The sequence below is a fragment of the Urtica dioica genome, chromosome 1 (genome assembly GCF_054948205.1).
Source record: "Urtica dioica subsp. dioica isolate 48M chromosome 1, U.dioica_male_clone48M_v1_H2, whole genome shotgun sequence".
NCBI classification, from domain to species: Eukaryota; Viridiplantae; Streptophyta; class Magnoliopsida; order Rosales; family Urticaceae; genus Urtica; species Urtica dioica.
This window is the reverse complement of record NC_142756.1, coordinates 13,278,788-13,343,074: the sequence shown is the minus strand read 5'-3', so window position 1 is coordinate 13,343,074 and position 64,287 is coordinate 13,278,788. Positions and strand designations below refer to the sequence as shown.

At 40.1% G+C, this 64,287-nt stretch overlaps 1 protein-coding gene and 1 pseudogene across 1 annotated transcript; both read right to left on the bottom strand.

Annotated features, from left to right (window-relative positions):
* Window positions 1–6,997: 6,997 nt before the first annotated feature.
* LOC149407322 (UDP-glycosyltransferase 71A15-like) lies at window positions 6,998–8,868 on the bottom strand (annotated as a pseudogene).
* Window positions 8,869–17,887: 9,019 nt separating this feature from the next.
* LOC149407321 (putative leucine-rich repeat receptor-like protein kinase At2g19210) lies at window positions 17,888–44,683 on the bottom strand. Its single transcript, XM_089619876.1, has 12 exons — window positions 44,605–44,683; window positions 43,944–44,493; window positions 24,695–25,167; window positions 23,815–23,953; window positions 23,660–23,731; window positions 23,462–23,533; window positions 23,234–23,314; window positions 22,767–23,145; window positions 21,959–22,085; window positions 21,757–21,819; window positions 20,866–21,055; window positions 17,888–18,305 (listed from the first exon to the last, which is right to left on the bottom strand). Exons 1-12 carry the CDS (start codon window positions 44,681–44,683, stop codon window positions 17,888–17,890), a joined length of 2,643 nt encoding a protein of 880 aa, XP_089476002.1.
* Between the last annotated feature and the right edge of the window lie 19,604 nt (window positions 44,684–64,287).

The following is a 64,287-nucleotide window of genomic DNA, read 5'->3' as shown; positions in this document are numbered from 1 at the left end:
AATATCCCGTGCGAGCATTCTATCGCAGCAGCCCAACATCGAAGCGTGGACGTGCACTCGTTATGCAGTGACTTTTATTTGAAGGAGACGTGGATTGAGATGTACAAGGAAGCCATATATCCGGTTGGCAATGAAGATCAATGGGATGTCCCGGATGAGATAAAAAAACATGAAAGTTTCGGAACCCGTTGAAAAGAAGCAAGCCGGTCGACCGAAGAAAAGTAAACAAGGAAGAAGAAGAATTAGTCGATACCCATCTCAAGGCGAAAAGATTGTCGTCCAGCGAAAATGCGGGAAATGTGGTGGTAGGGGACATAACAGAAAAACATGCACTTGGAGGGATTAAAACTTTAGACTTTGTGTTATTTTTATTTTTAAGTTTAAAACTTTAACGTTTATTTGAGTGACCTTTTTATCTTGTTTAATGGAGTGTCATCCGTCTCATGGACCTTTTCGCAATTCAACTCTGTGAGAACGACGAAGATCTCATCTCGCTTTTGTCCTAAGACTCGTTTTCGTCCACAAATGTCTCGAGTTCTAAACCCTTTGTGAATGTGTGAATTTTTGATGTTTTTTGTGTGAATCTCTTTCATTGAATTACATGTTTATAAGGTACAATAAAAAACATATTCAATCAATAGTCAACAAATCATCTCGATAATATGTTTATAAGGTACTATTACATAGAAAACCAAAAACATAAAAAATAAACATCCGAAAATACAAAATCACGGGATAAGGTAGTTGTAGAATAAGTCCACGCACCATTTCTTCCTGAACGTTCTCACATTGACACTTTGAAGAGTGTCAAATGATTCGTTCAGTACTAGGTGCTCGACATACTTCAGTGCGAACATCCCCCAATCACCGCTACAACACAAGAATATGTAAAAGAAATTGTCAAAAAAAGTTGAAACATAACTTGAAAAAAAAAGTTCAATTAACTAATTGTTTAAAAACATAAATTGTCAATATAAACATAATTGTTTAAAACTTGTCAATAAAAACATAATTGTCAAAAAAAAAGTTCAATAAACTTGTCAAAAAACTTGTAAAAAAAAAACCAAACTTCTAAAATAACTTGTCAATAAAAACATAATTGTTTAAAACTTGTCAAAAAAAGTTGAAACATAACTTGAAAAAAAAAGTTCAATTAACTAATTGTTTAAAAACATAAATTGTCAATATAAACATAATTGTTTAAAACTTGTCAATAAAAACATAATTGTCAAAAAAAAGTTCAATAAACTTGTCAAAAAACTTGTAAAAAAAAAACCAAACTTCTAAAATAACTTGTCAATAAAAACATAATTGTTTAAAACTTGTCAAAAAAAGTTGAAACATAACTTGAAAAAAAAAGTTCAATTAACTAATTGTTTAAAAACATAAATTGTCAATATAAACATAATTGTTTAAAACTTGTCAATAAAAACATAATTGTCAAAAAAAAGTTCAATAAACTTGTCAAAAAACTTGTAAAAAAAAAAAACCAAACTTCTAAAATAACTTGTCAATAAAAACATAATTGTTTAAAACTTGTCAAAAAAAGTTGAAACATAACTTGAAAAAAAAAAGTTCAATTAACTAATTGTTTAAAAACATAAATTGTCAATATAAACATAATTGTTTAAAACTTGTCAATAAAAACATAATTGTCAAAAAAAAGTTCAATAAACTTGTCAAAAAACTTGTAAAAAAAAAAAACCAAACTTCTAAAATAAGTTGTCAATAAAAACATAATTGTTTTAAACTTGTCAAAAAAAAGTTCAATTAAGTAGTCAAAAAAACTTTTTTAAAAGAACATGTTTACCTGTATGCACATTGTGGGACCTTGTCATCGACGATCCACGTCAGGTTAGTGAACTTAATTTCACCATGCTCAGTCTCCCGGTAAGAGTTGGGATGGTTCTTGAAGAAACCACCTATGGCCACAATCCTAGCAAATGCTCGACTCCAAGTCTGAATAATAAACATATTAACAATGTTAAGTAACCCTTATAATTTAATTAATTGTTGCTCTAAGGTAATAATTGTGAATAACATAACATTTTACGTACCTCCATCAGCTCAGTGAAGTCCTTTTGATGGTTCGACGACTGCATGAGATCCTTTTGGCAGTCGAGGACGGTAATGGTCCAGGCCTCGATGTCGATCCGAAATGTGAACCAATGAATGTTCTGGAAGTTCACGACGAACAGGATCTCGCGAGCACCATCCCAAGGCAAAATATCGGTGTCCCTATACCCAGTCATCGGGTGTCCCAGTCCACGGGTTCGGGCTCTGCTCCCAGCTCGATGGCCTTCTTGATGTTCGCTTCTTCCGTTCTGAATCGGCCGTACACGTGCTGGACCCACCGACAATCCATGATTCGGATGTCTTGCCGATATCCGTCGAGAGCTCGTTGGCGAGCCCGAACCATGTGAATCATAGCATCAATATGCTGAGACATTAGAAACATATAGCGTTATTTTAAATTGATAGGGAAAGTGAAATTATATAATAACGTACCGAATCAAGTAGCCATCTGGTTTCTGTCAATATCGTGTCGAAGAAAATCGTGTCTCCGTCGCACGTCTTCAGTCGAACAGACTCCATGAACTTGCCGTCCCACTTTTTTATCCGCACCCACTTAACGAAATTATCAAACTCTTTTTGCTTCGCGTCCTTCAACGGCTTGAACTTGGGGATCGGCTTTTCCAAATACTTGGGCCTCGTCGGATCAGTGAATTCGGCCCAACGCGACGTCTTCCGTCGCACTTGCCGATCTGGACGTGCCGGAGTAAGCTGTGCCTTCTGTCTTTTCCTTAGAGGAGTTGTGAGCGGGCGTAGCTTATCCGAAATGTTTTCTCTACGAGGACTCGACGAAGACGTCGACAACCTGGGAGAAGTCACCGGACTGATCTCCGATCGCTTCGACGACTCGCGATGCGTTGAAGACGGCTTCTTCGACTTCTTCGATGACTCGCGATGCGTAGAAGACGGCTCTGACTTCTTCGATGACTCGCGATGCGTAGAAGACAGCTCTGCCGCATGCGATGGAGACGCCGGCTTTTGACTAGCCGCCAGAGGAGGAGGAGGATGAGGGGTCCGGCGTTTATGACCATCAGCTTGGGTCGTGGGAATTTCACCCCCAGGCAAGCCCGTTGCGTCCTCGAACAAAATGTTCAGCCTCTTCCACATAGAAAGCTGAAAGTCAAAGTAATTAAATATGTCACAAAATTTAAACTTGTCACAAAAATTTAAACTTAACTCTAAAACGTTAAAATAAAATTTAAACTCAACTCTAAATTTTAAACTTAACTCTAAAACGTTAAATTATATTTAAACTTAACTCTAAAACGTTAAATTATATTTAAACTTAACTCTAAAACGTTAAATTAAATTTAAACTCAACTTTAAAACGTTAAATTAAATTTAAACTCAACTCTAAAACGTTAAATTGATTTAAACTTGTCACAAAATCTAACATGTCTAACACTCATGCGCTCAACTCTACGGCCGGTCGTGCAAAGAGAATGTAAGACTATCCCTTGTGACTGAATCATTCGTTTTTGGGATGCTAGCAGTTGTTCTTGAGATGCTCGCAGTTGTTCTTGGGAAGCTCGCATTTCTTCCCACATTTCCCGTGTTATGACAAAGGCCTCGGGAATGTCGGCGCGAGAGGTCGCTGTGGGCCTCGATCCCATTGCGGGAGTGTCGGACTAGCAAGACGAACACGTGGAGTGTCTGACACGTGTTCGTCGTCGGAGTCTCCGACGATGGCATCTTCTGCAACTGTCGCGACTCAATCTATTTCTTCTTCGACGTCTCGCGGCTCTGTCGCATCTTCTCCCTCGACGTCTATGGGATACAGAAATTTGCTCGTCTGTGTCTCGAGGAGAGTGAACATTTCTTTCTTTGGTGCCCTTGGTCTCAGCATTTGAAGAACACCCACCTACAATACATTAATAAATGTTACCAATATTCCAAAATAATGTAAAATACATTAATAAACGATAAATAATAAAAAATTACGGTTTTCTTATTCAAGACCGCCTCGATGTCTTTGCCCATTATGAGCACATTACTAGACCACGAGTGCATCCTGGGCACCCGAATCCCCTGGTTCGACCCGAACCTCATCCCGATCTCTGGGATAGCCTCGTACGCCCAGTAATGAAGGATATGGAGATTACCCGTCAATGTGTACTTGGCCTCTTTCTGTGCCACATCCGGCTTGTCCTTCAACTTCTTTTGCAGCGTCTCGTGATAACGCCGTAGGTTCACCGATAGGCTGGAATACGTCTCTGCCCAACTCAAATTTCCCCAAGGCATCTTGAAGAAGAAGGGGAGGTCTTGAACGATGTATAGAAATTTCTGCCACCTTTCTTCGATGGCTTTGTTGGCCGGTTGCCCCAGAAGATACCCATAGATGAATACGAGCAGCCCGAGCTTGAACGCAGCGTCAGGGCTTCGACATATGGTGAACGCGTTGATCAACGCGCTCAACTTGCTTCCGGCAACGCCGTTCAAGTGATCCGTGATCAATCCATCGTTGTTTCGCTCGTCTTGTTCGGCTTTGGTCGGACCGTCTTCATAGGTCATCCCCGAGACGAGTGCGTACTCGAGGCGTCCAAATCGTACTCGTTTGCCTCCGATACCAAAATGTATTTCCCCCCGTACCGTCGCCTCGATCTTCTTCTGAAGGAGAGTATGTACGAGCACCGGTGAGAAACCAAGCTCGCTCTCCGTAAAAAATTGCTCGAACGGAGTCCCGAGGATTCGTTCTTTTATCCCGAGCTCATCGAATCTACTCCGTACAAGCTTCAAGATCCCGGTCCCACCGTAGGTGATACGCCCCGGGAATGAGACGTTGTACATGTAGTTCAAATTGTCCTAAAAAAACAACAAAATTAAATCAGAATCACAATTCAAGAAATTAAATTTTTTTAAAAACATCATCGTATAGCATCGTATATCATCGTAAAACAAGAAATTAAATTTTTTAAAAAACTCATCGTATAGCATCGTACAGCATCGTATATCATCGTAAAACAAGAAATTAAATTTTTTAAAAAATTCATCGTATAGCATCGTACATCATCGTATATCATCGTAAAACGAGAAATTAAATTTTTTAAAAAAATCATCGTATAGCATCGTACAGAATCGTATATCATCGTAAAACAAGAAATTAAATTTTTTGAAAAAATCATCGTATAGCATCGTACAGAATCGTACGACAATTTTTTGAGAAAACATAAACCTATCGTACACCATCGTATCGCATCGTAGAGCTCTATGAATTTCATCGTACGACATCGTACAGCATCGTACGACATCGTACGATGCATCAATCTCATCGTACACTGGCCCTAATTTCAAACCCTAATATACTAAATCCGACCCAAATCACCTCAAATCAACTCAAATCAGAGAATAACTAAGTCCTAAACCCTATTATAACTATTTTCAATGAAGTTTAACAAGAAATTACATGAAAACTTACCTTTTTACTTGGTTTTGAAGCTCGGGATTTCTGATCTCCACCGCCGCCCGAGATCGAACCTTTTCCATCGTACGCCATCGTATTCACTCGTACCAGATGGTATCACGTCGTACACGGTCGTACAAGGTCGTACTGAATCGTACCGGAATTTTTTTGATTTTTTTTGTTGAGAGAAAGAGAGAGAGAGAGAGAGAGAGATGTCGAGTGAGACAGGAGGAGGGAAAGCTTATTCAAAATGTTTAAGGGGTATATTTGTCCATTTTGGGTCCAAAAGTCCATTTCTAGATATTTTAAAAGGTTAGGGTCTAATCTTGATATTTAATCAATTTTTAAGCCCACTTAAAGAAATTTCTCTGCCAAAAACCGGTATACCGATCGATTTTCTCTAAATTTCTCCGATATTTCAATCCCTGTTCAAAATATGTGGTCAATAGTGAGTAGTAACATACTCAATTCACCCTTCAAGATAGATAAATAAATATGTGGTCAATAGTGAGTAGTAACATACTCAATTCATCACCCTTCAAGATAGATAAATATATATATTTTTTTTAAACTTTTTTAATATAAAAAAATTAAATTCGAAAATATATAATTTGAAGACCAAAATAAATTTATAATTGTTGTGAAAACAAAATATTTAACTAAAATCAAGAATAGTTTGAACACTAATACTTCAAAAAAAAAAAAATTAGAGAGAAAGGGATGGTGAGAGAACTCGGATTTTCTATTTCATTTTTCTGTTTTACTTGGTTTATATCATCATTTTAGTCATATCATCATTTTATAAGTCCTATCATCATTTTATTTAAATTATTAATTTATATTTATATAAAAATAACTTAAATTGACTTATTTTGATTGGAGGGATATTAAAATTAGAAATATCAAAAAGGATAAAAGATTTGGATTAAAGAGATGTAAAGAGTTAATTATAGAAATCGGGATGAGTTTTTCTTTATAGACAAGTTTGAACACTAAAGTCAAAATTAAATTAGTTGGTCCAACAATAATTAAGAGGGAAAAAATAGTGAGCTGATACAAATGAGCAAACCACAATTTTCAGGTCCATTAGATATATAGTTGTATTTACACTTTTTTTGATTTGTTATTTAGTCAACTTTCAATAAGTTTTTGTAAATATCTATGACCAAATTTTTACACGTGTAAATTGACTGAAATGTCTTATTAAAATGTTGGTTATTTACGTAAAAGTTATAAAACGTTAATTATTTACCTAAAATTATAAAACGCTGGCTGATTAAAAATTCACGTAGTTTTAGTCGGCTGACTGGCTAATTATTTGTTTTTTTAATCAGTAGTCATATATATATATATATATATATATATATATATATATATATATATATATATATATAAATTTGAAGTCTAATAACTTGATTGAGCACAATTTATAACTTTTTGTTCGATTGAAGAAAAAAAATCTCAAAAGTCTTCATGAAGCTTGCAATTGTACACCCAGCATGCCAATCACAAGTCAAACTGACGTCATATTCTAAAAAACATCACTAAGAAAACGACCCAATGAAGAAAAAGAAGATCCCCCATGATTATTAAGACCAACGGCGTTTCTACACTTGACGCTCCCTCTTTGACCCTCATGCGAATCTCGTTCTCGCCCTCCATCACCAACCCGATCGCCGCTCCGATCACCTCGGCGCCCACCAGCTCCGCCCCATCGCCACCCTCCTCTTCCGCGAAGCCGAACCTGAAATCCATCTTGACTTCCACCGCCACTCCCAACTCTGCCACCATCATCAGCGCGTTCATCCGCTGCTCTGCAAACAAAGGCCACGCCGCCACCAGAACCTCGAACCACAAGCTCTCCATCACCGAGTTCCACCCGCAATGCGACACGAACCTCCCCCACCGCCACGTGGCCCAGCATCGAGTTCCACACCTAACGTGGGCTGGGGGGACGTGCTGGGTCGGAGAGAGAGAGAGAGAGAGAGAGAGAGAGAGAGAAGGTGAGACAGAGCGAGAGAGAAGGATGGCGGCGTGCGGGGCTGGGCCGAGGTCGAGCTCGCCGAAGTTGCAGAGAGAGACGGGGCGGGGCTGGGCAAAGAGGTAGAGAGAGAGAAGGCTCAGGCAAGGAAGAAGAACGCTCGGGTTTTTATAATACCCTAAAACTATTGGGTGCGACAATGTCGCACCTAATAAGCATATTCGGTGCGACATGTCGCACCTAATGTCGCACCGAATATGAAATCACAAAGCCAAAAAATTTCGGGGGGATTTTCCTGACCGTTTTAAATTGTAAAACCTTTAGGTGCGACATTGTATTCGGTGCGACAAAGTCGCACCTAAAAGTTTTTGGTGTGACGATTTCATATTAGGCGCGACACTGTCGCACCGAATACTACTAAACATTAGCAAAAATTTTAGTCATCTGGATGAGTATCCGGTGCGACATGTCGCACCTAATAACCTTTCGCACCAGAAATGTGAATTTGTAGTAGTGGGCCCACGAAATCAATCCCCCATAAGAAGCACGGGGGCGGCCGAGGAGTTGAACAGCACGGAGGGCAAGAGGTGGCGAGGGACGGGGTCGGTGAAGGCCGAGAGCGAAAGCTCATCGGCGGTTTCGGTTTCTCTCTCGAGTCGGAGATGGAGGTTCAGACACGCGGCGCTCGACGTCTAGAAGACGTACGTCGGGACACCGACCTCGGCGGCCACGTCGGCCATGGACATGCAGCCCATCTCGAGCATGAGACCGGCGAGGCCGGGCCGGGGTGCGATGGTGCTTCTGACATGGGACCGGTGGCTCTCGATGAATCGCTTGCAGATGAGGATGGGGTTTGTGTCGGCGTCGTCGGTGGTGTCGGGATCGGGGCCGAAGGTGATGTCGAGAAAGTTGATGCGGTTTTCCGAGGCGAAAGAAGAGACGAGGGACTTGGCGTAGGCGGTGAGTTTGGGGTCGAATGGGAGTTTTTATGAGCAAGACTGTGATGGAAAGGCTATGACTTTTGGTTGCGAGGGGTTTCGCCAACTCCAGTGCCGCGGGAAGATGGCCTCTTGCGGCGCAGGGGATCAGAACCAGCTCAGCTTTCAAGTTTTTTTTTTTGGGATTTGGTCTCTGGTGTACGTAGGTGTTGTTTAAAGAGGAAGAAAAGTGTATAAAGAAAAGTAGTTATTCTTTTGAAAATATGAGGATCTGAGGAAAAGTAGTGATAGTTTTTTAGGATTCATTAGTTTAAACTTTCGTTGACCCAGTCAATCATATTACCGTCTAGTTGGCATAGTATGCCTTATGGAACTTTTGTAAATAGTTGGCTAATGGTTATGTTAGTTTAAATACTCATGATCTTGTAATTTACTGTTACATTGAATAAAAATTTGTTTTTCGTTTCTTTCTCCATTATCGTCTCTCCTGATCCAAGCTAGGTTTCAAGATGGTTTCAGAGCGCTCTGCGCATCTCTAGATCTGTTTCCAATTGTGTATCCTCATCTCAACATCTCTATTTTTTCTTCTTAGTCTTCATCTCTATGGCGAATCTTGGAGGAGCGCAAACAGAGGAATCGGCGACAAGAATCACATCGAGGCGATCGATCGTCGATGAGATGCTTGATCCGTATTTTCTTCATCATTCCAATTCAACGGGAATGATTCTAATTACTAAGGTCATGGATGGCGATAATTACAACTCATGGAGCCCATCCATGAAGATCGCGCTTTCCGTGAAGAATAAGCTTGGCTTCATCGATGGAACGATTCCGAAACCAGATGGATCAGAAGTGAATCGCCTCACAGCTTGGAAGAGGAACAATAATATGGTAATCTCTTGGATCTTAATTCGGTTTCTAAAGAATTTTCTTGCAGTGTGCAATATGGAGAATCAACGAAGGAGAATTGGGAGGATCTTGAAGAAAGATTCCAACAATCCAATGGACCTCGGATTTTCCAGCTGCGAAGAGATATCACGAATCTGATCCAAGACCAGAACATAGTCGGTGTTTGTTTCACAAAATTAAAGACCTTATATGAAGAGCTCAACAATTTTAAGCCAACTTGTGCTTGTACCTGTGGAGGATCAAAGGCACTGCTCGATTTCATTCAGAGCGAATATGTCATGAAGTTCCCTTATGGGATTAAATGAGTCCTTCACAACTGTGCGCGATCAAGTTTTGATGATGGATCATCTGCCTCCAATCAACAAGGTCTTTGTTATGGTATCACAAGAAGAAAAACAACGATCCATTGAAGCAGATGTTCTTGGAGAACAAGACCTATCCGGATCGGTAGCTATGGCAGTCAAAGAAGACCAAAGGAAGATCATCAAGAAGACCAAAAGAAGATCATCAAGAAGACCAAAGGAAGACCATCGATAAATGTTACAAGTTACATGGCTTCCCACCAGGTTAAAGTCAACATTCAAGAACCAATACAATGCAGTTGAAGGATCTGGAGTTCAGAATCAATCAGGATCTTCTATGATCTCTAACCTCACCACTGAACAAATTCATCACCTGATCCACATGTTGTCCAATTCGCTCACCACCACTCAAGGAGTTGGAGCTTCCAATGACGTCAATGTGGCCTCGTTCACATCAGGTTTTTACTGTTATAATAACAATTTAGGTCCTTCTTCCTTTAAAAACAATTCTTGGATTATTGACTCTGGTGCTTCTAAACATGTGTGTTCTAACCTTTCCTTATTTCATAATCTGAAAGATTTACACAATTCCACTGTTACTTTACCCAACCATGTTGTATAAAAGTGTATAAATGTGGAGATATTTTCATCAATGATTATATGACCCTGAAAAGTGTGTTATACATTCCAGGTTTTAAGTTCAATTTATTATCTATAAGTGCTTTTACCTCAGATTCTAATGCTAGAATTATTTTCTCACATGATAGCTTTGAAATACAGGACAACAGGTCCAAGAAGATGATTGGCAAGGGTGATGTCCAGGCTGATCTGTATGTGCTAAACCTGGGAACAAGAGCTTCAATCAACAATTTGTCTTCTTAGATTTGGCACAGCAGATTAGGCCATCCCTCCTAGAAATGTCTTGAGTCTCTTAAAAATAAGTTGGCATATCAACCTTGTAACAAAAACAATCCTTGTCACATCTGTCTCTAGCTAAGCAACATCGCCTTCCCTTTATTTCTCATAATCATCTCTATAACCATGTCTTTGATCTCATACATTGTGATGTATGGGGTCCTTATGGTACTAAATCTCATTCTGGTTTTAGATTCTTTTTTTACTTTGGTTGATGATTGTAGTAGATTTTGTTGGATCTACTTAATGATAAATAAATCTGATGTTCATCCTCTTGTTCCTTGGTTTTGTTCTATGGTTACTAACCAATTCTCCACTACTATTAAACAATTTAGATATGATAATGCACGTGAGCTTGCCTTTGCAGATTTTTTTTTTTCTAAACAAGGCATTCTTCATCAGTATTCCTGTGTGGAAACCTCTCAACAAAACTCAATTGCTGAGAGGAAGCATCAGCATATCCTCAATGTAGCTTGTGCCTTGTATTTCCAATTACACATTCCCATTGATTACTGGTCAGAATGTGTCATGACTTCTGTCTATCTCATCAATAGAACCCCTAGTCAGGTTTTATCCAATAAATGTCCATTTGAGATTCTTTACAAAACTGATGTTGATTATGATTGTATGCGTGTATTTGGATGTTTAGCTTTTGCCTCTACTCTCAAGGCCAATAGAACTAAGTTCCAACCTAGAGCCAGAAAGTGTGTCTTTCTTGGCTATCCCCCTGGTGTGAAAGGCTATAGGCTTCTTGACTTAAACACTAGAGGGATTTTTATGTCTCGTGATGTTATCTTTCATGAACAGTTTTTTCCTTTTCATGATTTCAATTTTAAAGTCAAACCTATTGATCCATTTCCTCACTTAGTTCTCCCTGCTGTTGATACTAATATTTCTCCTAGTTTGATTGATGACTCAAGCATAGACCATCATCACAGTTTAGGTGAACCAAGACAAGATTCAACAGTCTCAGATTCAAGGGACATCAACAATAATCTTCCCACACCTGAAATACTTTCAGCTGAGGTTCTTGTACCTTCATCTGGGACCCTCATCAGTGGTGCCTTGAGAAGATCTGATAGACAACGAGCACCTCCAACACGACTGAAGGATTACCATTGTAACTTGCTCAAGAACCACACAGGTGTAGCCATTCCATCTCCTCACCTTTTGTCTAAGTTTGTTGTTTATTCAAACTTATCTTTAAATTATAGAAACTATATTTTGTTTGTTTCCAACAACTTTGAGCATCAATATTATCATCAAGCAGCTAAGTTTCCTCATTAGCGACAAGCAATGAATGAGGAACTTAGTGCCATGGAAGATAACAGGACTTGGTCCATTGTCCCACTACCTGTTGGTAAGAAATCTATTGGTTGTCGATGGATTTACACAAATAAGTTCAACCCAGATGGTTCTCTTTCTCGGCACATGGCAAGATTGGTTGCCAAAGGTTACAATCAAAAGGAGGGTATATATTTTATTGATAACCTTTTCTCCAGTTGCAAAACTGATCACTGTTAAGGTTTTATTGTCCTTAGCTGCTTCTCAAAACTGGGTTCTTGCATAGCTTGATATAAATAATGCGTTTTTAAATGGTCTCTTTGAGGAAGTTTATATGGACATTCCTTTAAGATATACTCCTCAGGGGGAGCTGTGTTCTGATAATCGCAAGCATGTTTTGCAAGTTATACAAATCCATATAGGATTGAAACAAGCTTCTAGACAGTGGAACATTAAGTTCACTATTGCTATTTTGTTTGCTGGTTTTCTTCAATCCAAGTGGGATTATTAATTGTTTACTCGTGGTACTGGTGATCATTTCATTGCTATATTGTTATATGTATTGCAGGACCATCTTCTTCAACCATATCCAGGGTTAAAGATTTCTTGCAGTCTAAGTTTAAGCTCAAGGACTTAGGTTCCTTGAAGTTTTTCGTTGGTTTGGAAATTGCCAGGTCTTCCTCTGTAATTGTCCTGAATCAAAGGCAGTATATACGCTTCAGATATTGGATGATTATGGGTTTTTGGATTCAAAACCTGTGTCCACTCCTATGAATCCGAGGCATAACTTGAACAATGCAGATGTGGATGTTCTTCCTGATATTAAGCATTATCGTAGTTTGATTGGACGATTGTTGTACTTGACTATAACAAGGCCTGACATTACTTATTGTGTTCATTCCTTGAGTCAATTTTTACAATGTCCTCGAGTGCCTCATTTGCAGGCAGCTCATCATTTGTTGCGATACATTAAAGCTACTCCAGTTCTTGGTCTGTTCTTCAGTGCCAGCTCGTCCACACAACTTCGTAGTTTTTCGGATGCAAATTGGGCGACGTGCTCAGATACTAGACGCTCGATTACTGGAGTCTACGTGTTCCTTGGGGATGCTTTGGTGGCATGGAAGTCCAAGAAGCAGAACACGATTTCTCGCTCCTCAGCGGAAGCAGAATATCGTGCCTTGGCAACAACGGCGAGTGAGCTAATTTGGCTTCGACAACTGCTCAAGGATTTTCATGTCCAGCCTGATTCGTCTACAGAGCTGTATTGTGACAATCAAGTGGCTATACACATCGCCAACAACCCTGCTTTTCATGAGCGCACAAAACACTAAGAGGTTGATCTCTATTTTGTTCGTGATCATGTTCAACAAGTGATTTCAAAATTCTTCCCATCCGCACTCATCCTCAATTGGCTGACGTGTTCACTAAGCCGCTGCCTTCACCGGCGTTGCGGTATATTATGTCCAAGATGAACTTAAAGAATATCTTTAGTTCATCGTGAGGGGGAGTTTTGAGGATTCATTAGTTTAAACTTTTGTTGACACAGTCAACCATATTACCGTCTAGTTGGCGTAGTCTGCCTTTTGTAATTAGTTGGCTCATGATTATGTTAGTTTAAATACTCTTGATCTTGTAATTTACTGTTATATTGAATAAAAATTTCTTTTTCGTTTCTTTCCCAATTCTCGTATCTCCTGATTCAAGCTAGGTTTCAAGAATAGTAAAACAAAAGAAGAAGAAGAAAGGTAGTGTATATACTGTAATATACGAACTTTTGTAACGCTCGAGTTAAGAATTTGAATAAAATAAACGATTTTATTTTGAATCAAATTCTTGTTGCACATGAGGTGTCCTTAATTTTTAAATATCTTGAAAGAAAAATAATAATAATAAATATATTTAAGGATGAGGGAATTTCGGAATAAGAATATTCGAGTAACTTGATATTATTTTCCGAATAAATTTATTTGGAACGTACTCGGAGACTTAAGATCTCAAGAGTGAAAATAAATTCTGAAGTCCCTTAAATATATTTAAGATGACATGAATTAATAAGAAATTCTCGGTTACTTTTCAAGATTTTTTATTAATTAATAAAGGACGAGTTTGAGAGGATATATTTGGAAAGGACTTAAGTGCAACAATGTGAAGGACGAGATTGAAAGAAAAAGATTTAAGAGGGGTGATTTTAGAAGACATGTGGCCCAATGGTGTGCTGCCAAGTGGCGATCTTATCCTCTTCTTTTCTCCTCTCCTATTCGGCCACGTAACCCCCCTTCTTCTCTTTCTTCTTTCCTTCTTCTTATTTATTCTCTCCTTCTTCTCCAAGTCGCGCGCGAGCTTCCCCTGAAAAGAAAAAAAAATTTCAACGCAGCCACAAGAGCAAAGCTCGGCCATAAATCCTTCATCACCGCCATCTTCTACCTCTCTTCTTCCTCTCTCTTCGCTGAGCTCCATCTTCTCCAGCCAAGTATCTCATCCGCGCGCGCCATCTGAGAAGAAAGACGAGGTCGCCGAGAGCCACGTCGATGCCAGAGCAAGAAAAAACGCCGGGGAAGGCGTGGTGACTCACCGGGGAAGCTTATATCACGGGTTGAGTTATCGGATTCCGCGAAAGGGATTACAGAATTAGACGGACGAGCGGGAACCGACAGAGTCAAAGGCAACGAAGCAGGAATTTGAAGTTTCGAGGAAAGTGTTATCGATGTTAAAACTCGATTAACTCTTCCTTTGACGTTTCGACAAGTGTCAAGTATTCCAGAGAACGTGAAAAGCAAGACATCGCTGGAAGTTGTCGAACTTTCTGTCGAGTTGTTCCAGGTAAGCGTGGAGACATAAGTCAACTACTTACCAAGGGAATAATCCTGTTTACGTGCATTTTCGTGTTAATAATAATAAAGAGTATGAAAAGCCTTAAAAGACACAAACATTGAAGATTAAGGCTTCGGCCACTCTTTATGGAAAATTTTAGTTGGGTTTTTACCCATAGGTTCAAACGCTAACTTGAATCAGCCACGTTGCTACTTTGTTGTAGTTAGATCCCTCTGCTAACCATAGACTTTGGCTAGATTTGAGGTGACAGGAGAGCAGGTTGGACTCTCGGATTCGAGCCGAGGGTAGAAGTACTAGGAGTCACGTCCTGAGTCTTCAATTTAACCCGAGACGCTCTCCTGTATATGCATAGTCGTGTACTCTATATGCTAGAGTACCCAAAGATAAAAAAAACGTTGTCGGTGGTACCTACAAGTCAATGACTTGTATGAAGCGGATTTAAAAATCCGTGCGCTGAGTACTCTACGCAATGGGTGAAGGTCGCGATTCGCGAGCTCATTGCGGGACTGGAGACTCGACAGTAGCTGATGCAGGCACCGTACGGTGGAATGGGTGAAGGTCGCGATTCGCGAGCTCATTGCCGTCAAGAGCCCAGTAGGCGCTGACGTCATAAGGAAAAGGAAATGGTACCACTAGTGGATCCCAGACGAAACGAAAACTCTAGGCCAGCGGAAGACGGCTGCTCGAAGTCTGTAGTTGGTCTCTTGCCATTCCGGAGGTTAGAACATAGAAATGTATAACCTTGCGGAGTGACAAGTGTTAGCTAGGATGTGATCACACATTATGCATGCTAGAGAATTAGCGGAAATGGCATCCTGCATTCTTATCTGATTGTTTACACGTCACATGGCTCTGCATTAGATGTTTTCTTTCATAGGTTAGACTCCCGCTTACTGAGTCAATCGACTCATAGCTTTATGACCCTTGGTAATGTAGATAAGGGTAAGGCGACGATGTGAGCAATGGAAATGAAGATTGAAACCGAGCGTATATCTCTTGACCTATGGGCTACTGGGAACTCACTCGGGATCAAATTACTATATATTAGTATTTTGTAAAACTCTGATTAACTACGCTCCCCAAACTATCCCATGTATATATACTTAAAATCGAGAGCTTGTGTATAAATAAGAGTCGTTATAAGACTCTAAGTTCTAAACTCTAAACGCGAAAAATTTCCCGAGGTTTTTGTATAACCACTAAAATGTTATATGTATAATTATCGTATGTTTAATATTTCCGCATTTTAAATTATGTAATATATTTACTTATTATACATTAAAGTTTCGCGTTATATTTATATTGTGTACTATCTCGGGGTTGGGCTTGGGGCTCGTGAGCGAGTTGATAACGTTCGCGAGTCGTTTCTTTATTCGGAGGATATTCCCGTCGCGGCTCGCGAGCGAGGTGATGACGTTCGCGGGTCGTGACATATACTATTTATTATATGTCATTTTGCTGCTGAATACACGTATCACTCGTGCCGTTTGTGAATTATGTTTCGTTTCCGCGATGGGTTCAGAGATTAATAGTGTTTTGCTCACTCAACTCGTTTGGAAATATAAACACTCCTTTTACTCTCAGAAAAAAAAAACGTACCATTATATTCGAGCAAAACCGAGGTGTATGTAAACATATGGGAGCAAAATTTTGGTAGCATTTTTCGATTAGAGTAGAACAAAATTTCAATTTGTTATTGTTCCGTTCGTCCAAGTTTACATAAGCCTTATAAATTGAACACATTTGATATATTTGTCTTCACGAATAAACACAAAGCTTACTGAGATACAATATGTAGTAAAAAAACATCCGCCGTGGCTCTAACGTAGATTCTACGTCACGCAAGAATAGATAGCTCTTTTTAAAAACGCTATTCAATGGCGCTCAAAAAGCACCTTTAAAATCAGTTTAACATCACTTTTTAAGCACCGTGAAAGGGCTTTTTTTTGTCGTAGTGTACTCTATAAAACTAACGAATTTGAAATATGTTCATACATAATTTAGTTTTAGGTTACATGTGATTTAGGCTTGTACCATCTAAAACTGATTGGGCTTTATATTATCTAAACCAAAGACATGAAAATGAATGGTACAAACTCGATTCAATAAAGAAGAAGAGTAGAGAAAATGGAATATAAAAGAATAGAATTTGAACCAGGTTAAATGAAAAGAAAATTTGAACAACTGATCAGTTGAGTAAAATATATATAAAGCTTGAAATCAATAAATTTGAAATTGTTTTAATGACCGCATATTAGCATATTTGTACATAAACCTTGATTGATAACAAACATATATATGATTTGAGTTTTCATCGACTATCATTCGACTATTACCTAATTTAATTTAAGAAATTCCTCCATCTCAATGAAATCGAATTGATTGTATAATTTTCTTTAATCGAAGAATGATCCCTCATTTCAAGGTTAATTCACATTTATAGACTTACAAGCGGTTAGGAATTGATCATTATGACATTAGAGACTTTCATCTTTTATGAGTCATTTAAATGTTTGAGTTTCTTGGCTAGAGCTCGGGATCTTGTCCCGAGCTCGGAAACTCTCCAAAGCTTGCTGATGCATTGCCTAAGTTTTCTTCCTTATTACCTTAACTTATCTTTTCAGACAATGATGTGAAAATTAGCTAGTGATTTTCGGCTTCCTCACTAGCCATTTTTTGTTTTTATTAGGAGTTCGTATGAGCAATACTACTGGAGATTATCGTGATCGGACTGTTCTTTTTCCTCATCAACTAGTAGAACGCTTGATGGAACGGTTCTGAGACCAACTCCCTTCTTTGCCAACTTGTGCATGAATATTGATTGGTAACACATAAGTGATTTGGGTAATTTGTATATATCTCAGTCAATTATTACCTAATCGAATTGAAGAAGGTTGTCTTTTTGGATCAAATTGATTTTACTGGGTTCCATTTATGATTTTCTCTATACTTTTTATTTTTCAGAGTGATTTTTAGTAATAAAATAATGATCCATCATTTTGAGGTTGACACCCCTATTTATGATGTGGTAATTGGTGACTTTCGGCTCCTTAAATAGTATTACTACCTTAAAATTATATGACCAACTTTCTGAGAAAAAATAAAATTTGAATGAAGTATATTAATGACTATAATTCATAATGTGTCAAAACATAAAATTGCAAAGAAAAAAATAGGAAAGAATTCATGCTATATCACAACTCCAATTATATACGTGCAATACATGTTTTTCTTTACTCCATGCTATGTTGTATCAGCAAAAGATAGCATCTTTCTGGGAATCAAAAGTTCCATCGGAAGTTAGATCCATGCTTTGACTGCCTTGGCTTTTTTCATAAACTCGAGAACCCAACTCTATCGCCAAACACTCGTTCAATTCAATGACCACTTGGCTCATCGCCGGCCTCTCACGCGAATTATGACGCACACAGGTAATTGCTATCTCCACAGCTTTCTGCGCAGACTCAATTCCGAAGCCTCCGTGTAATCTTGGATCAACGATGTCTCTGATTTCTCCGCTCGCAAGACAACGCGTGACCCATTTGGAAATGTGCCAGTTCTCTTCATTGCTGATCTTAACAAACACTGGTCGGCTTGTAATAATCTCCAGTAGAACAACTCCGAAGCTGTAAACATCGCTTTTCTCGTTCAACCGGTTAGTTTCAAAATACCTGTGAAATCAAATAACACAATATGGTTGATATAAACAAAAACTCATACGTCATTAAAACCAATAATAACAAACCAAATACTTTTCTAATACGTAGGTAGGTAGGATAGATCGTAGTTTGTTTGTTCCTCATTTTCTGCTTACGTTCGGATTTTCTGTGTGGCATGACCAGAGACATTAATTGAAGTGGACTGACACTTAATAAAGAAAAGCCTAGAGATTGGAGTTTAAGATACCGTTTACCGTATTGTTATTGTGCCACTACTCAGATTTTATGGGTATACCTCTTACCGCAAGAGTTTATAATGATTTTTCGGGGAAGAAACCGACAGATTTTTTATAATAAATAAATATAAAATAAATTTTAATAAATTTTATTTTTTTTATTTAAATTAATTTTTATTTAGATTGCGGTAAACTCCGATTTTTTCGCGATAAACTTCGATTTTAAGGAAATTTTTAATTGGGTCAAGCTCGTTTTTGGTATTACGAGATTCTCTATCGGTATCAACGAGGTAAATCCTGATTTTATCGATATTTCTCGATTTTGTACGTTTCGCTACCGGGATCTAAAGATTAACGATATACCATACCGTAACTCACCCGTTACCCGGTAACTCAAACCTTGTATATACCGTTTGTGACATCCAATCAAAAGATTGCGGGAATCTTATTCAGTTATTAAAAATTTAAAATGTCAGCTGCTGATAACTGACCGATGTTTGATTTGATGGAAATTACGTCTGTGGATGGATAACGTTGACATGTATTTTAGAGAAAGTGAAGAAAAATAACTATCCTGGAAAAATTATTTGCCAATAGAAATGGCAATTGCTGACAAAAATTTAATAAGAAAACTCGCGAATTAATTATTTTTTTTTAAATAAAAGAGAACAATAAATGATGCTGAAAATTACTAAACCATAGATTAATCTAAGAAACGTTTTATTGAAATTTAATAAGAGTTTCCTATATAATATTGATAATCATGCTAAAAACTATATATATACAATAAACATTTAAAGTAGCATATATATTTTTTTTAGAATTTTATAAGCAACTAGGCTACCTAAAACGTTTGGTTTGGGATCTAGCATATGTTTGGAGTTTTTTTAGGGAAATAACCAACCATATTAGGTGGCAATAATTGTTTTACTTTTTTGTCCTTCAACAATTAAAGTAGTTTTTTAAAATCACGTTTTTTTTTTTCCTTTTTTTGTGCATCTTAAATTCCTATTTTGTAGAAAGTAGTTACCAAATATTTGAATCAACTTTCTCTCTCTTCCACGTTCTTTCTCTCTTTCTCTCTCCACTTTTTAGCGATTTAGGGTTAATGAATCGCATTTTAGGGTTTATGCGCCACCGTATCTCCTTGCTCCCAGCCTGTCCATTTGTGCCTCGTCGCCAAACCCCGACGCCGTCGCAGGGACGATCGTCATCGCCGGCCTCGGAAACAAGCTCGCCGGTAGGGGTTTTTCAATCGTCTGCTGAGCCTGGAACAGTTGGTGGTGTCGATCAGCGGCGATGTCCGCGAGGCCAAATCGCGCCGCCACCTCCACGTCGAGGACTATCATCGAGTTTCTACTCTCGGCGGGGCTGTTCCAGGAGGCGGCGGAGCGGCTCGCCGGAGTCCTCAACGACGACGGTTCTCGTCCGTGAAAGGGAAGACGAGGCACCGGCTCTGGCTCGAGCTCTGCGATTTGCTGACGAAGCGCGCCGAAGAGATCTCGGGGCTTGACGTGGAGGCATCGGCTCTGACGAAGCTCTGCGATTCGGGATCAGGAAGTTCACCGACGAGGTACAGATGATTTATTTACAGTTATTTCTATTTATTTCCATTCAAATTACTTAAATGTGGAGAATGAGATAATTTCCAGTAATTTACGTTTATTATCCGTGTTGACAGGTTCCCAACAGTAACGTCAATCTTGGTGAGCCGTTCTAGATTAGTGCGCCACGTATAACAATTTTGAAATTGTCTGTTATTTTATATTATTATTGCCTATTATTTAATATAATTATATTCATTATTTCCATTTGATTAAGTAAAAGGACAAATTAGTCTATTAATTATTGACACCTAAGCACGTTGGCTATTTCCCTAAAAGTTATGAAACATTGGCTAAAAACAAAATCTATAGTTTCAAAGTGGCTATTTTGCTACAATGCCCTTTTTTTTAAGGCAACTTAGTTGCAGTGGGGATTGAACCCACGACCTCCACACAAGAGGTGGTGTGGAATTACCACTAGGCTATCCTAGGTACCACTTTAAAGTAGCCTATATTAAAGCTTACAAATATCTAAACCACAAATATCTTATTAAAATCTATCTGTTTAATAAGATTTGTCTCGATGATGATTTTAAATGTTTGGTACTAATTCGACTGACTAATGAGTTATAAGCCACTTTATTCATCAAAATTATACTATATTTTGAGAGGGGGTATTGAAGTATGTTTTCAGGTTTATTATTATCAGTCTTTACTCGCACTACGTATAGTATTTAATACCACTTTATGATCAAAACAAATATTCCAAATATTTTCTGATCAGGCACTTACTCAGGATCAAGATAGCCAGGTGTACCAGCAATAGCAGTGGGCGTTTGAGTCCCACCATCAATGGGAAAAGCTCTAGAGAGCCCAAAATCAGCTATTTTGGCTTGGAAGTTCTCGTGCAGTAAAATATTCGCCGGCTTGACGTCCCTGTGGACTATTGACGGCTTGCAACCATGATGCAAATACTCTAATCCTGGAAATTTTCACCAAAATTGTTACATCAGCTTAAGTGTCAATCAAACACACATTTAAAAAAGAAAAAGAAGAAGAAAATCAGCAATTTAGGTTCAGTGCAAGTTTATCGGCCATTTGTTTAGGAGTGCTGAATTTACTGTCAACTTTAATGATTTACTACAAAACAATACGCAATGTCCAGTTTTCTATTTTTAAATATCACGATAACCTTTTTCTTAAAAAATTATATTAAATATAAATGAAAACTTTAGAATTAATTACTATACTGACGTATGTAAATTAAATTTATAATTTTTTTCTAGTAATTTTTATAAACTTTATTTAGTTATAATATTAATATATATATATATATATATATATATATATATATATATATATATACTTCATCACAAAATTATGGTTTAAGAATTTTGAAATAAACGATAAGCTCGTATATATTTGGTTTTTTAGTCAAAGCATAAATTAGTGTTCATGAATTCGTATGACAATTTCGTTGAAATCAAAGGGTAGTAGGGGATTATATATATATATATATATATATATATATATATATATATATATATACATATATATATACATATATATATATACATATATATATATACATATATATATACATGTATATATATATATGTATATATATATATATATATATATATATATATATATATATACATATATGTATGAATCGACTGCTACCTTGTGCCGAATCCAACGCCATTTGCAATCTTTCCTCCCAACTTAAAGTATGTGCACTTTTAGCTGCAATACACACAAAATTAATATCACATATAGGTCCTTCACAAAAGCAGTTTTGTAATCATTACTGCATGCCAATGAGAGTTTGAGATAATTAAGGACATTAATTGATTGATTTTAGGATGTACTCATAGAAATCAACCCGAAATATGTTGCCCGAGGTTTCCATTAGCCATGTACTCGTAGATTAGGCCCAAAAACTTTTCTTCCTTGCAATACCCGATGAGGCCTGTCAAATTTATATGATGAACTCTCATAAGAAGGTTGACCTGTAAATGATCGAACCGTTCAAATCAGAACAAGCACATAACCAAGAACATATTAATTGCATAAATCTCATGGTTCTCCAGATATAACCAATCCGTAGCTCATATAAATTACGAAAATGTAGAATTATATAAGGTGGCTGTTTGATAAAGGGGGCTCCTCAACTTGCTGGATAGTTGCATTTTGGCCCTTAGTTTTTTGTTTTTGTTTTTGTTTTTGGTTTTGCATTCAGCTCATTGACTCTTAAGAATGCGTACTTTTAGCCACTCTAAAATTTATGTTATTTTTCCAATAAAAAAGTTGCACTTCGAAGACACATGACTTATTTTCAATGATATTTTAGCAAAATCACTAATTATTATATTGAAATAAAATATATACACGTTAAAACTAATTTGAAAAATAATATATTTTTATTTTATTTATGAACTAATTACTGATATTGCTAAAATACAAATAAAAATAGGTCATAAGCTTGAAACGAATAGTTTTTAAAGGGATAAAAAAAAGGCCGAAGGTTTAGAGGCTAATCTCCTAAAAACACGTCATGAGGTGAATGCAAAAAAAATAAAAAAAAATAAAATAAAAATAAAATAAAAATAAAAAGAAGTAAAAATACAACAATCCTACAAGTTCATGTGCGCGTCAAAAATGAAAAAAAATAAAAGAAAGAACAAACAAACCTCGGCCCGGAACTCTCTGTAGCCCTGCTCCGATGACTCAGAGAGCATCTTCACGGCCACTTGAGTGTCGTTTAAGTAACCGTGGTAGACAGTTCCGAACCCTCCTCTGCCAATGATTCTCTCAAAATCGTTGGTAATGGTGATGATCTCAGCGTACGTAAATTGACGGTTTTTCGGGTCCATTATTTCCGATCCAATTCTTGTTGGTGGGCCATTTTTCCTGTATGTACCTCTCGTTCTCTTGATTAATTTCCACGCTACTGTTATCGCGACTAAGAGGACAAATACCGAAGCTACGGAGGCTATAACAGGAACAACATATCTCCGATTCTTCTTATGGCACGAAAGCGATGCACAAAGACCGGGATTTGCAGAAACACTAGTAGATAATAGAAAATCATCTTTATAAAGCATGGTGGAATAAAGTGACTTTATATAAGTGAAAAATAGGGATGATAAAAAAATACCTTAGTAACAGGGAGTCACTGTTTGATTTTTTAATGAGTTCAACTGGAACTGAACCGGTAAGCTTGTTTCCTCTTAAGTCTCTGCAAAGCATGACAATGTTTATCAATATATACATTATTTTAGTAATGAGAATGACATGACTATATTATATGAACCAAAAAGTGCTACTAACATTAAATTTTGATTATGAAAAAAGAAAAAAAAGATAAAGAAGAAAAAACACTTACAGAATTTCCAGGTAATGCAATTCCGAAAGAAAACGGGGAATGGATCCAGTTAAGCTGTTGTTCGATAAATACCTAAAGTGGTGATTTTTTTTTGTAGATTAGCTGGTAATATATGCCAAAAAATTATCCTTTATTGAGGAAATTACAAACCCCATCTACTAATAAGGTGATAGTTTCGAAACTTGTATTTGGACTTACACAAACTGTATCATTGTGAGGCCTGATATGTGAGGACTTATCTTCCCAGTCAATCCACTCGAGGATAAATTCCTACACCGCATAATAATAATAATAATATAGTTAGAGCCTTTGGAGTGATTCGTTAATGCTTGAAGACCTATACATATACTTACAAAGAGATAACTCTAGCTGTATCTGGGCCGTTAAAACTGCAATTAACACCTTCCCACGAGTAGGTTTTTGGAGAGCACGGATCACCTTGCCAGTTCCTTCTCACTCCAAAATCTGACTTGATGTTCATCATAGCCTCAACTAATGTTTTATTTTTCGGCAAAGGAAAAAAAAGTGAAAACAATGTATTAGATATCTCTCATAATTGGTTTCCTTAATTCTTTTTTTCCGTCTTAAATGCATATCTGGCTTTAAATTTTATGGTGTGCGGTAGATTGATCTCTATTTCTTTTGGTACCATCAGTCTATGAACTTTGTAAAGTTGACACCCATAGCCATAGCCCTGTCAATTTTTAGAAGGAATTTCAAGTCTGCATACCCTTTGATTTTTATTTGTTAGGGAAAAAATATCTGTTTCTGTAGTTTAATAAAAAAAAAAAGAGTAATGCTATTTGGCACAACTCACGAGTTGGAACGATCCACTCAGAAGTTGACACGTGTCCACCAACATCCACGTGTCAACTTCTGAGTGGATCGTTCCAACTCGTGAGTTGTGCCAAAAATCATTCCCGAAAAAAAAAATTATGTGGTCTCCAATTGGTTGGCACAGTAATACATAGATCAATTTTGTAGGGTAAAAAAAGGGTTGGATTAGAGTATAAATAAAAAACGAAAACCTATCATTGTACTCTAAAGAGGTGGAGTACGAGAATCACATTATTGAGATTCCTCCAAAAACTTCATGAAAAGTTAAAAAAAAAAAAAAAAAAAAACTCAAGGACAACGTTTTCAAAGTTATTCAACGATCTCTGTGAAAGACTGTGGATATGCCAAACTTTAAAATTCGAGGACCATAAGTGCAAATATACTTTTTTCTCTTACCATCAAATTCAACTGTTTGTGGCTCCGAAAAATTGTGAACAATGTAAGCCTCGAGTGCATTTAGGATAGGCTGCTGAGTCGATGTGTTTGTCTGTAACAGGCTAAAGGAGATTATTTCGCCGCTCGTCCGCCAAGTCAACGTCTCGGAGTACAAGTAGTTGGGCGAAACATACTCGTTCATGTACTCGTCATTTTCATTGATGTAGAACTCTCTAGACTGGTTTGCGTTGAGCTTCTCGACCTCGGCAAAGTGCATGTAGATCTGGTACTGTAGTGCTACGCTGTCCGGCTTCAAATGGAACTCAAAAAGTGGACTAGTGACATTTTCAGGAGCCATGGCTGTGGACATCACTACGGAAGGGGGTTTATAAGGGTTTCTGTTTCGGGAGTCTATAGTGAGAGGTGTCTTCAGCACATGACGGCCCGGGAAATTAAAGGGCTCCCATATCCGATCATACACATCCTCTTTGTACCTTTCAAAAGTAATTTCATGTTGAGCAAAACACGCGAGTAGTTAATCTGTTAGATTACTAATTATCAATAGAACACAAAGACTCCACTATAAAAACACCTCTTAGTAAGGGCACACTCACGCAAAGGCTCTTAACACTTGGATAATACAGTCTTTCTAGAAACTCAATTTTTTTAGTTACTTAGTTGCACAACTCAAAAGACTCGTGGTTATATTCATACTTGTTGAGAGTTGTATATGAAACCAACTGTCAACTCCTAGAATAATCTAGACATATTAAGTTAAAGACTAACTTAGAAAATTCTGTTGTTGCAGAACCTGAGAAGAGAGAATATATGTACGTAGGTAGTAATATATAGAACAACAAACAGCTTTGGTGCAGTGAAAACATACTGCTTTTCTGAGATTTTTCATTGCTATTTATAATGAGTACAAACATAACGTAACTGAATAAAAACATGGCTTTAGTGGCTACAATTTCGGCCACGATCACACAATTAATTTTGCCTCAGTCCTCCACTAGCCTAACAGACTTTCCTAAAGACCAGGACTTTATTTAAAATAAATAAATATAAAACTAAAGCAATCCACGTAAACGAGATTAAACCAACAAATCACCCCCTTAATCTCGTTACACAACATCAATTGCATCAATTTGCTTGACGCCTATCATGTGACTATTGGTCGGTGTCGAGGTACCGCACGCTGTCAGCCACATTCATGGGCACCGCTTTCTCCTCGTTCAGGTACACCGCCTCGGGCGCCTCTTCGGCAGCTTGACCCAAAGTACAGGTCTGCGCCATGAGCAGCGCCGGCTCATCGTCTTCCTCCGACTCGGCACGCGCGAGATTGGCCTGCTCTTGCTGCTCTCGGTCACGCATCGCCTTGCGGCACTCCTTAGCCCAATGGCCGGCTATGCCGCAATAGCGGCAATTACCCTTCTTGCGTTCGCCGTTGTCGCCTCCGTTTGACGATGACTTTTCCTTTGTCGGAGACTTGCACTTCTTGTCGCCACCGCCGAACGATCCTTGCCCACGCTCGCGTTGTCGCTGCCGGGCTTGCCATTCTTCTTCCGTGAGAAGTAGGCGCCCACCGGAAGGCAGAGGGTCGTCGAGTTCGCCGCGCTCCTCTACGACTAGGAGCCGCCCCGTGAGTTCTTCGATGGACAAAGACTTGAGATCCACCAGCGATTCGATCGCCATGGCCATCTGTTTGTATGCGCGCGGTACGCTTCGAAGGAATTTGAGCACCGCCTTGTGCTCGGTCACCGGATCGCCCAACACCTCGAGGTCGTTGACGATCGCTGTGAGTCGAATGCTGAAAGACTCCACCCCCTCGCCGTCTTTGAACGTGAGGTTCTCGAATTCGGTCCAACGTGTCTGCGCCTTAGCCTCCCGGACACGCTCGACACCGACCCGCATGATCTTGAGTGTGTCCCAAGCTTGCTTGGCCGTCTCCTTGACGCCAAGTGTACGGATCAGCTCCGGCGGCACTGCCCGGAGTAGCACCGACATGGCCCGCCTGTCTTCGCGGTGATCGCCAGGACCGTCTTCAACGACATCCCACAAGCCTTGCGCTTGCAGTTGTACCTTCATGAGGATCACCCAATCTGCGTAATTTGTACGCGTGAGGAGCGGAAAGTGCGCTGCACCGTCGCTCTCCCTGACGACCCGCTCCACGGTGCGCAGCTCGTCACCGCCACCGCTGCTCAGCCGTGCCTTCGGCGGAGATGATGAAATCACTGCCTTGCTGTTGTTGCCATCTTCTCCTTGTCCTGCCATTGCCGAAGCGGATCGAACACCGATCGGCTACAGAGGTTTGGATCGAACACCAAGACGCTCTGATACCACTTGTTGTTGCAGAACCTGAGAAGAGAGAATATATGTACGTAGGTAGTAATATATAGAACAACAAACAGCTTTGGTGCAGTGAAAACATACTGCTTTTCTGAGATTTTTCATTGCTATTTATAATGAGTACAAACATAACGTAACTGAATAAAAACATGGCTTTAGTGGCTACAATTTCGGCCACGATCACACAATTAATTTTGCCTCAGTCCTCCACTAGCCTAACAGACTTTCCTAAAGACCAGGACTTTATTTAAAATAAATAAATATAAAACTAAAGCAATCCACGTAAACGAGATTAAACCAACAAATTCTAGACAGTAGTTTCTTCATATCTCTCAATATTTCAGAATATATCTACTACAATTTCTAAAATATTCTAGGAGCTCTCTATCGTTCTTACTAATCTAAGAATTTTTTTCCCATTATTCTAGAACCATCAAGTTGGTGATAACAATTCAATACTCCCCTTCAACACCGACTTATGTAAGTTGTCTCTTGTTCATGTTGAGATACTGCATTAGCTTTTGAAACACCTATTTGTGAAAATGGATGTCACTTGATCATCTGTATTGATATGTTCCCTATCATTTGTCGCGGAACAGTTGTACAACGTAGTCAGGTGGTTGGTGTAGATCCTCAGCCAGAAACTTTCCTAGCGAGTTAGGGCGCCTGCTCTATACTCAACTTCAGATAAAAAAAACGAATCTTGTGGTCTATTGTCGTGTGTTGTGATCTCCGACATAGTGAGCGTCAAAATACCTAATAAACTTGGTAGTGCCTCTTTTCATGTATACTAGCCCATATTTAGTACCTTATAACGTATCGCAACATTGGTAGTTGCTCACAACAGTAACCGTATATGAAATGTTTAGTACTCTATGTAGGACTTCTTAAGATTTTTCTTTTAGTTGCTCACAACAGTAACCGTATATGAAATGTTCGGTCTTGTTCGCGTCAACTAAATCAAAATTCCCACAAAACTGTTGGTACATTGACCCATTTTTTTATTACTTCCAATACTAGAGTCAAAATTGGCTTGCATTCAAGCGCCCCAAAGCTTTTTACGAAAATCTCTTTAATACTTGTGTTGGAAAAAGAATAAACCTTCCTTTGCATGATTACCTTCTAGCCCTACAAAGTGTTTGAGCTCCCTAAGATCGTTCATTTTGAACGATAAGGAGAAGTCGCCTTTGATTAAGGACTGTCACATTCATTGTCTTCGGTGATGATCAGATCACCCACATATACTAAATACAATGGCTAACTTTCCTTCAAAAACTTAAACAAAAATATTGACATGTACCTTTGAGTAACCACCTTGAGTAAGGACTTCAACGATCTTACCATACCACGCCCTTGGAGGTTGTTTTAATCCATAATTCACTACAAGAAATACCACATTTAGCGACGACTTAATCGTCGCTAATCATCCTTTTAGCGACGATAATATCGTCGCTACTTCTTTGGTGCGAAAAATATTAAAGTTTGGCGGCAATGATAGCGACGACTTTATCGTCGCTAATTCTTTTTTGTCGTCGCTAAGTTCGCGGGAAAATAATTAGCGACGATAAATTCGTCGCTAATTATTTCTGAATTCATTTAGCGACGAAAATATCGTCGCTAAATGTTTTCGAATTTTGACGAATTTTAAAGAGGGAAAAATCTCTGCCATTAAATTAAATCGAAATGATTTAGCGACGATAAAATCGTCGCTAAATATTTGAAATTTACTAATAGCGACGATTTAATCGTCGCTAAATGTCTGGTTAACGTAAGTTCATTTAGCGACGAAATGAAATCATTTAGCGACGATAAAATCGTCGGTAAATGTCTTTAAATACCAGATCGCGACCCAGCTTCCCCATTCGCTCCCAAACCCTAAAATTTACATTTCTCTCTCTACTTTCTCCCTCCTCCGCCGTGTGCCTCGTCCGCCGTGTGCCGCCGACGCTCCTCCGCCGTGTGCCGCCGACGCTCCTCCGCCGTGTGCCTCCCCGGTAAGTCTCTCTCCTCACTACTTCTCTCTCTCTCCTCACATCTCTCTCCTAAAGTCTCTCTCTCCCATTGCAGCTCCTCCTCCGCCGCTCCGCCGCCGACGCCGACGCCGCTCCCCTTCTCTGGCCGCGCGCTCTCCCTCTTTGTCCGATCGGTAAGTTTTTTTTTAAAACTTTATATATATATATATATATATATTAGTTAGTTATAGGATTAATATATATTAGTTATAAATTTATTAGTTATAAATTTATTTATATATTAGTTATATATTAGTTATATATGATTAATATATATAGGATTATAAACTTTAGTTATATATTAGTTATAAATTTATTTTAATTAGTTATATTTACATAATTTATATTTTTAGAATTATATATTTGTTATAAATTATAAATGAATTAATTAGTTATAAATGAATTATATATTTGTTATAAATTTTATATTTGGTAAAATTATGTAAAAACAATTAGTTAGTTTATGTAAATTAAATGGAATTGTATTTAATTGTTGTTATATATATATATATATATATATATATTAGTTAGTTATAGGATTAATATATATTAGTTATAAATTTATTAGTTATAAATTTATTTATATATTAGTTATATATTAGTTATATATGATTAATATATATAGGACTATAAACTTTAGTTATATATTAGTTATAAATTTATTTTAATTAGTTATATTTACATAATTTATATTTTTAGAATTATATATTTGTTATAAATTTTATAAATTATAAATGAATTAATTAGTTATAAATGAATTATATATTTGTTATAAATTTTATATTTGGTAAAATTATGTAAAAACAATTAGTTAGTTTATGTAAATTATATGGAATTGTATTTAATTGTTGTTAGAAATGATTAAAAATGTGATGGATTATGAATTTTAATAATCGAACCACTGAGGTTGGATTTATTGTTAGTTTTAGGATGTTTTTATGCAGGTTTTAAAGTTAAAGGCTTGATGCCGGGTTGTTAAGTTTATAGGGGAGGTTCTGCCGAAATTTCGGTAGGATCGATCGTGAAATTATAAAATAAAATCCGAAAACTACTAAATTTTGAAATGTTCAATCTATAGGTAAAATGAGTTATCCAAATAGGAATTGGATAATCGAGGACCAACGTTTAAGCGTTGAGTTTACGGCTGGCATGACAGAGTTCATGGCAATGGCCCGACAACACGTAAATGTCGAAGGACGAGTAAGTGTCCATGCAAGAGGTGTAACAACGTGTTGATGCAAAAAATTCCTGATATAGAGAATCATCTCTTTATCAGAGGATTTAAGAGGAATTACACGAGGTGGAACTTTCACGGGGAGGAAGAAGATGACGTAATGCAGTATCAGACGGAGTACAGAGGAGGAGGGATGTTTGATGATGTACACTATATCTTAGATCACAACGACGTAGACGGTGACAATGACAGTATTGACCCGAATGCAGAATACCAGAGTGGACAGTTCGATGACCTTTTCAGCGACCTGAACACAGAATTATGGCCGGGTTGTACGGAGTATTCGTCACTCTCATTTGTTGTCACGTTGATGCATTTGAAAGTGATGAACAAGTGGACGAATAAGTCGTTTGATCAGCTACTGAAAGTACTGAAAAAATCTCATCCAATCGGCAACACGATTCCAGAGTCACACTATGAAGCAAAGGCGAAATTGCGTCGATTTGGTATGGGTTACGAGTCGATTCACGTCTGCAAACACGATTGCGCGTTGTTTTGGAAGGACAACGCCAATCTAGACGAGTGTCCAGTTTGTAATGAGAGCCGGTGGCTGAAGAAAGACGGTGGAAAAAAAGTAGCGCATAAAGTGTTGCGCTACTTTCCACTGAAAGATCGACTTAAGCGACTGTACGCGAGTCGGCACACAGCTCTAGAGATGCAGTGGCACGAGAATGAACGCATTAAAGAGGATGGTGTACTGCGACATCCGGCAGACGGAGCAACGTGGAAGGAGATCGACCGAAAATATCCCATGTTTGCGGCAGAACCGAGGAACGTCCGGCTTGGACTTGCCGCCGATGGTTTCAACCCATTTGGTGACATGAGTTTATCGTACAGTATGTGGCTGGTAGTCTTGACTGCGTACAATTTACCGTCGTGGTTGTGCATGAAAACATCGTACTTGATGTTAACATTGCTTATACCAGGTCGTAGTGCGCCGGGAAAAGACATGGACCGCTGATTGATGAGCTGAAGGAATTGTGGGAAACCGGTGTTGTGTTGAGAGATGGTTCGACCGGTGAGCTATTCAGGTTGTTTTCCGTACTTCTATGGACGGTGAATGATTTTCCAGCGATAAGTAGTTTGTCGGGATGGAGTGGTCAAGGGTACCTTGCTTGTCCGACGTGTAACAACGACACACCATCTTTCAAGGCTCGAAACAAGATTGTTTACTGCGATCATCGTCGATTCTTGCCGTTGTTACACCCGATGAGGAAGAGCAAACTGTACAAGGTACGAAATGAGAAACGACCACCACCAGTGAGAAAATCAACGAGCGATATACTTTGACAATTGCGATTAGTGGGAGATGCAACCCCGAGGAAGCACCCTGACTTCGGCGGGAAGAAACGAAAGCGCGATGCGAGTGAGCTGAATTGGACAAAGAAAAGTATTTTCTTCGAGTTGCCGTATTGGTCGAGTCTTACGCTGAAGCATAACCTCGATGTAATGCATATAGAAAAGAATGTATGCGACAATCTTCTAGGTACCTTGCTGAACATTGAGGGGAAGACGAAAGACACAGATAAGGCGCGGTTGACTTTGGCGGACTGGAACATAAGGCACGAGCTTCATTTGTACCAAGAAGGAGATAGATGGATGAAACCGCCTTCGTCATACACTCTGACACCTTCAGAACGGAAGCTGTTTACTGAGTTCTTGAGATCTGTCAGATTTCCCGATGGTTTTGCGGGGAATTTGAAGAAGAATGTTACCGCGGATGGAATGTTACCCAGAGGGTTCAATTGCCGAAGCCTATGTCGTAGATGAAGCATTGACATTCTGCTCAAGGTATCTAGAAGGCGTTGAGAATCGTTTCAACATGCCCCAACGAACAGACGTCGCGTCTAACTTCGAAGGTGTCGAACGGGAGTTATCGGTGTTTCAGTCATCAAGTTGTCGGCCTTACGGGAAGATGACCACGATACGCTTAGATGAGAATATACGATTGCTCGCTGAGTGGTACATTTTACGAAATTGTCCCGAAATTGACGATTTCATGAGGTAAATGAGTGAAATAAATGAACTTGAATTATATTTATACGAAGTGATGTATTAAATGAACATGAATTTTATTTCAGTGAACACATAGATCTCATGGAATTAGAAGGTCGGCCAGATGTTGAAGAAGCGCATCGACTTGAGTTCCCAAAATGGTTTTGGGAAAAGGTATTTGACTAATAAACTCAACGAATATGAGATAACTAATAACCGACTCGTTAATGGTTGTATGTAGGTATTTCGCATGAGCCAAGATGGATTATCCGTTACCTCCGAATTATATGCATTGGCATTGGGACCACATTTCGCACCACAGACGTATCCGTGTTGTGTAGTGAACGGAGTTAAATTTATCTCCCGTCAACGTGATAGCAAAAGAACGACTCAGAATAGCGGGGTATGTGTACCAAGTGAAGGAGGTCACGACTTCTACGGTCAAGTAGAAAACGTCATTGTCTTGACGTATCAGAACAATTGTCGCGTCGTCTTATTTCAATGTCGTTGGTTCGGTGACCAAGATCCGAGGAAAAGGACACGCAACGACAATAACTTGACAAGTGTGTATGTGGCAAAAGAATGGTACAAAGACGAGCCATTTATTTTGGCAACTCAAGCGAAACAAGTTTTCTACTTGGAAGATAACTTGAATGGTCCTGATTGGCGAATCGTCAAAGAGTGTAATCATCGAAATGTGTGGGATCTTCCTGATATTGACCTCATTCTTGGTCAATCTTCATCTTCAGTTCAGTTATCAGTAGAACCGTTAGATTTAGATTCACTGTCAACGCGTCATCAGTTTGCGATACCAGAGCCCGTGAGCAACGACGCAGTGAACTTGGTGGAAAATATTGAAGAAGAAGAGTTTATCGATGACGAAGAAACTGAGGACGAAGATTTGATGGAAGAAGATGATTTGTCTGACGACGATGATTGATAGTATATAACGTTTTTCATTTACTTACTAAATTAACTGATTTAAATCATTACGAATGCATAACTAAATAAATTTTGTTTTGAATTTCAGATGGCTGCGGCTACAGGAGCTAGAGGCAGCGGAGGCGGGGATGACTTCTTAGCCCGTCTCCCGAATTATTGCCAGTCGGCGCCCGTACGTGATGGCGTCGAAGAAGACGACGAGGATATCGAACCGGCCGTGCGTGGGCCGACGGTCGGGCTTCGATCTGAGCGTGCACGGCGCCCCGGGGTGAAGGAAGTCGTTATTTATAACGAGGAGTTTCAGTCGTTCTTGCAGCCAGAGCGCGAGATGGATCCGGATCTCGCGACGTTCGCGAACACGCTCGGGTTGGTCGTCCGAGACAAGATCTCGCCTACGGTCCCAAGGTGGACGACTGCGAACGTGGGGCCGGCGAAGGAGGCCGAGATCCGAGCAGCGATACGAGACAAGTACGACATTCGAGTCGATGGTGATGCAACCGAGAAGAAGAAGGCGATTGTCGATGCGGCAATCATTCGAGACGCGAAGACTCGTCTTCGCGATTGGAGGCATACGTTGCGGTCATGGTTCGACATCGACTGCAAGAGCAGCGTACAGGTGGCGCGGTCGCTGAAACCGAAGACCGTTAAGCTCGACACCGAATGGGAGACGCTGATACAACGATATACGAGCGATGAGTTTAAGGTAATATCGAATCATTTACGTTAATCGAATGTTTATTAAACGATTTGTTATTTACGTGTACGTTTACTTATATTACAGGCTATACAAGCGAAGAACAAGGCGAATCGCGCGAAAAAGAAGACGAAGACTCGACAGGGGACGATTGGGTTCTCGACCCACCGCATGAAGAACGTAAGTTTTATGTTTATATGATACATCAAATCGTTAAAATTATCTAACACTTGAAGTTTTGTTTACATGCAGAAGAGCGCCGAGACAGGCGCTTTCGAGAGCTTGTTTGCGAACTACAAGCGTCAACATCAGTCCGACAAGTCCGAGTGGCTGACTCCTGAATCCTCCGCACGTTATGTAAGTTAAATTTGTATTTTTCTTATTTTCCGATTAATAGATACTAACTATTTAATTATATCAGGATCGACTGGTCGATAGATTCAACACGTTACGAGTGGAGGCTGAGCAACAAGGAGCGGACGTTGATATTTCCGTCCTAGAGCAGCAGGCGATCCGCGATATTATGGGTTCGCGGTCTGATCACTTGACCGGCGTCGGACGTTTGGTGCCACAGGGAGCACGGATGGCGGCTGAAGTCGCCGAAGTCTACGGTAGTTCGGAGGCTGGGACATCGCATCCAAGATATATCTCTCAGGAGGTGTTCACGTCGACCATCGCCTCGTTCGCCGAGGCAATATAGAATCAGGTGCCTGGCCTCAACCTGAGCTCGTTTATGCCTCAATTTCCGCAGGGTTCGCAGTACACTCCGTCATCCCACAGCCAGTAGACTCCGACGGCCGGCGTCCACACTCCGACGCCCGGTGTCCACACTCCGACGGGCGGCCAGCAGAGGACTCCCGACGCTAGCCAGCAGACGACGCCCGGCGGACCAAGTCAGTCTAGTCCGACGCCGCAGTCTGCAGAACTTCAGCGCCAGCAGAAGAGCGTTTCTCGTCGAGGAGAGGGAAAATGAGCGGCGGGACGACAAAGCAAACGTTGCGACTAGTGGTTTATTAGTTGTTTTGTATATTTATTATTTACATATTTCTCGATAACCGAAAACGTACGTAACCGGATTTTATATAGTTGTTGATTTGGATAATATAATTTAGTTTTTATTTGATTTTTCATTTTAGAATTTCACAACAAAAAAACCGTAAAAAATAAATAATTAACGACGAAAAAAATAAATTATAATAATAGTAAAATTCCACACAAACTTTTAGCGACGACTTTGTCGTCGCTAATTCACGAGGGAATTTTTCCCCGCGACAATTAGCGACGACAAAGTCGTCGCTAATTATCTGTTTCAAAACGAAAAAAACTTCTCGTCACAACATTTAGCGACGATTTTGTCGTCGCTAATGTACGCGGGAATTTTTCCCCCGCTAATTAGCGACGAAAAAGTCGTCGCTAATTATCTGTTTCAAATTGAAAAAAAACTTCTCGTCACAACATTTAGGGACGACGTTATCGTCGCTAAATATTTACCGACGAAGAAATCGTCGCTAAATATATTTAGGCACGGACAATTAGCGACGATTATTATCGTCGCTAAAATCGTTGCTAAATACATTTAGCGACGATTCCCGGGTTATTACCGACAAAAAAAATCGTCGGTAAATGTTGTAAATGTTGTAGGGTGAAAATTCGCCCCTCAAAATAGAACTCTGACAACGGTCAAATAAAAGAAAGAACAATATGCCAAGAAAATAACAACCCCCTGCAAAGACTTAACCGCCACAATTAGGGTCGGGCGTGCTCAGTCTAGCCAACGGCTGCCGAGGTGACCTCTTGCCTTGTTGACGACCACGAAGAACCCCTTGCCGACCACGAGCGACCCTTTGACGACCACATTTTTGTGCTAGAAAGACGGGGTCACAAAAATATCTACGTGCTCCCACTAGTTTTCAACACTATGTCTCATGTGAGACCCTAAAAGGCGAGGGTCTCACCCATAGTGACGACATCTCAACGCCTGCAATACATCATAGTGACGACATCTCAACGCCTGCAATACATTCTCTCGGCTCCCGTGCGGTACCTTGGGCGTCTGTTCGTCCACGGCGTAGCCTTCGGGCCCTCGTACGGTACCTATGGGGTCGCCCATCCACGACGCAGCCTCTTGTCCCTTGTGTGGCACCTCTGGGGGTCGCCCCGCCAACGGCACAACCTCCAGGCTCCGGTGCCGCACCTCTGGGGTCCGCTAGCTCTAGGTGCAACCTCCGGACTCCCGTGCGGTACCTCTGGGGGACCCCCGTTCATGGTGCAGCCTCCAGGCTCGTGGTGACACCTCATTCCATCTTCACGCCTACAACAAGGCCTCCAGGCCCCGCACGGTGCCCCACGGCATTCGATCCTTGACGACGGGCACTCGGGCTTCAGTGCGGCACCTTAGGGCGTCCGCACACCCAAGTAGGGTCTCCGGGCTCTCACGCAGTGCCTTAGGCCGTCGAAACATCGACGACGGAGCCTATGGGTTCCCTCCCAGAACCTTAGGTCGTTCGTACGACCACGGGACCTCTAGGCTCCCTCTCACATCGCCGCATGTCGTTCGAAAGCTCGCCCTCACGGTCGGACAACCCATCGCGACTCCAAGCAGTATCCCACGGCGGGACAACCACTCGCATTTCCGAGTGAACCATCATAATACCTTGCGATGCCGTGCAATCCCTTTGGCAACCGTTCGCGACCTGAGACAAATCTTTGTGACATCAATTCACGTCCCGCAACCTAAAAGGTTCCCGCGGTGATAATCCACAACGAGACCGCTCCTAAAGTGGGCATCTACATGGTCACATTCCGAGATTTACGCTCTCACCGATAGAAAGACTAATCACCTCCCAGAAGACATTGTTCTGAAGCTCAGCCACAAGGTTTTAGAAGCTACATGGAAAGGATTCGAAGAATCCCAACCATGAGAAGAAATTTTCGACTCTTCACCTCTACGCTCAAAATGACGATCCAGATACCAACGATGTCAGGCAAATCCTCAAAGATGTAGCTCTCGAGATAATCACCTTTCTGACACACCTTAAGTCTTATCCCGAGACTCCAAACCACGTCATGGTATGGCCCTGTAACGCTTCTAGTGGAGGTACCTCTACACACACCGGCACCATAACCTGATCCAACACTGAATCCTGCTCGAGAAAACACATCGAAATCATCAACGACGAGGTTGGAAAAAACTGAGCCAAGCAAGAAGAAAATGAGGTTGCACCCACGATGAACACCTCACCTACACTAGCCCCGACCCTTGAGTGAAAAGGGTCTACCGGGCCAAAGATCAAATCAACAAACTCATGGAGATGTTCCTATAATTTCATAGGAACAACCCCCTTATCCAATACCTTTTCGAAGGTCCAGACAATGCTTCTCCCAAAGGGCATCCATAAGAAGATAACCAAGATGTCTATGCGATGCCAAACGGGGAAATCCCACAGGCTTCTTCCCAAGAGCCCAAAGGCAGAGGTTTGGAACCTCGTCTTTTGCACTCAAATAAAGATCGACAAAGCCCTTGTGACCACACCACGAGGCCAATGAAGTGCCAACCCACCGAATGACTCGGTCATAAAGCAAAAGAAATGGTCAATAGCACTAGATTCCATCGGCTTTCCAAGGGATAGGCAATCCCGTCAACCAGACCCACAAGTGCTAGGCCTTCAGTCTCGCCCTCGTAGGAGCAAGACATGAATGGATAAAAAAAGATGGGAACGATACCATCACTCAAGAACTACAAAAACAGTCATGACCCAGTTTCTCACCTCAAGAAGGAAATCTACCTCCTCTTAATCAGACAAATAGGCAAATAATCTATAAGGAGATGCCTTTCCAAGCTCAAACAAAGTCTACAACATCACTGCGACCATCACCGAAATATTCCAAACCAGTGTCTCCCTGAAGCCCATCATGACGCACCTCTCAAACACTCGGGGGGTAGGACGCATAACTAATGGCTCGGGGGGTAGGACGCATGGACGTTGATGACGACTACCTTAACGACAAAAAGGGAGAAATGCTCAAAAGGCACACGCAATAAATAAAATCCAATCACTTTCGTTGTTATTCATTGAGGCATGGTGGCTTTAAGAGAAAACTCTTGTTCTTTAATGACAATATCCACTTCAACATCCCATTCATCTTCACTATTTGTTTTGCTATTGTAATTTGATTCGTTGCTTGCAGCCAACTTCTTATTTGACCGATAATTTCTTGCAATGTAGCTTTTCGTTCAAAAAATATAACAATGAAAGTTGTTTCACTTATTTTTGTTGCAAACACAGGCTCACGAGTCCCACTATCTTTTGTAAGTTACACTATCTCATTGGAAGTTGCTCTATCTCATTGGAAGTTGCATTTCCTCTTTTCCATGTTTGTATATTTCCTAGATTGTCTTTATACTTCCAGTGCACAAATGTAATTGTTCATTTTTTTCCTTCTTGTATAAATATAGGTTCTCCTCTCATATAAAAACAAAAAAAGTAGAAAATATTTATCCATTTTTCCTCTCTAAAGTACTACATGGTATCAGAGCCCATAAATTCAAACACCATGAACACCTTCGAAAACTCATTTGCCATTAACACCACTTTGACCACCCTTCAAACCATGCCCACTCAATCAAGTTCTGACAATTCTCCAACCATATCACGAGTCACAAACTCAATGGCCACAATTTCCTTCAGTGGTCACGATCTTTGCTCATATTCTCTCTGGGTGAAGTAGGATGATTATCTCATCGGCGTAGCTATAGCTCCGAAGTGCGAAGATCCGGCTTTCAAAACTTGGAAGGCTGAAAATAACATGGTGATGTCTTGGCTCATAAACTCCATGAACCCCGAAATCGGGGAAACCTTCTTTCTTTAGAGGATGGATTCTCAGTATGGTACCACTACCATCTCTCCGGGAAGCCTTCTCCGCGGTCAGACACAAAGAAAGCAGAAGGAAAATCATGCTTGGAGGAAGTCAATCCAATGCAATCTCAATTCCGAGCTCAAACTCGTCTGCTCTAACCACATGGGATGAAAGCCCAAAAGCTCGCGTCTCCACGGACAACAAACTCCGTAAAGATAAGACCTACTGCGATCATTACAGACGACCTGGTCATTTTGAGAATCGTGCTAGATGCTCCATGGGAGACCATCAAATCTGAAGTCAACTCGAGACACTAAAGATCCAAACTCAAACAGAAATTTGGTGTCTATCTCTTCCGCTACATCGACTTCCACCTCAGGTGCCTCCTCCTTCAACAACGACCAACTCGCTATCCTCTAGAGCCTCATCCAACAAGCTCAGCTCAGAGGAGAAAGCAATAGTGTTGGCGCTCTAGGTAACTCTCCTTGAGCTCTTCATGTAAGCTTGGAAAATCCTTCAGCCTGGATTGTCGACTCAGGGGCTCAGACCACATGATTGGTAACCGATATCTATTCACCAAATACTCTATATGTGATAGAAACATATCGGTCACCATTTCCAACGGATTCAAAACCAAAGTTGCTGGTATCGAAACTGTAGTCATATCAGAGTGCTTGAAACTGGAGTCATTATTTTTTGTTCCTCAATTACACCGTAATCTTTTATTTGTACACCAAGATCAACAAGGATTCTCGGTGTCGAACTGTTTTTGATGAATGTTCATGTGTGTTCCTGGAACATGATTTGGGGAGACAAATCGGTAATGTCGAACTCAGTGTCGGACTCTACATCCTCAAACCATCTCATATCACTATGTCAAATGGCCCAATCTCCACCATCACACAAAGAAATCATGCTTAACTATCTTAGATTAGGACATTCGTGTTTCATGTATCCCAAAAGAATGTCTCCTTATCTATTTCTCAATAAAAATGTCAATTTTATTCAGTGTGACATGTGTGAGTTTGCCAAACGTACTCGTAGCTCGTATTATCCCAATCCATGCAAACAATCTCGCCCATTTGCTATCATGCACAGTGATATTTGGGGCCCTTCTAAATTTTCAAATATTACTGGAGCTCGGTGGTTTGTACTCTTTGTTAACAACCATACGAGACGAAATTGGGTATACATGATGAAACACAAGTTAGAAACAAAGGAACTCTTCAAATCCTTTCACAAACTGATCCAAACTTAGTTTGATACTCACATTAAGATCGTCCATACAGATAATGTTTGAGATTATTTCAATACGAAGCTTGGTTTTTTCTTCAAAATCTAAGGCATAATCCATTCTAGCTCGTGTGTTTATACTCCTCAACAAATCGGAGTAGCTGAACGAAAAAATCGACATCTCATTGAGGTCGCGCGAGCTATCATATTCTCATCAAATATGCCATCACACTTCTTAGGAGAAGCAGTCTTCACGCTACCTAACTCATAAATCGCATGCCCTCTCGTGTCCTTAATTACAAAATTCCAGCTCGCGTTCTCCTTGAAACATTTTCCTAAACACGACTCATATCCACTCTCCCGCCTAAAGTATTTGGCTCTTTCGTGTTTACCCACACATATAATCAAGGGAAACTCGAGTCCAAATCAACGAAGTGTATCTTCCTCGGCTACTCAACAACTCAGAAGGGCTACAAATGCTATGAACCCACTTCCAAAAAATTCATAATATCTACAAACGTTACTTTTCAAGACTGAGTCCATACTTCGCCAATTATGCTCGTCAGGGGGAGAGCAGCGACAATGACTCCCCAAATTGGCTCATCATCAATCCAGACATTAGTTCAACTCCGAATCCTTTGCCGCCTAGCCTGACGAACTCACCTCAAACTCTTCCGGACATTTCAAACAATCTCGTGCCTAGTTCGCTAAACCCTCTGAATCTAGTTCGGAAGTTCCTTGCGACCTAAACCTTACCGAGAGTCTGGCAAAAGTTCGCACCCATGATGTCTCTCCAGTCCTGAACATCGAAATCAATAAACAAAGTAATATCTCATCTCCAGACTTACCTATTGCCTTGAGAAAACCTACTCGTTCATGTGGCCTATACATGATGTAAGATTATGTGTTCTACGGGAATCTCTCAGCGAGCTATCAAGCCTATATGACAAAATTGGATTAGGAAAACGTGCCACAATCAATCAAAAAAGCCCTCCAGATCCCAGCTTGACGAGATGCTAGTCATGCAAAAATCCAAGTCCTCGAGCAAAATGACACGAGGGAAATCACCAAGCTGCCACCTAACAAACGAACTATCGGATGCAGATGGTTATTCACCATTAAACACAACACAGATTGCTCCGTGGAGAGATTCAAAGCTCGTCTCGTTGCTAAGGGGTACACTTATGTCATTGATTATCAAGAAACATTCGCATCGGTCGCTAAGTTCAACACCATCAGAATTCTTCTATCTCTAGCAGCCAACTTAGATTGGCCACTTATCCATCTCGATGTGAAGAATGTCTTCTTGAATGGCGAACTGGAAGAAGAAGTCTACATGAAAATCCCACCAGGCTTCGAGAACCGTCAAGATGCCAACCCTATACAGACGCAAGCAGTCTCCTCGAGCCTGGTTCGAAAAGTTCACTCATGTGCTCAAACAATACGACTACTAACAAAGCCAAGCAAATCCTACGCTCTTCTCAAAGATCACAACACAAGGCAAGCACAACATCCTCAGTGTGTATGTGGACGACATAGTCATTACCGGAGATGATCTTGAAGAAATCAAGAGATTGAAGCAGACTTTGTCATCCGAGCTCGAATTCAAGGACCTTGGAAGCTTGCGACATGCCTAGGCATAGAGGTCGCACGATCTGAGAAAGGTATCTCAATGTCTCAGCGTTAATACACATTGGATCTCCTCAAGGAAACTGGCATGCTCGATTGCAAACCAGCTGATACTCCGATGGATCCCAATGTGAATCTAGTAGCTCGCACAACCGAGGTCGCATCCAACAAAGAAAGATTTTAGCAACTAGTAGGAAAACTCATCTACCTCACTCAAACTACACCAGACATTGGATTCGCAGTGAGCATGATCGGTAGATTCATGAGTAATCCCTCGAAAACCCACATGGAAGCATTTCATGCGAATTCTCCAATACCTCAAATCTACTCCAGGAACATGTCTCTCATTCAAGAAAAGAAGCAGTCGAGGTATCAAAGTTTTCACTGATGCAGATTGGGCAGAGTATGTCCCAGATCAAAGATCGACATCAGGCATGTGCACCTATGTGTGGGGGAATCTCGTCACGTGGCGTAGCAAGAAACAATATGTAGTCTCGTGAAGTAGTGCTGAAGCCAAACTCATATCATTAGCGAATGGAGTGTATGAACCTATGTATGGGAGAATCTCACCACGTGGGGTATTTTTTCACAGAAGTGTCCGATGACATGGCATTCTCAAGAAGGGTCATGTGACATGTTTCTTCACAAAAGTGTTTGATGACGTGGCATCCTCAAGAAGGGTCACAGGACATGTTTCTTCACAAAAGTGTATGATGACGTGACATCCTCAAGAAGTTACATGAGACATGTTCCTTCACAAAAGCCTCCCGGGACATGTTCCTTCACAAAAGCCTCATGGTACGTATTTGTTCAAAAAAGTGATGGGGATGTGGCATCCTCAAGAAGGGTCATGGGACATGTTTCTTAAAAAAAATGTCCAATGATGTGGCATCCTCAAGAAGGATCATGGGACATGTTTCTTCACAAAATGTCCAATGACAAGGAGTCCTCAAAGAGGAGGGTCATGGGACTTGTTCCTTCACAAAAGCCTCTCGGGATGTAATCCTTCACAAAAGCCATCTGAGACGCATTCCATCACAAAAGTTGCCCGCGATGCGATCCTTCCAAGAAGCGACCAATGACATGACCTTTCCAAAACCGCCCGGGACACTATCCTTCCCAAAGACCACCCCGGACGTAATCCTTCACAAAAGCCGTCCGGGACGTAATCCTTCCCAAAACCGCCTGAGACTCGATCCTTCCCAAAACCGACTGGGACGCAATCCTTCTCAAAGACCGCCCAGGACGTGATTCTTAAAAAAAAAGCTACTAATGACGTGGTTTTCCCAAAATCGCCCGATGACACGATCTTCCCAAAAACTACCGATGACGCAGTCTTCTCAAAAGCTACCGATGATGCGGTCTTTCCAAAACTAGCCCATGACAAGATAGTCAAAAGGGGAAGTCTTAACAACCAAATGATAGGATTACCCTGACCCTTGACAATATCAAGGCTTCACTATAAATACTTCACCCCACACTAGGTTGAAGTAACTTAACAAAACTGTGTCTCTCTCTCACCTCAGACCTTCTCTCTCTAGAATTTCTAAGGGAGAACAAAAGGTCCCCACCTCACATAGCACTTGGACTAGTGTTGAGCGTCAGAGTGCACACTAGAGGAAATCCCTCTGCGCTCCTCTAGCTCACTCTTCTCTCTTTTCAGATGACGAGCCACCGAAAATCTCTTTCCGGTACAGCAAAAGCGGCGAGCTTGGGAGTTTCTTCATCATTTGACCACAACGCGGTTATAGAGTCCTTCCCTAAATCGAACATCAGTCGATTTTAAGTGTTGATCTATTTTTCGGCACTAATAATATATATGAAAGTCCAGTTTTATTTTTATTTTAATCAGCCAGCTAATACCGCTAAACATTTACACTGAGCATATTTACATAGAAAAGTCTATAGAACGCCCAATTGACAGATGGTTTCATTTTATAGAAATGCTGTCGGCTGATGAGAATGTGAACGGGCATTTTGTAATGTTGATTTGAAAAAGCTCCACACTTTCACCAGTATTTGTCAGAAAATTTATTATTATATATAAAATAGTAATCTGTAGATTTTTTTTTTTCATTTCCGTTGACTTTGTGAATCTCAGAATTTCACCGAAATTTAGCTGAATTTATAGAAAAATAATGGAAAATAAATGACATGATTAAACCATTTTCGGTGGCTGGAGTATAACAGAAAATGGAACTCCCACCATTTTTTGTCGGAGTTTCGCGACATTTAACTCCCGTATGTAACTAAACGACTACTACTGTTTTCTTAGCTATCTAATATCTAATTTACAGTTAAATAAATAATAAAAATGTTATGTACCTGACATATTTATTGGTTTGTGAACCAATATCAATTCGCCGATAAAGTTTCGCCGCTCCAATATCTCCATAAATTGAAATATTCAAAGGTCTAAGCTCGAGAGCTGAAATAAAAGGCGTTCCATGGCGTGTGTTCACAAGACACACGAACACGCTGTCCGATGCTGAAATATGTATGATCTCCATGGTTTTAACAGAAGACACACTCTCCAACTTAACAGAACCCCATTTATTTGCCCCGATGTAGATATCAAAATCTGGAACCGAATCCTTTCCGTCATAATTACCATATAAGAACCTCGCTCGGATCAGGTATCTGGTACCTTTTCCGTTGGCGGGTTTTAGGGTGTAGCAGTTTCTGACTCCATTGGGGAAGCTTTGGACCGCTCTGAATTGCCGTTCGAGATCTCTCGAGAAGTGTTCGACTGAGATATTGCTGGTTTTTCCGGCGCTGTTATCGATGAAAGCTGAGTCCGAAACATAGTACAAACCCGTTGTTTCGTCTGTGTAGCTTGAGTTTTTTGGGATCCCACAGTCTATGCTTATAAAACCTGCCACAAAATAGTACACGACCTCATTTAATTAATATTGTCTAGACCATAGATTGGTGTAAGTTTTGTCTGTTATCTTTCAGTATTAATTATCAGACAGTCATTTAGTACCTGATTGACTCTGGGCGTGAACTAGAATTGTGATGGAAAGAACACCAAGGCAAGCGTATACGAGATATTTCTCTAACATCTCCCTATCTTATGTTCTTGTAATGTTTCTTAATCTTTCAATATATGGTAATACTGCGTTGACGGAATAATTATATATTTATATATGCACATGTATAGTGGCGGAGCTCGAAATATTTTACCATGAGGGACGTGTTTGATAATAAAATAAAAATAAAAATCCTAAACGTAATTTAATTTTTCAGAGTCTTATCGTTTGGGCTAATAATCTGAAGTTTCATTGTTTTTCTTCTTTAGTGATATTCTTAAGCATTTTAAATTAATAACTAAAGTAATTAATTTTAAATTTAAAAAGTAAATCAAAATTAGTCTTAATTTTTTTTGTAAGTTTCGATTTCGCAGTTAGTTACTGTATTAAGTAAATTCAATTAACCATTGTCATATGTTAAAATAACTATTTTATTTTTTATTAAACATGGGCGGAACCACATGAGATTTTATTGATAGTCTCCACTTAAATGGTGAAGGAATAATACTGTGGTTACAAATTTTATTGAAAGAAAAAAAATGCATAAAAAAAAAGAAATAACAAATGTTTTGTGATATCTATAACCCATGTTCTCTTTACAAATGGTGTCATGAACTTTTAATGGTGAATAATAAAATTGAAAGAAAAATAAAACACCTCCTGCAAAGTGCTGCCCATCTTACACAACGCATCAACTACCATATTTTTATCGCGACACACATGATTAAGGCTGATTCCAGGAACCGCATTCACGAAGAAGGGGAGATTTTGCTTAATGATCCAAGGAGGATTAATTATCTTACCCGATAAAGAATCAATAAGAAAGTTGAAATACCAAATGCTGTTTGAGAAAATTAGATCAGTAACCCAATAACTTACTCTCATCTTAAAGAATAATCCAAATTTCATTTTATTAAAAAAAAAAGCCATCGGACCAAAATTATTTTAATTAACTGTTTAATTAATTAAATTAACAGAAAAGTTAATTTAATTAACTTCGACCTGGTGGACTATTTATCTAATAAAATAAAATTTGAGCTAGATCTTTAAAAGTAGGTAGAAAATTCATTAGTTGTGAAAAACAGTTGAGAATCTTTAGGGAGAATCAATGGAGAGAAGATCTGTTTGGGTAAATGTCAAGCTTAACCGACTGATCAGAGGCTTGATTGTATATATATTATCATGTGAGGTTGTTACAACAGACTTCATACATAACTGATTTTCTAACCAATGCCACCTCAGCACAGCTGAGGTGTACGTCTGCTAATATCCCCCCGCAAGCCTAACGCGGCGGAGCCAAAGATAGCTTGGACCGCAAGGCAGAGAAACGAGGCGTGGACAATGGCTTGGTGAAGATATCCGCTGCTTGATCAAGCGTAGGCATGTGTTGAACCCGAAGTTGACAAGAGAGGACCTTTTCTCGGACAAAGTACAAGTCGAGTTCTACATGCTTGGTATGAGCATGAAGTACTGCATTCGACGCCAAGGCAATTGTGCTAAGGTTGTCAACCCAGCAAATTGGAGCGGTTGGTATTTTGACGCAAAGTTCTTGAAGGAGATACTAAATCCAAGTGATTTCCGCGGTAGAATGAGCTAGACTTCGATACTCGGCTTCAGTGCTGCTACGAGAGACAGTGCTTTGCTTCTTCGAGAACCAGGACACCAAATTTTTGCCGAAGAATACACAACACCCAGACGTTGAGTGTCGATCATCTGGATTTGACGCCCAATCAGCATCGGAGAACGCCACCAAATCTTGTACCTTTGATGGACGGATTGTCAACCCAAGATGTAACGTGCCTTGCAAGTATCTGAGTATACGCTTCACAGCCTTCCAGTGAGGAACTAGGGGTTGATGCATGAACTGACAGACACGGTTGATGCTGTAGGCAATCTCTGGTCTTGTGATGCACGCATATTGAAGCGCACCAACAATACTTCGATAGAGAGATGGGCTGTCAACTGGATCACCCACGTGCTTCGAAAATGTATCAGAGCTCAAAGTTGGATTTGGCACTAAAGTTGCTGACCTATATTTGCTTTGTGAAGAAGCTCTTTTAAGTACCTGGTTTGTGACAAGTGTAGACCAGATTCAGTAGTTTGTACCTAAGCTCCGAGGAAGTAGTGGAGTAGTCCTAGGTCCTTGAGAGCAAAGGAACTGTGAAGCTTGGAAATTAGCTCACGAACTTCACATGGATCACTGCCTGTTAGGAGTATATCATCAACGTAGATGAAGAGGTAGACGACTGATGTAGATGAAAACTTTGTAAAGAGAGAAGTGTCAGACTTGCACGCTGTGAAACCAAGAGCACTTAGTGTATGGAATAGCTTTTGGAACCAAGCTCTCGGAGCTTGCTTGAGGCCATATAATGCCTTATGCAGATGGCACACATGGTATGGACGTGTTGAGTCGACAAACCCGGGTGGTTGAGCCATGTATACTGTCTCTGTGAGTTCACCATGTAGGAACGCGTTATTTACATCTAATTGGCGAATTGACCAACCAAAAGACACAGCAACGCAAAGTAAGATGCGTATGGTCACTGGTTTTGCTACAGGATTGAACGTCTCAGCATAGTCAAAACAACTTGTGTGTTTCCTTGAGCTACGAGCCTTGCCTTATATATGTGAATGGAATCAGCAGCATGTCTCTTGATTTTATACACCCATTTACACCCAATAAGCTTCCTGTTTGCAGGCATAGGCATAAGAGACCACGTTTTGTTCACAGCAAGGGCACCAAGTTTAGCTGATATTGCATGAGTCCATTTAGGATTTACCAAAGCTTCTTTGACTGTGAATGGTTCAGACTCTGGAACTTCAGCGAAGAGAGCTTTAGCTTTTGATATCCCAGCCTTTGCATGTGTGATCATGACATGAGAGTTCAAGGTTGAGGGTTGGGTGGGTTTATGTGGTATTTGAGATTAGGTATTTGGTTCAGTAAGGTGACTAGCAAGCATATATCTGGTGCTACTAGAATCTGATGAGTCTTGTATGAGAGTAAAGTCATTGTTGGTGTTTATTTCTGGAGTTTGAGAAGTAGAATTAGTCATTTCTGAGTCATTTAAAGGTTGTGGAGAGGTTGTTTGTGTAAGTGGTATTTGTTGTGGAGAGGCTGTTTGTGTATGTGGTATTTGTTGTGGAAAGGCATTTGGTGTTTGTGGTTGTGTGTCTATGTGATCTGATATTTGAGGCATAATGCAGTGGATTGCTGAGGAGGGAAAATGAGCTATTGTAGGTGTATTTTTGGTTAGTTGTACATGATCAGAGGCATAGGGAAAACTGTTTTCATCAAACACCACATCTCTACAAATGTAAGTTCACCCAGACTTGGATAAGCACACGTACCCTTTGTGTTTGCTACTATAGCCAATGAACGTGCACGCTTTTGATCGGTACTGAAACTTATGCTGACTGTAGGGTCGTAGATAAGGAAAGCAGAGGCATCCAAACACCTTCATGTGAGAGTAGTCAGGCTTGATGTGATACAGTGCCTCCCATGGCGAGATGTTGTTGAGGACTCTAGTTGGTAGTCTGTTGATGGTGTAAACTGCAGCAGCAAACGCATCACACCAAAAGCGTTGTGGTAGACTAGCCTACGCTAAAAGAGACAATCATGTATCGACAATATGCCTATGCTTCCGCTCAGCCATGCCATTCTGCTCATGAACTATTGGACATGAATTTCTGTGTATAATATCATTCGCTTTCAAAACGTTTGTCAACACTCTATATTCACCTCCCCAATCACTATAAAACATCTTGATTTTATTGTTGAATTGATTCTCAACTTGAGCTTTGAACTGAGTGAAAATGTTGAACACTTCAGATTTTGCCTTGAGAAAATAAATCCACACAAATATGGTGTGTGCATCAATGAAATACACATAATATCTGAAACCATTCCTGGACAAGACAGGGGAAAGACCCCATATATCTGATGTTATTAGCTCAAGATGATGACTGTACTTTGTTTCGGAACTAGCAAACTTCATTTTATGACTCTTTCCAAGATAACAGGCTTCACAAAACATATCACCATGAGCTTCAAATTTGACATTGCAAGTAGCTAGAACAGACTTCACAATATCTAATGAAGGATGACACAATCTTCTATGCCATAGCTCGATAGTTGGAGAATGCTTATCTGTGGAGTGCTTATTTGAAAGAAGAGCAGCTTTATTCCCTGTTGTAGCCGCTGAAGAAAAACTTTTAAAATCTTTATGCTTCCTTGAGAGCTGACTTGTAAAATTGTTGAACACGTAGATTCCGTTCCTAACACTCCCTTGAAGTAGAACCTTGTGTGAAGCCAGATCCTTGACAACACAATATCCAGGATGAAACTCAAAATAAACTTGATTATCTCAGCAAACTGAGATACACTAAGTAAATTTTTAGCTATCCTAGGGACATGTAACATTTTCTTCAAAATCAGCATCTTGTGTTTCTATCAATCTTAACACAATAAACACTTGATCCAACATGAAGAATTTTCAAACCTGCTCCATTACCGATGTGAAGCGTGTCATTTCCGTGGTAAGGAGAGCTCAACGCCAGGTTGGACAGGTCACCGGTGATGTGATTTGTGGCTCTGGAGTCAGGAAACCAATTTGCATTTGGTGGACTCGAGAAATTGTTGTTATTGGAGTACTGAGAAGAGTAGGCCACATTTGCACTGTTGGTGGTGTTGTTGTTGTTGAAGAATTGAGAAGAGGAGGCCAGATTCGCAGAGTAAGATCCATTGTTGTTGTTGTTGTTACTCTGATCGAACTGATAATAGCACTTTAGTGCCATATGCTCCATTTTTCCACACACCTGACATTGAACGGGGATTGTTGTTGTTGGAGCGCTTCCACGACCTCGATTTCCTCGGCCACGACTGTTGTTGCCTGAGTTTTGCGATTGGTTTCCGGATCGATTCTGAGCGAAATTGGCTGATGGAGTGCTATCACTAATGAGCTGCTGATCAAGCCTTGACTCGTGAGAGGTGAGCCAAGCTGTCATATCTCGAATGTTATACGAATCCGTCCTTGACGTGACTGAGACTACGAGTGAATCGTAATCGCTTCCCAATCCAGTGAGAATGTGCAAAATTAGATCTTCTTCAAAGATCTTGACTCCAATCGCATTGAGACAATCTGCATACGACTTCATTTTCAGAAGGTAATCACTCATTGAAAGATCACCTTTCTTTTGAGTTTGAAGCTTCAATTTGTACTGGATCACTTTCGCCTTTGACTGAATTGCGTATAGCTGTTGAACAGCGTTCCAAATTTACGATGCGGTGTTGCAACCGATCGTTTGGGGAAGAACTTCAACCGCCATGGACGAGAGAAGCCAGCACACGAGCAATTGATCTTGGCGACTCCATGTGACATACTCTGGATTCACAGAGCGCCTAAGATTCTGAGGATAGTCTGGTTCATCGCGAATCATCTCTGGTGGACACTCGATCGTTCCATTGAGAAAGCCTTCGAGTCTGTTTCCTCGAACTGCGGCGTTGATTTGCTGATGCCAGATTAGGTAGTTTTCTTTATCAAGCTTGACTGAAATTGGATGATGAGATGGATTGAAGGTTAGGGACGTAGATCTAATGAAATTTTGTGCGGAAGAGTGAGTTTGATCAAGTTGAGAAGCCATGGATGAGCTTGAGCGCTCTGATATCATGAAAAATAATTGAGAATCCTTAGGGAGATTCAATGGAGAGAAGATCTGTTAGGATAATTGTCAAGCTTGATCAGAGGCTTGATCGTATATATATTATCATGTGAGGTTGTTACAACAGACTTCATACATAACTGATTTTCTAACCAACGCCACCTCAGCACAGCTGAGGTGTACGTATGCTAATAAGTTGCAACAAATACTTTTTTTTCTTTCAAAATCAACTCAAATTCACAAATCCGAACACAAGCAATACAAACCGAGCACAATACTAGCCAGAAACACTTCACTAACATCAAAAGCCTAATTTCAAAATCAAATCTGGGGGAAAATTGTTTCTCACTTTAATTTTGCGAAATATCAGATCCGAGTAGCTGCTAAAGAACATGTCATAACTTCAGTCACACAAATCGAAATCCAACGATTCTAGTTTCATAACAAAACTAACTTCCTTACCTTTCTAATGTGATATTATAAGCCAAATTTGGATCGAGAAAACTATCTCAAAAACATCTCGCAAAATCAGTTCACAGGTTCGGAGTTCCAGTTTTTCCAGCTTTAAAACACTGATTTCAAAAATTCGTATCTCATTCAATACTCAATGGATTTCCGTGTTCTTGGATGTTTTAGAAAGCCCATTCAGTCTACAATCCAGGAAAAATATTAACAAAAATGATCTCAGACAGATCGGACTGACCACGTCCGTTTTATCAGGCTGTCCAGACAAGTTCATAAACTTAAAACAATTCAAAATCAACTCAAATTCACAAATCCGAACACAAGCAATACAAACCGAGCACAATACTAGCCAGAAACACTTCACTAACATCAAAAGCCTAATTTCAAAATCAAATCTGGGGGAAAATTGTTTCTCACCTTAATTTTGCGAAATCTCTCCTCTCCGGTGCCCTTTTCCTCTGTTTCCGACGTCCCTCCTCGCTCCGGTGTCTTCACGCTCATGGCAGTCCTCGTCCTTCTCAGCCGAAGCGCGCATAAATCTCATCAAACACGAGCATAAATCAAACAACCAGTGATATCCTCATCGAAATCAAACCCAAGAACTATCAAATTCGAAAATCCAAATTCTAAACCCTAGAAATCGAATTCCAATTTGGGGGAGAAATCCTATCTCACCTTGATTGTGAAATCACGTCTCCTCGGCGCTCTCTCCCTCCTTCCTCGACGATCCCTTCTCGGCCGGCGTCCTCGGCGTGCTCGCGGCGGCGCTCGCTTCTTCTCGGTCGCGCACGCGAGGTGGTGCTTGGTCTCGATGGCTGCTTTCGGCCGCGCGTCCTCTCACTCGGTCGCTCTCCTTCTCAGTCTCCCTCTCTCACTCTCTCGCTCCCCCTCAATCTCTCGTTCTCTCTCTCTCTCTCTCGGCCTCTTCTTCTTTTCTTTTCTCTTCTTCTCTTTCCTTTCCCTTCTTCTTCTAATCAGCGAAATTTTTAGAAATGTTTTGAAATGTTTTGGAATGTTTGGGACTTTATCAATCCCGCTAAATTTTTAGAAATGTTTTGGACTTTTGGGTGCGACTTTGTCGCACCCAAAGGTATGATGAGCTTTTGGGTGCGACTTTTCGCACCCAAATTAAAAAAAATCAGCGAAATTTTGAGGTTACTTCAGTGACATTTAGGTGCGAAAAGTCGCACCCGAAAGTAATTTTGGTGCGACTTTTAGGTGCGAAAAGTCGCACCCAAAAGTCATCCGCACCGAAAAACTGTATTTGTAGTAGTGGTTATTAATTCTTATTCTAAGTCTATCGACTAAATAAACAATTTTTCGTTATACCATTTTTAGATTGAAACTATAAACTGATCTCATTTTAAATTAAAATATCGAGGGTAAAAAAATTAAATTAGAATTGACAGCAAAAAAAAGTATTAAAATAAAAACAGTGGATATTAAGGAAATCAAGTCAAATAATAAAAATATAAAAAAAAAATTGATCGACATTCAAAAAACTAAGTTTGAAAAGTAGGATATAGAGATCTAATAAGCTATAGTGCCATTCCTCCTTTTTTTTTTTGGGTGCTCGTTCTAAGTTTTGACTTTCAAATGCTTCAACAAATACAAGTTTTTTAAAATTATAACTGTAACCATCCTTATACTAAATTACATAGTAAATAGGGAAAAAAATGTTAAAAATATGGAAAGTAAATCTGTAGACAATTGGTAGTTTATAAGATTAAAAGTTTGTTTTCTGTTGTCTGTGGAATACATTTTGAAAACTAAGCATATCTTGAGTTGGTATGGAAATGGGATTCCCAATAGCCAAGTATTTTAGTTAGTTTATTTTTTTCGACAATTATATTCGTTTGAAATAATCAACTCTTACTAAAGTTGAATACAATGTATAAGTGACTATTTCCAGCTCATTTATAGTCAGCAATGTGGAATAAAAAAAAAATCAACTTGTGTTCTTTTAGTACCATGGACATATAAATAAACTTTAAGTTCATCAACATGGGTCCACTAGCAAAACAAAAATTTTAAATGAACGCTTCTGATTTTGATACCGAATTGACTTCGTCTTTTTGGATGTATAATGTTTTGTAAAGTACTAGTGTTGCTATTAACAGCTACCATGTCCGTTTGATAGTTATGCGAAGAGAATTGATGGTATCATCTCAACATTTACGATATTACATCTCAAATTTGGAGAGGTATTCTATGTTGGTTCCAAACTAAAGGATCTTTGTCAAAGTTTCAAAGAATGCAAACAAAGAGATAAAAAATGATTGAAGACAATATCTCTTTAGATTGAGGAAGTGTGATGAGAAGTAGAATTTGTATTGATGAAGTTGAAAAGAAACTACAACGTGATGGTCTTTATATAGAGGACTCCAAAAATCAAAATACCAAATTTACCCTAAAAGCCTTGTCTATCAAGTAAACTTGTTTATCAAGTAAACTTGTTTATCAAGTAAACTTGTTTATCAAGAAAGCTTACTAAAGAAGCCAAAAAGAAAAACTTGTCATCCAAGTCTAAGCTTATGATCACATTCTCCCCCGTAAGCATGACTTGGTTCGAGGTTCTTTACCCCGAGCAGCTCTCTCATCTCCGCGAACTTGACTCTCGCCAGAGCCTTGGTGAGTATGTCCGCACGTTGCTCTCTGGTGCTGACAAATTCCACGATGATCTCTCGCTTCTCCACACACTCTCGAATAAAGTGAAAGCGGGTGTTGATGTGCTTACTGCGTCCATGAAACACCGGGTTTTTCATCAGTGCGATTGCGGACTTGTTATCCACGTAGAGAGTCACCGGTTTCTGCTCGGCTCCAGTCACTTCACTCAATAAACTTCTCAGCAACAACGCTTGACACGCTGCTGCGGTTGCTGCCATGAACTCAGCCTCACATGAAGATAGAGCCACAGTTCGCTGCTTCTGAGATTGCCAGGTGATCAGATTCCCGTTGAGATAGTATGCCATCCCTCCGGTACTTTTTCTGCCATCGACATCATCGGCTAGATCACTGTCGGTAAAACCGACCAGTTCTTCAGCTTCACTTCCTCTTCCATATTGGATCCCGTAGCTCGTCATTCCCTTCACATAACGAAGGATGTGCTTCACTGCCTGCTGGTGTAAACTAGTAGGCTTCTCCATGTGACGACTCATCATGCCCACTGCATATGAGATGTCAGGTCGGGTGTGGGTTAGGTACCTGAGGCACCCGATGACACGCCTATACTCTGTGGGATCCACATGCGTTCTTTTTTCATCCTTCCCGAGCTGTAACTTTGCTTCCATCAGGTACTTGCTCGGGTTGCAATCCGCCATCTCGAACTGCTTCAAGATCTTCTTCTCATAGGCCGTTTGTCTCAACGCGATGCATTCCTTCTTTTGATCGACCTCGATGCCGAGGTAGTATGAAAGTAGTCCGAGGTCGCTCATCTCGAACTCTTTCATCATTTGCTCCTTGAATCCGTTTATGCCTTCTACACTGGATCCAGTCACGATCAGGTCGTCGACGTACACACCGACGATGAGGGTCTCCTCTCCGTTATTCCTCTTGTAGACTGCTTGCTCCTGAGAGCACTTCTTGAACCCAAGACTCTTCATACTCCTGTCGAGTCGAGTGTTCCATGCACGTGGTGCTTGTTTCAACCCATACATGGACTTTGACAACTTATACACCTTGTGTTCTGTAGTCTGATCTACAAAGCCTTCTGGCTGACCAATGTAGACTTCTTCTTCCAATTCACCATTTAGGAATGCCGATTTGACGTCCAGGTGATGGATTTTGTAGCCTCGATGAGTTGCGAGGGCTAGGATTAGCCTGATTGTGTCAAGTCTAGCTACTGGAGCAAAACCTTCCTCGAAGTCAACTCCTTTCTTCTACACGTATCCTTTTGCGACCAATTTGGCTTTGTGCTTGAGGACCTTGCCTTCTGAATCCTTCTTGAGCTTGTAGACCCACTTCAGACCAATGGAATTGTGACCTTTTGGAAGGTCGACTAGCTCCCATGTCTGATTCTTCTCAACGGACTCTAGCTCTCTCTCCATTGCTTCTTTCCATTCCTTCTCAGTGGCTGCTTCGCGATAGCTAGCTGGTTCATCTTCACTAGACAACAAGAGCTCATCAGGGCTCAACTCAAGCTCTCTTGCTTCTCCATAGACATCGGATAGGGGACGAAACCCTCTTGGTCCGTCCTTGATTGACGAGTCTCCCGAGATGGTTCTTCCTGAGCTAGAACTCTCTGGTACATTGTTGGTGAGCTGGGTTGGGCAAGCCTGGTGGTGAGCTGGTTCCAAGGGAGCTAGTTTCCATTGAGCTGGACATTGTTGGTCCTTGGCTGGGACTTTCCCCTCTTTCTGCTCGACCGTTTTTGTCTCTTCGAGGATGAACTCCACTGAGTTTTGTTCGGGCTCTCCCTTCTCATCGCGCCAGTCCCATTTCTTCTCCTCTTCGAACACGGTGTCTCTGCTCACATGCGCTTTGCTGCGTCGGGGGTCATAAAACCTGTGCGCCTTGATCCCTTCTTCGGCGCCAAGGTGAACCATCAGAAGACTCCGATCATCGAGCTTCTTGAGGTGTGGTCCCACAGTCTTGACATGTGCGGTGCACTCAAACACCTTCAAATGCTCCAGATGAGGTTTCTTCCATTTCCATGCTTGGTAAGGGGTGCGCTCGCCTAGGGCCTTCGTCGGCAAGTGGTTGAGCAGATAGACCGCGTGTCTAACTGCTTCTCCCCAGAACCTTGCCGGGACTTGCATACTTTTCATCAAGCTCCTTGCAGTGTCCATGATGGTCCGATTTCTTCTCTCCACCACACCGTTCTGCTGGGGCGTGTACGGTGCAGTTAGGTGGTGTTCGACTCCTTCTTCGTCGCAAAATTCTCTAAACTGCTGGGATGTAAACTCTCCACCTCGGTCGGTTCTCAAGGTCTTCAACCTGTGTCCTAACCTGTTCTCCTCGAGCCTCTTGAACTTTTTAAAGACTTCAAAGGCTCCAATCTTCTCCTTGAGCGCATACACCCGCGTCCAACGGCTGTAATCGTCAACAAGCAAAAGAAGTACTTGTTGCCGGTTAGGGTGGCCGGGGTAATTGGAACACACAGGTCAGCGTGCATCAGTTGGAGGGGTCGCTCTGCTTAAAAATTGGCCTTGATCGGAAATAGCACTCTTGTCTGTTTCGCGACCATACAACATTGACACAACTGGTTGGGGTGTTCAATCTTCGGTACCCCAAATGCCATATCATTCTCTCCTATCATCTTGAGCGCGTAGAAGTTTACGTACCCAAGCCGTGCGTGCCACAACCAAGCCGGGTCTGCTAGGGACGCCATTAAGAAGACATGTTGGCCTGTCTCTAGGAGTATCTTGTACAACCTGTTTGGCGTTCTCTTCACCTTCATCCACAGAGCACCACTACCGTTCCACATCTTTAAGTACGAGCTGGCTAGCACCACTGTGTTTCCTACCTCCGTCATCTGACCAAGGCTGAGGATGTTACTCTTCAGCTTCGGGATGTCGTACACCTAGGTCAGTAGGCGTTGGTCCCCATTTTTGCCCTGGAACAGGATGGATCCTCTGCCTCTGATTTCGACGATTGATTCATCGCCAAACTTCACGTTCCCTGTGATCTTCTCATCGAGCTCTTCAAACTTAGCTCGGTCTCCCGTCATGTGGTTACTCACACCATTGTCTAAATACCAAACGTTGGTATAGACTTTCTCTTCTCCGTCTCTGAGGAGGTTCGCAATAACCTTGTCCTCGACAAGCATCACCGTCTTGGTGGCCATCTTCTCTGGGCACTGGGCTGGGCCTCTTCCCGGCCATCATCAACTCGGGTTCCGGGCTCGACTCTGCATCGACTGGCTTCTCCAGGTCGGTCTTCTCTCTGACCGGTTCTTGCCCGGACAAATCATCTAAAAAGTTAATGTACTACCTATAGCCATCTAGGGACAATTCTGGTGCAGGACCCCACAAATCCGAGTGAATTAGTTCAAATGGTTCTTTTGTTTGTGTGTTAACAGGTTTGAAATTGAATTGATGCATTTGACCAATTACACAGTCAGGACAAAATTCCAATTTATTGAAAGATGTAGGACATTGTACAGATTTGAGAATACATTTAAGACCATCACTGTGTACATGACCTAACCTTCTGTGCCACACATTGACATTAGAAGTACTAGACCTGTTCGACTCAGTATTACACACAAAAGACTTTGGACACTTAGTGTTGTTAGACACATTAACAGAAGAACTTTTATTTGTACAGGACTCAGAAAAATTGATATAATCACCACCATTGTTATTTCGACTACAATCTGAAAACAAGTGACCATCGAGACTTGACACTAGAGAGTGAAAACCAGACTTCAGTTGAGCACCAAGTTTTGACAAGTTCAGCTGATAGAGTCCATCTCTAAGAGCTGCAACCAATAGGACTTTCGTCGAAGCCATCTCCTTAATAAGACAACGATTAGCAAGACATTGTTATCTTTGGTAAATTATGAGATGCTGAGAAGATTTTTGGTAATGTTTGGGACATGTAAGATGTGTTTTAGGAGTAGATTTCCATTATTAACTTTCAAATTTGAATCTCCAATATGTAAAATTGGCAAGGATGAACCATTACTTACTGTGAGCTTGTTTTTCCCTTTGTAGTCACTTGGATTGTTGATGTTGGTGATCTCTGATGTAACATGATTCGTTGCACCATTGTCCAGATACCAATCCTGTGACATTTGATCATCAATCGTTGAGGCTGTGAAGGCTTGACTGTTGGATTAGCCTTCTGAACTGTTTGGAGAGTTTTGTGGCTGAGGAGAGGCACCACTGAAATGTACATCAAACTGATGAAAACATTTTGTGACCAGATGGCCAACTCTTCCACACAGTTGACACATCAGACGATTGCTGTTGTTGCTTCGACCGCCGCGACCACCACGACCACGATTACGGCCTCCACGACCATCAGTGTAGCCTCGACCACGTTGAGCAACGTTCGCCATTGGAGACAATAGAGAATCACCGGATTGGACCGAATTGTTCGCTTCAATAATCGCATTTATTGTGACTGGAGTGCGAATTGTACCTCAGGTAGAGTCGGAGTATCCACGCGACTTGTAAGATTGACGACGACTGACTCATATTCTGCACCTAGACCTCCAAGAATATACATAATTAGGTCATCATCGCCGATGAGAACACTGGCACTGCTTAGGTCATCAATAATGGTTCGCATCTTGAGAATGAACTCATTGATGCTGAGATTCCCTTTCTTAGTGGTTTGTAACGCAAATCGGAGTTGCAGAACTCGCGCCTTTGATTTTGTTTGGAAGATCTGGCACAGAGTTGACCACGCCATTGCAGAGGTGATGTAGCGATTGACATGACCTAGCATTCCTTCAGAGATTGATGTGAACATCCAGCTGAGGAGAAATTGATCATATCGTAGCCAAAGATAGTGCTCTGGATTTGGTGCTTGACTCACTTTGCATCGGCATTTGTGGATTGATGAAATTGAGGTGGACACAAAAGTGTGCCTAAGAGAAAACCTTCGATTCCATGTGCTCGTGTTGTTGAGAGAACTTGAGTACTTTAGAACTGGAAATTGTTTCGATCCAATCGCAGACTCAGTGGATTGATGTGAGGAACAACACTCTGTTACGCCTGGATTTGATTTGCGAGAGCTTGAAGCTGTGGATCATTGGTCGATAGTGACACCGTTGTAGTAGTCTGTGACGCCATGGCCGCCGAGAAGAAAACTCAGAAAATGAGCCTTGGCTCTGATACCATAACAGAAAAGGAAAAGTAGAAGAGAGAGAGAGAGAGAGAGAGAGAGAGAGAGAGAGAGAGAGAATTGACTCAACCGAATCTTGTTTGACTGATTGATTGATTGAAATGAATAACCAATTCGGTTACTGGCATATAAATACAAGTGTGAGATTGTATCTCAGCCGTTGATGTACTACAAACTCTATCTAACGGCTGAGTTATTATCTGTTCTAAACTCATCTTACTATACTTTTTCATAATTCGTCATAATATATCTTTTGGAAATAGTTATTTTTATACATTTCACAGTAAATGGAAGGATTTGAAGAAAATATTATTCAATTTCATTTTATTTAACGTACAAGTTCAAAATGCGGCATCATAATCTGTTGGCACGCAATAGTGGAATTGATTCCCAAGCTAGCCCGTATTGTTGGCATGAGAGAATTATATGCGCGTGAAGAATTATAAATTATTAAGTAGAATAATTATGAAAGTTGTCCGTCAACTCTTTCCTAGATTGTAGTGACATATTAAATTATATTCTAAAGCAAATTAATGTCTTCTCAAATATATAGCTATAACATCATATAGAATGTAATAGTAGATTCTAAGCCCTTATTGATGACTTTAGAGTATTCTGCTTACAAAACCGAAAATCGGATAAAATTGATAATCAAATCAATTCAAAATCGAAAATCGGTGCCACGTCATATAACCGAAATTTGGATTTGGATAATCGATCTAGTTCAAAAACAGGACCGGATATCGGTTTTAATTTTAAAAAAATCGGATATCGAATATTTAACCGATTATTTTTTATTAAAAAATAAAATAAAAAATAAATAATCTCCTTAGGATCATGTGATTAATTTTTATTCGGATTTTGATCATTGGAATAATTTAGTATGGATTTAAAAACTAGATTCATAGTGATTATGGATTTAAAAATTGGATAACCGATTTTTATAAACCGGTTTTAAAACTGAATCCGGATTTTAAAGAATCAGATAACCGAATTTTGAAAATCGGATAATAAAACTGGATACTGAATTTAAAAAACTGAATAATCGAATATTCGAATAATCGAATTTCCATTTTGGACTAAATTGGATCGGTTATTGAATTAAATTTTTTAAAACCGAAAATTCGAATTCGGATATGAAAAATGACCAAAACCGAATCGAATCGATCATATTTCAGCCCTAACTGATGAAGTAGTAAGAAATTATCCATCCTTTTATTAGATCGGTTATAGTAAGTTGAAATATAAATAAGCCATATATTCTAAAGAAAATTAAATCATCAAATGTACGCAAATATAGAAACTTCATTTAATTCAGCTGTCATGCAGCTGACTTTGCTAATTTTATACCTACCAAGAGATGTAAGACATAAACATATCCATAAAGCATGTTTATTAAGCACGTGAAAAACTCTACCTAACACCATAAAGTAACAACCATGTTGACTTTGACTTTGTCCTTGATAATACATAATAAATATATAACCAGCCAGCCAAAAGGCATTGTATTAGATTTTTTAATTAAAATTTGACCAAAGATAATGGGAAGAAAAAAAAGACTTTTTCTTCATAACGCGGGGCTGTATAGTTCTCATGGCCTTTAGAAGCTCTCTGATAATTGAAATTTATTCACACTTATCTTCGACTTTTAAATGAGAATCGAAACTTGTTATTAGTTAATTTGATATTATTTGGTAGTTTTTAGTGTATTTTCAAGTGTATAAGAGTGAGAGAAGATTCTGGAGAAAAAGCAGGTAAATTCGAGTTGTAATGTCAACAAAAAGTTAACTTTTCAGTCAAGATGAAGTGACGCAACGCGTCGGCATTCAACAAATCTCACGCGTCGCGATGCGTCAAGTATTCCGCGTGACATGACGCGTACCTTCTCCTGACGCGTCCATGGGGGTCGCTATCAACACTGTTACAAAAAATTGAGCTGATCTTGGTCCTTGGATCTCATCAAAGAGTCCCAAATGCTCCGTAAACATATCTTTGAGGGCCTGATACTCTTTGGTAGATCACTCTTGGAAAAATACTCTTTGAGAGAAGCTTTGAAGAAAAAGGAGTGAAGTGACACCCTCTCCATCATAATCATCATCATGTGTAGTTGAACTCATTTTCATTTTTTTTATTACTTTTGAATTTGATTTAGTTTCATGATTGTTACGAGCATGGAATATTGTTAGCTTTTGATTTATTATCTTGTTGAGTTGAATAATGAAACCTCGAGTTGAAGTTAATGCAATATTGTAACCATTTTTAATCTTTCCGATTGATTATAGTAAATTCTAACTAACTCAAATAAGATGTAAGAGAATTGAGTCCCCATCCATGTCTTTTGTTTGTTTCCAATGAACTGAACTGTATCATTGAATGATATTACTCTGCCTATGGGAATTTAATGGTTTACTAAAATGTTTTTTTTTTTTTTTTTTTTCATTCATTATATCATGCAATTACAAATATAACCTTTAAACATCACAACATAAAGAAAATTACATTTGTGAAATTTGAACCTACACCGTCAAAGACCTCAGAGAGGAGGTAATGCTGACCAAGTTATACACTGCTTATTAATTATTGCTAATGGAACATGATAATCGATAACATAAATGAAAATCAGTATTCTGCCTACAGTAAGGAAATGCTCAATAGCTAATGATGGTTCTTGAAGGGTCTAAGAATAATGATAAGAAATTCTAATTTAATAATAAAAAAAAACAAGGTGATTCACCAAAAAGTTAAGACATTTCATATCAGGACTCGGAGATATAAATTTTGTTGTTGCATGGAGTTTGGCATTTTGGTTTAGGCAATCCTCTTGTCCCTCTTGTTGTTCATCATATCACAAAGGACATCTTTTATTTATCTATGTCAGGATGCGACGTGGCTTCGCTGACAACTTTTTATCTGACCACGATGGATGTGCGTCATGATCTGTCTCTGTTTCGGACCAGAGAACATTCTCCTTGGTTGTCTCTTATATAAGAGAATGTTTCTCTGGTGTGTAGGGTTACACATTCTTATTATGCCGAAACCTAAGTCAAAGAAAATGTGTGTCTTTTTTCATCTAGTGTTTGTGTCTTTCCGACGATAACAAACCTAGCCTTTTACAGTGGTAGCTGTTGGTTCATATACATTGATACACTGAGGGAGTGTAATGGTGAAAAGTGAGGGGAGCTCAAGTCTAGGGGGGGCCTAGATTAGTGACTATCTAGAATAGTTTGGAGTTAGGAATAGTGGAAGGTTATCATCCATGTGTATTCCGGTTCTGTACTCATACTATTGACTAGTGAAGTTACTCTTTTCACTGGGATTCACATCCACCAGAGTAGGCAGTTGAAGCCGAACTGGGTTACCATTCTTGTGTCTCTTACTTTATTTGTTTACTTGCTTTTGTTGCTTGTTGTCTTTGCTGTTGTTACTACACCTCTTAACAACACTTAACAGGTTAACTCTTCAGATAGATTTGGACTTTCAAGTGGTATTAGAGCGGGCACCCTAAGTTTCTGGGTGAGGTCCGTGCAGATCTTAATGTTTTTGCTTGAGATGGATACCTTCAGGGAATGAGACTCTATTTCTCGAGCTCCGCTTCTCGATGGACAGAACTATGCTTACTGAAAGGCCAAGATGGGAGCCTTCATCAGGTTCATTGATCACAAAACGTGGAAATCTATTATCACAAGATGGGAAGCCCCCAAGACGCTTCTGCCTAATGGTGTTACCCATGTGAAGAAGTCTGAAGTCGAATGGAGTCCACAGAAGACGAAGATGCCCTATCTAACTCAAAAGCCCTCAATGCCATCTACAATGGTGTTGACAGAAATGTTTTCAGACTGATCAACGCATGTGAAAGCGCCAAGGAGGCAATGGGACATCCTGGAAACCACGTACGAGAGAACTGACAAAGTGAAGAATTCTCGACTCCAAGTCACCACCAAGTTTGGGAACATGAAGATATATGAGGAAGAGACCATCAGTGAGTTCTAAGTGAGAGTTAGAGATCTCTAAAATGAGTCTCCCTCTCTTGGAGAGCCCATGTCAGATGCTAAACTTGTCAAGGAAATCTTGAGATCTCTTCCTGAGAGATTCAAGATCAAAGTGACTACTATTGATGAAGTTCATGACACGTCTGTGATGAAAGTGGATGAACTCATTGGTTCCTTGCTCATCTACGAGATGTCGTTCTCAGGGTCATCAAAGAAGAAACCAAGGGGTCTCGCACTCAAGTCTATCTCCTCAGAACCTTCATCTCTTATGAAGAGTCTCTGGCCTTGATGGTCAATAATGGAAAGATGATGAAGAAGTTCGAGAAAAGGTCACCAAATTTCTCAGGACAATTAGCTGCCCCTTTCAACCGAGACAAGATTTCTCAAGGCTACAAACCTGGGAACTACAACAAGAAAGGAATGGATGATAAGGGAATTTCCTTTGCATCCAAAGGAAAAAAGGGATTTAGTGTAGAGAATGCAAAGGTTTTGGACACATTCAAGTTGAATGTCCAAACTATCTCAGGCGTCAACAGAAGAACTACAATACCACTCTCAGTGATGAAGAAAGCGAATCTGGAAGCGATACATGAGAAGATGGAAGGATCAACTTTCTAGCCTTCATGGCTCAGAGTGTGGATTCTCAAGAAGTTTCTTCAGAGGAGAATAAAGGGAAAGCTACCCTGGCTCCTTCTGAATGCTCTAACAATTTCAAATCAGCTGGACGTGGCGAACTTAGTGATGAATTCCTTCTTCATGCTTATGAAGTTATCATGTCCCAAACTGGATCGTCAGAGAGTGTTAAGTCTCTTTCAGGAGAAGCGGAAGATGAACTTAGTGATGAAGTTTTACTGAAGGCCTGTAAGACACTTTTTGATAAGTGGGCAGATGAATCTAATGCCTTCCAACAGAAATGCTGGATAGAAGAACTAGAAATCAAGCAATCTCTTCTACTTGAGGATATTGAAGAACCGAAGAAGGATTCTCCTGAAGAAATGAAAAATAGAATTGAATCTCTTCTGGTTGAAATATCCCATCTCCTCAAAGTTATTGGAAGTCTGAAGAAACAAATCTTTAAGCTTAATGCTGACCTGACTATAATGACCAAGTCAGTGCAGATACTAAACTCAGGGACTTCTAACTTGAATGAGATTCTAAAGATTGGTCAGCCCTCCTCGAGTCATAGAGGGCTTGGACATCACTCTGGTTTCTCCTCTTCCTAAAAAGCAGTCTTTGTTTCTCCATAAGCTAAAACTGTACGATAGGTGTCTCTCCCATCTCACAAAAAATCAAGTCGAAACTCTTCTAAAACTGATTGGAGATGTCACTTCTGTGGAAGATGGGGACACATCCGCCCCTTTTGTTACTCTCTGTATGGCAAATTTCTAGGGAGGAAAAACACTGGCCAGAACGTTCTCTTTAACCAAAGCAAATTTCCCAGGATGAAGGTGGACTTGAGAGAACGGTCTGTGAGGCATTTTTCTCTTAATTCTGCTCATCGGGAGTAGAGGATCAAGCACGATCATAGGACTTATGTGGCCTATACCTCCCTGAAAGCTATAGCTAGAGAGGACTGGTACTTTGATAGCGGGTGTTAAAGACACATGACAGGGGAGGGCTCTTTTCTTAACAATGTGAAGTGTTGCCCGAAAGGTCATGTCACTTTTGAATGAGGCTCTACAGGCACAATGGTAGGCAAAGAAAAGCTGAATGTCTCTGGTCTACCAGCTC

What these genes read in the sequence shown, in the direction of transcription:
- LOC149407321 (XM_089619876.1), bottom strand. Translation starts at nt 44,683, where the DNA reads ATGTTAGAGAAATATCTCGTATACGCTTGCCTTGGTGTTCTTTCCATC. An exon ending in ACAAACAGTTGAATTTGATG is followed by an intron (nt 23,954 to 24,694) that starts GTAAGAGAAAAA and finishes ATAAAACATTAG; the next exon opens with TTGAGGCTATGATGAACATC. An exon ending in TTGCATTACCTGGAAATTCT is followed by an intron (nt 23,315 to 23,461) that starts GTAAGTGTTTTT and finishes CATGCTTTGCAG; the next exon opens with AGACTTAAGAGGAAACAAGC.